A 72,089-nucleotide genomic window follows, 5' to 3' on the forward strand; every position below is an offset into this window, starting at 1 on the left:
CTCGAAGCCAGTTCCTGTTTGACCCGCAGGCGGAAGCCTTTGAAACCTTTGAACGTGTTGAAGCCATTCAGTTTGAAGTTCATGGCTACAGAGAAATCTACAAGGAAGGGAGGCAGACAGCGCCGTGGAAACACTGCTAAGGACCTACCACCAGATCTCTATGAGCTATACAAGTCAGATCCAGAAGAAACCTATGAAGAATGCAAGAACCAAATCCAATGGATTCAAAGACATTGGGCAGAGGAATGGTTCAAGTACAGATTCGTCACCGACGAATATGCTGAGAAGAGTGCCATCAAGGGCCCATGGGGAGATATCATATACAAAGGTCTTCAGCCCAAATCACAGTCCGAAGCTATTGCTCAAGGCTTTTACCCCTACATGCTTCGTGGACCTCAGCCTGCTAATGCCGACCCATCCTCTCTGTTATGGTGTCACGAAGACAATCTCTTCAAGCGCAACTATCAGTTTACACAGAACTCTGCCAAGGAAAACAAGAAGTCATTGGAATTAGACTTCAACCCAGGCCCCTCTGTGCCACGTGCTGATGGCACACGAGAAGCTGAACCCAATCTGGTTGGGCCCTTCTACAACCTAGAAGGTCTCATCACTCATATTATGGTTCAAGGGGCAGTCGTGGATCAACCTGCAGATGATGCTGAATCTAACGAAGCACCTGCACCACCGAAGCCAACGAAGCTGAAGAAGCCTAAAGCTTCAAAGTCTGCCTCAGCACCAAAAATCTTACTGGCGAAGCCACTAGCTACTGCACCTCCTGAAGACAGTGTGCAGTCTGAAGATCTATCACGTATCTCCAGGAAGACTGAGATGAGAAAGAATGTTGATCAGGCACTGACTGCTGCTGCTATTCTGCGCAATGACGCCATTGATCTGTCCAGCGATGAAGATCTTGCAGATGACGCTCTTGAGCAACTGATTAAGAGCAAGGAAGAAGCAGAAATCTTCAATGATTTGCCTCTCTTTCATGTGGCAATCATCCATAACTTCATTGATGAGTGGTTTGACACGCCCAACCTCAGCTTTCAAGATCTGCAACTTCCAATTGGCCTTAGTGTCGCCTTCACTGGCGCCATTGCTTCTGAGCTAGCTCTAGCTCAGCGCATCATTGAACTGAAGCAAAAGATCGACTATGAGAAAGCTCAGTTCAAGTAGAACATGGCAAAGCTCGGCATGCAAGATGTCAAGAACTTCAAGACTATGTTGCACAAGATCAAGGAATCCTTTCTCAAGAAATGCAAAGAAGCTAAAGGTTCTCGTGAGCGCATGAAGAGTCTGGCTAACAAGTGCGTGCAAGCCTACAATGAAGCTGAAAAGCACAAGGCTCTTGGGCATCCTGGCATCGATCCCAGGATGGCTCGAAAGAAGAAGAAGAAGCCAGCTGTGGCCGAACCCGAAGCAACAAGGCAGGAAGCACATCCCATTGTCTTCCTAGCCAGTATGATAGGCTCGAAGCCTAAGGTCCCCACAGTGGCTTCAGACCTAAAGAAGACAAGGGCTGCCGAGGCTGAAGCCAGAAAGAAGAAAAATCCTGACGCTTCTGATGTCACTCCCTCCAAGAAGAAGCGCAAAACCAAGAAAGATCGGGCTGCTCCCATAGAGCCCCTTGTTGTCGAGCCCATCTCAGTTGCTTGTCCTAAATCTTCGCATCAAGAATGACGGATGATAGTTCATGAGCCTGCTTTCACAGAGGCTCCTGAAGCTGAAGATATTCCAGTAGTTGACCCCACCGCTGCTGAAGACATTGGTCACCATGACAATGTTGAAGATGATGAAGTCCTTCCTCAGATCGAGCACCAATTGGTATCATCACATGTGCTTACGCACAGCGAACTCATCAGCATTGGTCGTCCTCTGACGCCAACTGCTCTGGATGCATCGTGGGCTAATCACCCACAGAGACAAGACACTCCAAGCTCTCCACAACGGCAAGCAACCCCATCAGTGCAAGAAGAGGGTTACTTTAAGGCCCAGCCAACTCCATCTTCATAGGCGTCACCAGCGTTACACAGGCTTCGCAAAGGACCAAGGCCCCAAGTCCCTCTTTCGAGCGTTTAAGAAGGAGAAGTGCACCACCAATTTGTTGCACGTCAGGTGTTTCCAGATGCCACTCCTACTGTGACTGTCTCTGAATCCGAAGCCAAAATGGATGAAGATGTTCCGGCTGCATCAGCCGATGAAGAAGAAGCCCCAAGAGTTGCTACACCCTCGTCTCACCAAGATGTTGTTCTCGAGGAGAACGTGACTGACCCTCTAGCTTCTGAAGTGGAGGTTGAGAATCATGAGGCTGCCACCACTAACACCACTGAAGCCAATGACATGGTCATGGCTGAAGACACTATGGAGCCTGCACCTAACACTGTGCCAGAGGCCAATGAAGCCAATGATGCACCTGCAACAGATGTGCAGCCTGACGCCTCTGTTGATGCCACTGCTCCTATTCCGCCACCAAGGCCACACACTATCGAGCAAGCATTCAACTATGGCCAACTTATCACTGTCAAATGGCCTTTTCTAACTCCTCCGCCTGCTACTGGTCCTCAGTTTGACTATCACGTTGAGCACAGGCCTCAGGTTCAGAAGCCAATGCCAAGGTTGCCCAGGTTTCCAGGTACTGCATCTGCACCTGGATCTTTTAATATCAATGGCTTCAAGGCACACAACACCTTCTTTGATAGCGCCAAGAACCCCTACACCAAGGCAAGAATATCTTCTGATCGGTTCTGGAGCTACTAGCAGCGCAATTATTACTCATGCATTATGTACAATCAAGGTCGCATTTTCCCACATATGCGTCTTGACACTGAAGCCATAACTGGTCTGCCTTGTTTGGAAGAAGCACTGGATTGCTTCAGAGAGTCTGGATTGTTGCCGTTCGTCACTGACAAGGAGCACTGGAACGAAGAATTGCTGCTCCAATTCTATGCCACTCTTCATATTCGTGGCTACAACAGAGATCCGAAGATTTGGGTCCTTGAGTGGATGACAGGCAATGTTCATCACGAAGCCAAAGCCTTTGATATCATTGAGCTCACTAGTCTGCCCACTCCAGGAGATCTTTATGAACCTGGTTGTCAGCTTCACAGTGCAGCTATGGAGAACATTTTTCACAAGCCTGAACCAAACATGAGTCAGATGCTTAGCATGATGAAGCCTTTGCCTCCAAATGCAGCATGTCCTAAGGAGTTCTTTGTTGAAGACCTTGAGTATCTGCCACGCACTATCTATCACATTATAAGGCGAACTCTCTGGCCCATCAAAGGACATTCTCCACATGCAAAGCTGGAAGGTGCAATGAAGACTTTGGTCTTCCATATTCTTCACGGCAAATGCTTCAATGCACAAGACTTCTTCATCCGCCAACTTGCTGCATCAGGATTTGATCTCTTTGGCTTGAAGTTTTACGCTCCATGGATTATGCGACTGATCAAACTACACTCAGCTGTCACCTATCAGCCCTCTGCTCGCAATCATCAGATCTTTATGCCTGACGTCGATATGTCAGTTGAAGCCATCTATCCAGAGCCTGCCAAGGAGCCCCTTACTCTTCAGAATGCTGATAAGCAAAGTTTCTCATAACACATTGACGGAGATCCAGCAGTCGCTCGTGTTTATCCTCTGGCTGGTACTACCCGTGCACCTCATCGTGCCCTCACTGAAGCAACTGAAAGCACCATTGCCCAACGGCCCAAGAAGCGATCTCGTGTTCTCAACGACCGAGAACTTCTGGTTGCCCTTCATCAGAAACAGGATAAGCATCATGACTGGCTGAAGCGCCAAATGCAAAGCCTCTTGGTGGACGTAAACAGGATTCGCAACCTTGCCACCAAGAATGCCTTTGTTGCCCATGAAACTTGTCGGCGTACATGGAAAGGGCTGACGCTTATGTGTTCTGAAGATGATCTTCAAGAGGATGGCTTCTCTGAACGCTTCAAGTTTGACTAAACACCTCCAAGAAGGACTGTGCTGCGGCGTACTCCGTCTCTTGAAGACTCTGAGTTCTCCTCCTCTGCTGCAACAGTGAATGCACGTGTCATCGATGATGAAGACGATGCTACTTCACCACTTTTAGCGTGAAGCAACACTGCACCGAGTTCGTCTGCACCGCCAACCAACACCGAAGACCCTGCTGCTTCACCAACTCCTCACGGGGACGAGTAGGTGCTCTATGTCTTCAAACCTTTTGTAACATCCCAAAATTTCAATTTGGAATGTTATACATTAGATCATCAATGCATATCATATTTTATTTTGCTTTTGGTTTGATCCTAGGAATTTCTACGCAGCTCAAGGACCCACAGAGAGAGTTGGGAAATTCATTGTTTTCATATTTGAGTTTTCTCAAATTTTGAGAATAGGATCATTTGATTTTTATTATTTTATCATCAATTATTTCTATTACAAAAATATGAGAGAGGGAATAAAATGACTTTCCCAAAATAAAGAAATATTGAGGATTTAATAATAAAATCAAATAAGATTTTATTTAGGAGTTTTTCGTTATTTTATTTGAATTTAGGAAAAATGTGCGTTTTTCAAAAATGCATTTAGGCCCCAAATAAATGTTCACCTTGTGCGGTTGATTTTAGAAGCCCGGGAAAATTTATTTCGGGATTTTTGGAGTCCATTTAGTATTTCTTTTTATTTTTCTTCTGCGCGTAATTATTAAAAAAATGAACCGATCTAACGGGCCGTGTCCCACCCGGACTCCTGGCCCGGCCGGCTTTATAAGCCGGGGGAAGGCCCAGCCGAACCTCAGCCCGCGCGCCCCGAAACCCTAGCGCCCCGCCGCCTCGAGCCCCGCGCCGCCCGCCGAGGCCAGCGCCGCCGTCGCCGAAGCCGCCGCCCGCCGCCTCGCCGACCCGCCGCCCGAGGTCGCCTCGAAATCCGTGCCGTTTTTTTATTTTTTTCTTCGAAAAACCGTTCGGTTTTTTCGTCGGTTTTTCATCGGTTTTTTAGTTTCGGTTTTTTTAATAGATCGGTTTTTCCGATTTATTAAATTAGCGTGCGTTCGTCCGTTCGTTCGTTCTAGCGACTGTTCGTCGTTTTTCTTTTTCTCGGATTAAATCTACGATTTTTCTGATCATGATTTCTGGTCCGATTTTCGTTTTAGTATAACTTTTCGCTCGTTTATCGGAATCAGGCGATTCAAGCGCCTGGAGTTTCGTCTCGAAACCCTCTATCCGTTTAACCAACTTAAACAAGTTTTTGCTACTGTAATACTTGACTTAGATCCAGATTAGTAGAATGAAGTTGTTTTCTTTCACCGTTTGACTTTCGTTGCTTCGTTCGATTTGATTCTGTTTGCAAACCGGAGTTCTTAAGTTGAACCTTCTGGTTAGATCTCTTATTCGAGTTTGACCTGTGCATTATATGAGTACTTATTGTATGCTTGTTTGTTTGTCTACGATAGAATAACCAGAGTGCACCGCCTGTTACTTCGAATCGCTAGGTTTCGCGGATCATCAGCAAGGCAAGTAACACTTTGATCATACCTTTTCTACTACCCAGTTTTAATGCATTAGATCAAATCCTCAAACACTGCATTATTAGGATCTAATTAAATTGTGGGATGGGAAGTAGTTGAGGTAGTACCTATTACCTGTTTATTTTCAAACCTTTGGGAGTTACTTCAATGTTTGCTTAATATGCCATGCTATGCTAATAGACGTGGATTGGGTGAGTGATATCCATGACAGATGTGAGTTTGTTAATTAATGGTTTATCTAAGGTAGCAACTTAAACACACATCTGGGTGGATTGAGGCACCTGGGTAATCCAGGATTTGCCTGTTTTCTTTTGGACCGCCACCCAGGCTTAAAGGGATCATGAGATTTTTCATGCTAGAAACTTCCGTGTGCAGCCACAAGCTATTATGGGCTCTAGCATAGTTGATTAAGTCGTGCGAACTCTTACAGTGGTAGACTAGCAGATGTAGGGGATGTAGGTGGTACGGTCTACCCGATCGTAAGGTGCTAGCGCTTCTGAAAGACTATGTCTCGGTCATCCGTTTCTCAAACACCATGTAGTGCGAGAAACCAAACGGAGGCGATCGAGTCTTGTGGGGAAAAGTGCGCAAACCTTTCCAAAAGTGTATTAAACTAATCATGATTAGCCGTGTCCCCGGTTATGGACATCTTGAGTATTTAGTACCTGGATTATCATGTGAATCTCAACATGTTACTCTAAATTAATTTTGTTGGGTTTTGATAATGATGCTGTTTAATTGGGATTGAGGATGCTGTCAACCATTCTCAATGTTTAACAACTACCATGATAGTTAAATAAATTAATTCCTTTGCAGTAGGGAAAAATTGGCTTTAGGCAAAACTGTAACCATAGAGCTTTCCACCAGCCAAATATGCATATAGTATAGCTGTTTCATTCCATTACTCTCTATGTGTTACCTTGCCAGCATATTCCATGTGCTGACCCGTTTCGGGCTGCAACGTTAATGTTGCAGACTTTTCAGATGATCATTAAGGAGTTTTAGGTCGTGGTTCTATACTCAGTGATGCCGTTGGAGTTGATGGACTCACTTATCTTCCCAGCCTTCCGCTGTTAACGTTATTAGATGGCCTTAAGCCATATTTATTGTAATAAGTTCTCTATTGAGACACTCGATGTAATAAGTGTGTGATTGCTACTCTGTTATAAATCCTTCGAGTACTGTGTGGTGTCAGCATTACTGATCCAGGGATGACACCTGAGCACAGAGATCAGACTGTTTGAGGTCTGGTCACTACAGAGATGGTATCAGAGCACACGCTGACTGTAGGACACGACCACTAAGCTAAAGACCTAGATCACTATTCATTCTCTTCTCTTCTGACCTCTCATCTTTTCTACTCTTTAGGATGGCGGATGCAAGGAACAAGTTCACGCAACCGGATGATGATACACCCTTTGGACGTCACTTGAAGGAAGTCACTAGATACCTGAACATAGGAGTACCAAGCTTCACCGAAACCTACAAAGCCACTTTACCTGAAGAAGAGCGTTGGATGATTCAAGTTCAAGTTCCAGGAAGGACGTTCATGCCAGTCACTGAGCCCATAGAGTTTTCTTTTGATGCACCAACTTGGAATCTAGGAAAGAGCATGGCAGCTCACATCGCCATGGGACGCATTGGAGAAGTCTACCGCAATGATCTCAAAGATACTATCTACCAGATTTGTGGGCGCCGAGATGAGCATTGGGAGATGATCAGCACCAGAAAGGATAGATCAGTTGCAGCTTTTATCCAGGAGTTAAATCAGCACATTCAACGACAGGAGAACCAGATGTGCGCCGACATGATAGACCTGAAGAAGGCAAGGACAAGAATCAAGGAACTGGAGGAAGAACTCAAGGCTACACGTGAAGATTATGAAGAAGAAATTGAAGTATTAGTGGACAAGAATGCCGACCTAACAATGAAGATCGGGATATTTATGGGAGGCCCTACACCAGTAGATGAAGACGAAGAACCCAAGGAGATTCGCCCGGAAGACTACATCATCATCGACGACACCGACTCGGACCCAGATGATAGCGATGATGACTATGTTGATGAAGCCGGAGCAGATATCATGGAGTCTGCAACCGAAAAATATTTCTAGTAGACCACCTCATCAGTAGTAGTAGTCCAGCATGTAAATACAGTAGTCCGAGCACTTTTGCGGTAGTTAGATCGATTGTATGCCCTTGTTTGATTGAATGAAGTGAATTGATTGATTTTGCCTCATGTGCATATGGGTAGTGTTTTCTCTTTAGACCCCCTCTATTCTTAACTCTCATCTTTTCTAAAACCCTCAAATGCCTCCCAGACGTAACCCCGGATTTACCTTTCCACCGGAGCTCACCCAGTTGATCCAGCAACAAAACACATTGATGCAGTTGCTAGTCCAGAATCAGAATCAGGGGAACAACAACAACAACCCACTACCACCACCACCACCTGTTGATCACTTAGCCCGTTTTCTTAGGCTGAATCCGCCGGTGTTTTCCAGTAGCATCGAGCCAATAGTAGCAGATGATTGGCTCCGCAAGAAAGCTAGAGAGTTGACCACAGCAGGATGCACAGATGCGGAGAAGGTGAAGTTTGCCGCACATCAGCTTGAAGGACCCGCAGCATCATGGTGGGAGAATTTCACAGCCACTTTCCCTGTCGACACTGTCACATGGGACCAGTTTCAGCAGGCTTTTCGTACTGCCCATGTTTCAGCAGGAGCTATGGCCATGAAGAAGCATGAGTTTCGCAACTTGCGCCAAGGATTACGGACAGTTGGCCAGTATGTGGAGGACTTTAGTAAATTAGCACGTTATGCCCCAGATGACGTTGCTACGGATGCAGCTAAGTAGGAGAAGTTTCTGGAAGGACTGAACGATGAGTTGAGCATGCAGTTGATGGTAGCAACCTTCAACAACTACCAGGAGTTGGTAGATCGTGCTCTTATGATTGAAGGCAAGCAACAGCAAATTAAGAACCGCAAGAGGAAGTATGGACAAGGAAAGTACAATTCAGGAGCTCAGCAGAAGCCACGTTTTACCCCTAGACCGGGAGGACATTTTCAGCATACCCATGGAGGAGGTAGCTCGCACAATCACAATGGCACCAGGAATGGTAATGGTAATGGAGGAAGCAACGGCGAGAATCGCACCAACCCATCAACCCCAGCCAAGAAAGACCTGAGCCAAGTCACTTGCTTTAAGTGTTCAAAGACCGAACATTATGCAAATGAATGTCCTGAATCACAAAATGGAAATAGCAATGGAAGCTCTGGGAAGAAGCCGAACCCTTTCAACAGGGGACAGGTGAACCACGTTAGCATGGAGGAGGTTGAAGCTCAGCCTGATGTAGTAATAGGTAAGTTTTTGGTTAAGTCATTTATTGCACTCGTTCTTTTGGTACTGGTGCATTGCATTCATACATCTCAAGGGGATTTGTGGATAAGTATAACTTGTCAACCCAAGCCCTTAGGTCACCCATGTTAGTAACCTCGCCTGGAGCAGAATATATGGCTAATCGATGGTGTGATCGGTTACCATTAAGGATTGGTAACTATGTTTTTCCCTCAGACCTAATAGTATTGGAATCCCAAGGATTGGATGTGATATTAGGCATGGATTGGTTATCAAAGTATGAAGGGAATATTGATTGCGCTAGTAAGTCAATTTTGCTTACAACCCCGGAAGGGAGAAGGATCAAGTATGTATCCCGACATGTGCCAAAGAGGACTCAAGTAAATTGTCTAACAGGAGTTGTGCAGGAGGAAGTACCAGTGGTAAGGGATTTCCCTGAAGTATTCCCAAAAGAGTTGCCAGGCATGCCACCGGATAGAGATATTGAGTTTTTGATTGAGCTATTGCCAGGCACTAGGCCAATATCGAAGAGACCATACAGGATGCCTGCAAAGAATTTGGTGGAAATTAAGAAGCAGATGAAGGAGTTACTGGATAAAGGATATATTCGCCCAAGTTCTTCGCCTTGGGGATCGCCAGTACTTATAGTGGAGAAGAAGGATGGATCGTTAAGGATGGTTGTCGATTATCGAGGATTGAATGAAGTAACTATCAATAACAAGTACCCACTACCGATGATCAATGATCTATTTGATCAATTGCAAGGAGCTAAGGTATTTTCCAAGATCGATTTGCAATCAGGATACCACCAGTTGAAGATTCGGGAACAAGATATACCTAAGACAGCTTTTACCACCAGGTATGGGCTGTACGAGTATACCGTTATGTCATTTGGTCTGACTAACGCACCTGCATATTTTATGAACATGATGAACAAAGTGTTTATGGAGTTCTTGGATAAGTTCGTCGTGGTGTTCATTGATGATATCCAGGTTTAGTCGAAGAATGAAGAGGAGCATAAGGAACATTTGCGATTGGTACTTGAGAAGCTCAGAGAACATCAGCCGTATGCCAAGTTCAGCAAATGTGAGTTTTGGTTGAAGGAAGTAGGATTCCTCGGACACGTTATATCCGAAGCAGGAATAGCAGTTGATCCCACTAAAGTTTATACTGTGACCAAGTGGGAAGCATCAACCACGGTTGGAGAGATACGGAGTTTTCTTGGACTCGTAGGATACTACCGGAGATTCATTGAAAACTTCTCGAAGATTGCAAAGCCTATGACGGAGTTGTTGAAGAAAGATACCAAGTTCATATGGACGGAGGAATGTGAGGCTAGTTTCCAGGAGTTGAAGAAATGTTTGGTTACTTCACCAGTGTTGATTTTGCCAGACCAGACCAAGGATTATGAGGTGTATTGCGACGCTTCACGTCGAGGACTTGGAGCAGTGCTTATGCAGGAAGGGAGAGTTGTTTCATATGCCTCAATACAACTGAAACCTCGTGAGTTGAATTATGCTACGCATGATTTGGAATTAGCAGCCGTAGTGCATGCATTGAAAACATGGAGACATTTCCTCATTGGGAACCATTGTGAGGTGTACACGGATCATAAGAGTTTGAAATACATTTTCACACAGAAGGAGTTAAACCTCAGACAAAGGAGATGGTTGGAGCTCATCAAGGATTATGATATGAGATTGCATTACCATCCCGGAAAGGCTAATGTAGTAGCTGACGCATTAAGCCATAAGAGCCATGTCAATACATTAATGACGGGAGAAATCCCAAGGGAGTTAGCAGAAAATCTTCGTGAACTATGTTTGGAAATAGTTCCGAGAGGCTATGTAGCAGCATTGGAGATTCGGTCAACTTTGATGGATAGAATCAAAGAAGCTCAGAAGACTGACAAGGAGATTGCCTCTATAAAGGAGAAAATAAGCGAAGGAAAGGCTAAAGGATTTCGTGAGGATGAGCACGACACCCTATGGTTTGAAGACCGTGTTTATGTGCCCAATGACCTGGAGATTAGGAAGCTAATTCTGCAAGAGGCACACGATTCACCATATTTGATTCACCTAGGAAATACCAAGATGTATTTGGATTTGAAAGATATTTTCGGGTGGACTGGAATGAAGAAGGATATTGCGGAGTATGTAGCAGTTTGTGATGTGTGTCAGAGAGTAAAGGTAGAGCATCAGAAGCCAGCAGGGTTGTTACAACCATTGCCGATACCCGAATGGAAGTGGGATAAGTTAGGCATGGATTTTATCACGGGATTACCTAGGACTCGCTCAGGCTATGACTCGATTTGGGTTGTAGTTGATCTATTGACGAAAGTAGCTCATTTCATCCCGCTAAAGACCTACACCAGTGCTAAGTTGGCAAAGATATACATGACCAGAATCGTATGTTTGCATGGAGTTCCGAGGAGTACCATATCAGATAGAGGAACCCAGTTTACCTCAAAGTTCTGGAAGCAGTTGCACGAAACTTTGGGTACCAGGCTAGAATACAGTACAACTTTTCATTCATAGATAGATGGACGGACCGAGAGAGTCAATCAGATTTTGGAGGATATGCTGAGAGCTTGTGCGCTAGATTACGGATCTAGTTGGGACGACAATTTGCCATATGCAGAGTTCTCTTACAACGACAGCTACCAAACGAGTTTAAAGATGGCCCCTTTCGAAGCTTTGTACGGAAGGAGGTGCAGGACACCGTTGTCATGGGACAAAGTTGGAGACCGGCAGTTGTTTGGGACTGATTTGATTAAAGAGTCTGAACAGAAGGTGAAATTGATTCGTGATAGACTCAAGGTAGCTCAGTCCAGACAGAAGAGTTATGCAGATTCTAAATGCAAGGAGATTGTTTGCGAAGTTGGAGATAGAGCTTATCTTCGAGTATCCCCACTTCGGGGAACAAAGCGTTTTGGAGTTAAAGGAAAGTTAGCGCCACGATTTGTAGGACCATATCGAGTTTTGGAGCGTATGGGAGAAGTGGCCTACAAGTTGGAATTGCCTCAAGGATTGTTAGGAGTTCATGATGTGTTCCATGTTTCTCAGTTAAAGAAGTGTCATGCGGAGATGACTGACATACCCTTGAGAGACACAGTGCCATTTGAAACAATTCAGTTGGATAACGATTTGACCTACGAGGAGAAACCAATTAAGATTCTCGAGTTTGCCAGCCGAGTCACTCGCAGCAAGGTTATCAAGTTTTGCAAAGTTCAGTGGAGCCACCACACGGAGGATGAAGCCACCTGGGAGCGAGAGGAAGATTTGCTCAAGGACCACCCTCACCTATTTTCTAGCCAACCTGAATCTCGAGGGCGAGATTCATCTTAAGGGGGGTAGGTTTGTAACATCCCAAATTTTCAATTTGGAATGTTATACATTAGATCATCAATTCATATCATATTTTATTTTGCTTTTGGTTTGATCCTAGGAATTTCTACGCAGCTCAAGGACCCACAGAGAGAGTTGGGAAATTCATTATTTTCATATTTGAGTTTTCTCAAATTTTGAGAATAGGATCATTTGATTTTTATTATTTTATCATCAATTATTTCTATTACAAAAATATGAGAGAGGGAATAAAATGATTTCCCAAAATAAAGAAATATTGAGGATTTAATAATAAAATCAAATAATATTTTATTTAGGAGTTTTTCGTTATTTTATTTGAATTTATGAAAAATGTGCGTTTTTCAAAATTGCATTTAGGCCCCAAATAAATGTTCACCTTGTGCGGCTTGATTTTAGAAGCCCGGGAAAATTTCTTTCGGGATTTTTGGAATCCGTTTAGTATTTCTTTTTATTTTTCTACTGCGTGTAATTATTAAAAAAACGAACCGACCTAACGGGCCGTGTCCGACCCGGATTCCTGGCCCGGCTGGCTTTATAAGCCGGGGGAAGGCCCAGCCGAACCTCAGCCCGCGCGCCCCGAAACCCTAGCGCCCCGCCGCCTCGAGCCCCGCGCCGCCCGCCGTCGCCAGCGCCGCACCCCGCCACCTCGCCGCCCGAGGTCGCCTCGAAATCCGTGCGGTTTTTTTATTTATTTTTTTCGAAAAACCGTTCGGTTTTTCCGTCGGTTTTTCGTCAGTTTTTTAGTTTTTAGTTTTTTTAATAGATCGGTTTTTCCGATTTATTTAATTAGCGAGCGTTCGTCCGTTCGTTCGTTCGTCGTTTTTCTTTTTCTCGGATTAAATCCACAATTTTTCCGATCGCGATTTGTGATCCGATTTTTGTTTTAGTATAACTTTTCGCTCGTTTATCGGAATCAGGCGATTCAAGCACCTGGAGTTTCGTCTCGAAACCCTCTATCCGTTTAACCAACTTAAACAAGTTTTTGCTACTGTAAAACTTGACTTAGATCTAGATTAGTAGAATGAAGTTGTTTTCTTTCGCCGTTTGACTTTCATTGCTTCGTTCGATTTGATTCTTTTTTCAAACCGGAGTTCTTAAGTTGAACCTTCTGGTTAGATCTCTTATTAGAGTTTTACCTATGCATTAGATGAGTACTTATTGTATGCTTGTTTGTTTGTCTGCGATAGAGTATCCGGAGTGCGCCGCCTATTACTTCGAATCGCTAGGTTTCGCGGATCATCAGCAAGGCAAGTAACACTTTGATCATACCTTTTCTACTACGCAGTTTTAATGCATTAGATCAAATCCTCAAACATTGCATGATTAGGATCTAATTAAATTGTGGGATGGGAAGTAGTTGAGGTAGTACCTATTACCTGTTTATTTTCAAACCTTTGGGAGTTACTTCAATGTTTGCTTATTATGCCATGCTATGCTAATAGACGTGGATTGGGTGAGTGATATCCATGACAGATGTGAGTTTGTTAATTAATGGTTTATCTAAGGTGGCAACTTAAACACACATCTGGGTGGATTGAGGCACCTGGGTAATCCAGGATTTGCCTGTTTTCTTTTGGACCGCCACCCAGGCTTAAAGGGATCATGAGATTTTTTATGCTAGAAACTTCCGTGTGCAGCCACAAGCTATTATGGGCTCTAGCATAGTTGATTAATTCATGCGAACTCTTACAGTGGTAGACTAGCATATGTAGGGGACGTAGGTGGTACGGTCTACCCGATCGTAAGGTGCTAGTGCTTCTGAAAGACTATGTCTCGGGCATCCGTTTCTCAAACACCATGTAGTGCGAGAAACCAAACGGAGGCGATCGAGTCTTGTGGGGAAAAGTGCGCAAACCTCTGCAGAGTGTATTAAACTAAGCATGATTAGTCGTGTCCCCGGTTATGGACATCTTGAGTATCTTGTACCTGGATTATCATGTGAATCTCGACATGTTACTCTAAATTAATTTTGTTGGGTTTTGATAATGATGCTGTTTAATTGTGATTGAGGATGTTGTCAACCATTCTCAATGTTTAACAACTACCATGATAGTTAAATAAATTTATTCCTTTGCAGTAGGGAAAAATTGGCTTTACGCAAAACTGTAACCATAGAGCTTTCCACCAGCCAAATATGCATATAGTATAGCTGTTTCATTCCATTACTCTCTATGTGTTACCTTGCCAGCATATTCCATGTGTTGACCCATTTCGGGCTGCAACGTTAATGTTGCAGACTTTTCAGACGATGATTAAGGAGTTTTAGGTCGTGGTTCTACACTCAGTGATGCCGTTGGAGTTGATGGACTCACTTATCTTCCAAGCCTTCCGCTGTTAACATTATTAGATGGCCTTAAGCCATATTTATTGTAATAAGTTCTCTTTTGAGACACTCGATGTAATAAGTGTGTGATTGCTACTCTGTTATAAATCCTCCGAGTACTGTGTGGTGTCAGCATTACTGATCCAGGGATGACACCTGAGCAGAGAGATCAGACTGTTTGAGGTCTGGTCGCTACACCTTTTTGGTCCTTACTGACAAAAGAGGGAGAAGCATATGAGTTTGATAGTCTTCAAGCGGGTTCATATGGGAGGTAGTTTTATATTTTGCCTAGTGTTTACAACTCTCGCATCTTGATACATTTGGTTCTTTGAGTTGTAACACTCAAACTCGATGGTCGTCTCCTACTTATTTGCTATTCTGTGATGCGATTATAAATTCCGCATGTGCGACAATAAATTCCGCACTTAGATCATTTTGCACACGTCCATTTTTCATTATGCATGTCATTATCTTCACATACTTTTCATGCATGATAAATTGTCATCATAAGTTGAAGAGGATCTCCACAAGTACAACCTGACATGTGCATTTGCATACCAAAAGCAAATTACTTATATGCACATCTTTAGGGGGAGCCTTTGCCACTTATGAAGACAATAACCTATCCTTTACATTTCACATATTTTATTCCACGTTGAAAACTTCAACTAGTTTGTCATCAATCACCAAAAAGGGGGAGATTGTAAGTGCATCTAGTGCCACCCCTAGTTGGTTTTGGAGTATTGACCACAAACCTAGTTGAGGGACTAATGTGTTTGTGAGAATTGCAGGATAACACAGGTAGAAGTCCCTCATTGATTCGGTTTTCCTACCAAAGATGACCCCTAAAAATGTATGAAGACATTGAAGTCAGAGGTGGTATGTGAAGACATTCACATTAAAGACTATGATAAGAGAAGACATGCCGTGAAGACTATGGAGCGCGAAGACTTAGCAGTTTCATCGTTCTGTGTTTTTCTTTGTTGAGTCAGAGGAACCACCGTACTGTTAAGTGGGGTCCAAGAGAACCAGTCAGAATGACTGAAGTGATCCTTAACCAAAATCCTATGTCTTCGAGTGAAGACTATGAGAGCAAATCTTGTCCAGAGTTGGATAAGTCATCTTTGCTTGTAGTCCAAGTAAAGTTGTCGTGTGTGTTTGAAATCTGATAGTTGGAACTCGTGTCAGTTCCTTAGTGACCAAGGGTCATTTCGGACAAACCAGGTCGGGTTGCCCAGTGGTTATAAATAGCCCACCCCCTACAACCATAAACGGTTGGCTGCTCAGAGTTAGTGTACGGCTTTTGTCGTTTGAGAGCAACCCACCTCGAAGCCTTTGGGAGAGAATTCCTTGCGAGGATAAAGCCCTAACCACCCAGAGCCAAAGAGTGTTAGGCATCACTGAAGTCTTCCTGTCTGTGTGATCTGAAGACTTATTACACTTGAGGACTGTGAATCCTCTAGCTAGTTAGGCGTCGCGTTCTAAGCATCCAAGAGTCATTGTGGATCGCCGGTGAACGAAGTCTATGAAGGTTTGGAAGTCTACCTTGAAGACTTAACAGAGTGATTGGGCGAGGTCTGTGTGACCTTAGCTCAAGGGGAATATGGTGAGGACTGAGTGTCCTGAGCTGCGTGTTCAGGACTGGGTGTCTGGGACTGTGTGTCCTCAGGTTTAAATACCTAGCCGCCCTAACCAGACGTACAACTGTCATCGAAGTTGGAACTGGTCTACCAAACCTTTGTCTTCACCAAGCTCACTGGTTCTATCCTTCCCATCTCTTTATTTACAGTTGGTCCTTGTGAAGTCATTGCCTATTTGCATTGTCCATTTGTCTTCACTGTTTTACTATTTGTTCAGATTGGTTTCATATTATCTTCCATCCTGATCCGTACTGCCTAGCTTCTGTTAGTCTTTGTGCTTTCACTTCATTGAATACTTGACTATGGCTTGTCTAGGGTAGTCTACCTTCCGTTGCATGGTTATAGGTTCATTTCTATCGTTTGTCTTCAAAGCTCCCCTGTTTTGAAGACTTTCATAAAAATCGCCTAATCACCCCCCCTCTAGTCGATATAACGCACTTTCACATAGTCACAGTGAGAAATAAGAAAAGAAATCATAACATAAAGCACAAGATACTTCAGAAATGTAAAAGAACCAAGTCCACTGTGTCGAGATTTATTTGCATACCGAGACCCTTATTTTATACACATGAGCCTAGATAACATTTAGTATAAGAGCAAGCTCACAGAAAAAAACACTTGCAGGCAAAGAAACGAATATTGCAGGGAAGCATTTAAAAGTCCATTGGCCAATTAGAGCTCCAGAACAATCATCAAGGCCGACAACACAAAGAAATTGGAGTAGAACTCACCATGTCTAAAGTTGATGCAGATTAGATGCTCTATGATGCATATAGCCAGTTGCGAAAGCTGATGGAAAGATCCCACCTTTTTCACATGTTTCCTGAAATAATTCATCACATAAGATGATTACTTTTATCAAGATTGATTCCCTGCTTCTGTGAACAAAAGAGAACTAACATCCAGGTTATAATGGGTATGGATATTATTGTTTTGAGCTTCTAGAAACTACAATTGCACCAATTTGAATAAAAAATACAGGGGCCACAAGTTTGTTCCTTGGGAGATTATCGAGATTCACCATGTAGCCAAGATAATTACTTCATCACTGAATTATGGACAACAAACATGCCAGGACGTACAAAAACACATTTCTGACAACACATCTCTTCAAATATAGAACTTTATATCGCAATCCACACCATTACAGCAACAAAAGTATCGAGTAGTCATGGTGTTAAATCAAGATTTATAATAGTAAAATACAATAACTTTCCTTTATCGGTAAGTTCAAAGAAATATGGTTATGTAGAAATATTGAGAACATCAGGATGAAAAGCAGAGGTAGAAACAAAAACCTTGGCCAGTGAAATAAGCGCCTTCTCCTTAAGTTCATCTATAGGAACCATATTCAGTGTTGCTTCCTGTCGCACCGGATCCTCATACTACATACAAAATGAGCGTCAGAGGACAAGGATCAGAAATAAGCACAATCTTAGGGAATGATTTGTAATTGAAAATATCCAATTACATTCACATACCTTCAGAACCTGGCACATGTATAAATCTTTCTCTGAACACCTCTCCTCCATGACTTTGTATGTCATACTATTGTAGTAGAACCTGGCGCATTGTATGCTGTACAGTCGGAGGTTTGTAAGTCAATTAACACACAATTAAATGAGTGATAGGGCAGGACCAGATAGAACATTCAATCCTTAAAAGTTATACTCAATAAACTGGAAGAGAAACACATGATGTTACATTTGTGTAGCCAAGTATAGTTGAATGCAAACTTGATATAACTCTGTATAAAGTTGAACATACAACTTCACATATTCAATAAACTGGAAGAGAAATGCATCATGTTGCAGGTGTAGCCAAGTACAGTTGAAAGCGAACTTGATATAATTCTGTAAAGTTGAAAGTATACAACTTCATGCAAGGTAAAGCAAGCCAAATCAGAGGGGAAATGAGGGCAACGACATGCACCTGGAGCAAGACAGCACACAATCTCGTGTTGTTGCTCTTTGAAATAGAGAACAATTTATTATCAACTAAAACCAGTCTAGTAGATGAACAATAAGATAGAGCAGCTCAGATGCATCAATAATTTACCTACATTTATGAATCAATTTTTATGAAACAAACCATGGTTTATTTGCAGACCAATGCAACATAGAAAGAATGAAATAAAACTGAATCAAGCTTACATTCGGAAAAGTGGGCGTTAACTTGAGGGTTCGAAAGGAAAGATAAAACAAACACACCACGCTTTCATTTGCTACAGACATTAAAGTGCAGCCCAAAATAATTTAATGGTCTCAATGTTTCAAATAAAAGACTCACCTGTATCAATGCTCCAGGTAGATCATTTGTCCAATGAAGCCCAAGATAACTCATTATTAAATCCTGAAAGCTTCAGAAACCAAGAGCCACATCAATAGAGGAGTAGACAATGCAAGATTGCAATTTATCTTGTCTCTTATACTTTTTTAAATTTGACAATTAGCAGCTCAAGTGTACAATCTATTGACCCACTACAGCATAAGAAAGCATACGACAAATTGACAGTTTATCTCTTGGTGTATATAAAGTGGTGGGGCCAAATACATTAGCTTTGAAGGGAGCTGGAGAAAGTATGTGGATCCAGTGCAGTTTACTCTTCTCTACTTGTTCCATTCACATCTTTTCCATCCCTCTCTCTCTCAAACACACATACTGTACTCCTCTAAGCAGTCCTACTTAGCATTTTTACAAACAGCTAGTGCTTGCATCTGCAACCTCAAAGACAAAACGAGAGAGAGAGAGAGAGAAAGTGTGCGAGAGAAAGAGAGAGTGAGATCGTTGGGACTCACATGCGCACCTGGAGGTTGTGAAGACTCCTGAAGGATGGCGCTAGGGTCTGCCGCGGCCCGGACGCCAAGGACGACGTCGAGCTGAGCCGACTACATGGCTGGCAGCCGCTCCTCTCTGGTGGAGGCCCTCCTCCCATAGATTCTCGGGCGAGGTATATCCTCCTCACGCGGCTTCCTCACGACCTGGGCTGATGAGCACCTCGAGCAGAAAGGGATGGAGGATGAATTGGGGAGACAAAGTCGGAGGATGGAGGAGCCATAGCGGCGGCGGCTGACAAGGGAGGTCGGATGGAGCAAGGGCAGCGACCGTGGGATCGTAGGAATAGGGGCTGGGGTTCGTGGCGGCTGAGGGAGAGAGATAAAGGAGGGAGGAAGGGTTGTGGCATGCGAGTGATTGGATTGGGCCAAGGGGGGTTTCAAGGGAAGCGTTACCCACGCCCCCGCAAATGGCGCGACACGCACGCGGCGTGCGGGGAGAGGGCGCACCCGCACCTCGAAACGGCTCACCCAGCCAACAGGCACAGAACACAAGCCCACCAGTCCTTGGCCATGTAAACTTACCACACGGTCAAAACCACCAGCGAGAGTAGCGAGCATCTAACGGCCCAAACAAAGTCAAAGATCAAATTGACCATGATCCAACGGCCAATGAAGCAGGAAATCGAGGGAGCTCCCTGGGAGCGAGTTGGCTAGCCTCTCTATAGTTTTAAATCAGTCAAGCGAGTACGCAAAAAGACTGGCCTCAGCTTTTCAGCAAAGTGTTCAAATTCTTCGTCATATTTCTTTTTAGTTGACTTAGGTGGAAAGGGCATAGGTTTTTGAACCCATGGTTTTCTTCCTTACCGTGTTTTCTAGCAATGAAGTCTCTTTTATCATATCTTTTATTCTTAGGTTGTGGGTTATCAAGATCAACATGTGGTTCTATCTCAACATCATTATCTGGTTCTTTTTCATTATTTGTTTGAGTATTCTCATGAACCTCATCATTATCTTTTTCATTATCACTAGATGAGTGTTCATTACCAGGTTGGGTTTGAGCATCGGAGATAGAAGTCTCATTATCATTATCATGAGGTTTCTCTACTTCAGGTTCACTAGAAGCATGCAAAGTCCTATCATTCTTCTTTTTCTTTTTCTTTCTAGAAGGACTAGGTGCAGTGGTGTTGTTCCTTTGTGAATCCTGTTCAATTCTTTTTGGGTGTCCCTCAGGACAAAGTGGTTCCTGGGTCATTTTACATCCTCTAGTTGCAACTCTAACAGCAAAGTCATTTATATTATTATTCATTTCATCTAGCAGTTCTCTTTGAGATTTAGCAACTTGTTCTAACTGAGTTTGAACCATAGAAGCATGCTTTCCAACACCTCTAACATCATTTGATATTCTAAATAACAAGTCACTCAAGCGAGCAATCATATCAGAATTATATTTCAATTGTTTCATAACATTTGCATTGAAGCGATCTTGTTTTCTAATGTAGTTTTCAAACTTATAAAGGCATTGGCTAGGGTGCATATTGTGAGGATTGTCATTAGCATTGATCTTCATAAGAGAGTTTACCTCTACCACCTTAGGAGGTGGTGGTGTATTAAGCCCATGTATTTCTTCAATATGAGGTAAATTTTTAACATCCTCAGCTTTAATAACTTTTTCCTTCATAGATTTCTTGGCCTCTTGCATATCTTCACGACTGAGATATAATATACCCCTCTTATTCAGAGTGGGTTTAGTCGGTGGTTCAGGAAGAGTCCAATCATCATAATTTTTCAATATATTATTCAATAATTCTTCATCTTGCCCAACAGTTCGTTCCTTGAAAACACAACCAGCACAAATATATAGGAAATCCCTAGAAGCATCGGTTAATTCATTATATAAGATATCAAGTGTCAGTGTACAAAAGTAGGGGCTCTCCTTTTGCACCCCTTTACTTGTGCACGGGCAGTCAGAGCTGCGCCCACGGCCGCATTGAGCAGGGCAGAGGAGGGATGCCGGAGCGCAAGACAGCCAGAGCAACGCCAAGACCAGGGGCGCAAAGAGAGCAAGAGGGCGAGGTGGACTCCCTCGGCAAGACTCTTACCGGGGTGGATTCCGCAGCCCCAGCAAGATCCTTGTCGGGTCATATTGCCTACCGCCAGCAGAGCACGCCACCCTTGAGCCCAAGGGTTTCTGACGCCATTAGCCACATCAAAACCAAGGCTCGGGAGGCACCTCCATGGTGGCTTGCAGATCTTTGTGGAGATCATAAATACACAAGATCAGATGGGAACCAGAAGACGACGATCTTGGTGAGATCCTTGCCAAGGAAATCCACGAGACCACCAGCAAGATCCTTGTCGGGGACGACCGTGGTGCCACGGCAAGACCCTTGCCGGGCCCCCGGCAAGACCCTTCCCGTGCCCCCGGCAAGACCCTTGCAGAGGACATCTGCAGGGCCACAGCCAGGCCCACGTCTGCCAAGATTCCATCACCGCTCTCATGCAGCTGCTAGCTCAACCAGTTGGGCAGGCATCTATGTGGCAGTGTGCGGCCTCCACACCGACTCAGCAAGCACCTGTGTGGTGACAAGCAGATCTCTGTGAAGGCTCCGCCATCACGTCAGCCCAGCAGCTAGCCAACGTGGCGCTACAACGCCTCGTCAGCTCGGATGCGCGTCGGAGCTAGGCGAGGCGGCGATAGCTGGGACGAGCTTCCTTGCCATCCCCGATAAAGCAAGAGGGGCACGTCGGCAGTGCATTAAATGCATTTGTCCGATGGTGCCAGAGGATAGACTCAGATGCGATGCACCTTTCCACCTCTTGTGTGCCACTATGGCGACCCCTTTTGTCTATAAAAGGAGGCCCGAGGCGGAGGGGGATCCGGATCTTTGGAACTAGAGAGACACCTTAGATAGTTCAAGAACTCAAGAACACTCAAATATACATCCAAGCGGGACTAGGTTATTACGCGTGTCCACGACCCGAACCTGGGTAAATGATCCTTGTGCTGACCACCAGACCCGCTCTTTGCACAACCCCGCACCCGCCGATCGTAGAAGGGATCCCAGTGACCCCATAGGTGTCGTTTCCCATGGACATCAAGTATTTCATTTTTATTAAGAGGATGATCAGGCAAAGCATTAACTAACTGGAAAAGCCTCCCCCAAGCTTGTGGGAGACTCTCTTCTTTGATTTGCACAAAGTTAAATATTTCCTGCAAGGCCGCTTGTTTCTTATGAGTAGGGAAATATTTTTCAGAGAAGTAATAAATCATATCCTAGGGACTACGCACACAACCAGGAGCAAGAGTATTGTACCAAGCTTTAGCATCACCCTTTAATGATAAAGGAAATGATTTTAGAATAAAGTAATAGCAAGTTTTCTCATCATGGGTAAAAAGGGTGGCTATGTCATTCAACTTTGTAAGATGTGCCACAACAGTTTCAGTTTCATAACCATGGAAGGGATCAGATTCAACCAAAGTAATTAACTCTGCGTCGACAGAGAATTTATAATCCTTATCATCAATAAAGATTGGTGAAGTAGCAAACTTAGGATCATATTTCATTCTAGCATTCAGAGATTTTTCTTTATACTTGCATAATAATTTCTCTAGATCATCTCTATCCCTACAAGCAAAAATATCCCTAGTTATCTCCTCATTCATATCTAGGAAGACTAGTTCTAGCAGGTGTTTTAGGAGTTTCAGTTTCAAGCTCATCATCAAATTCAACAACATCATGTTGTATTACTCTAGCAATTTGTTTATCAAGAAATTCACCAAGTGGCACATCATCGTTATCCAGCAAGGTACTAGCATCATCATAAGCATCATTCATAGTAGAAGTAGCGTCATCAATAACTTGCGACATATTAGCATTAATAGCATGTGGTGGTGTTGCAAGTTTACTTATAACAGAAGGTGAATCTAAAGCAGAACTGGATGGCAGTTCCTTACCTCCCCTCGTCTTAGAGGGATAAATCATAGTCTTAGCATCCTTCAGATTCTTCATAGTGATAATATGATAATAATCCCAAGTGACTCAAAAAATATAGCTATGCTCCCCGGCAATGGTGCCAGAAAAAGGTCTGGATAACCCACAAGTATAGGGGATCGCGACAATTTTTGAGGATAGAGTATTCAACCCAAATTTATAGATTCGACACAAGTGGGGACAAAGAATATTTGAAGGTATTAGCAGATGAGTTATCAAATCAACCACACCTGGAGATTAATTATCTACAGAAAAGTGATTAGTAGCAAAATAGTATGATAGTTTTGATAATAGTAGCAGTAGTAATGGTAACGATAACAGTGATAGCACTAATTTTGTAGCAAGTGTAATAGTAATGATAGTAGTAGTAACTTAGCAAGAACAGTATAAGATAAATTCATAGACATTGGATCGGTGACTTGTTGGATGATATTCATCATGAGACAATTATAACCTAGGGCGATACGGCACTAGCTCCATCTCATCAATATAATGTAGGCATGTATTCCGTAAATAGTCATACGTGCTTATGGAAAGAACTTACATGACATCTTTTGTCCTACCCTCCCGTGGCAGCGGGGTCCTATTAGAAACTAAGGGATATTAAGGTCTCATTTTAATACAGAACCAGAACAAAGCATTAACACATAGTGAATACATGAACTCCGCAAACTACGGTCATCACCGGGAGTGATCCCGACTATTTTCACTTCGGGGTTGCCGGATCATAACACGTAGTAGGTGACTATAACTTGCAAGATCGGATCTATAACATGGATATAATGGTGATAACATAAACAGTTCAGATCTGAAATCATGGCACCCGGGCCCAAAGTGACAAGCATTAAGCATGGCAAAATGATTGCAACATCAATCTTAGAACATAGTGGATACTAGGGACCAAGCCCTAACAAAACTAACGCGATTACATGATGAATCTCATCCAACTCCTCACCGACCAGCGAACCTACAAAGAAATTACCCACTCCCAGTGGGGAGCATCATGGAATTGGTGACGGAGAAGGGTTGGTGATAACGAAGAACGAAGAACCCCCTTCTCTGGAGCCCCAAACGGACTCCATATCTAGCCTCTCGGTGAAGAACTGGAGGTGACGGCGGCTCTATCTCGTGGATCGTGACAATTCTTTCTCCCCCATTTCTTTCTGGAAAAATAGGATTTTATAGCGTCGGTTCAGGGTCTGCGGGGCCACCAGGTGGGGACAACCCACCTAGGCACGCTAGGAGGGGGTGCACCCTGGTGGGTTGTGCCCACCCAGGTGCCCCCCTCCGGTGGGTCTTGGCTCAAGAAATTCTTATTTATTGTATAAAAAATCCTCGCAATGTTTCGTTCCATTCCGAAAACTTTTATTTCTACACGAAAACAACACCATGGTAGTTCTGCTGAAAACAGCGTCTGTCCGGGGTTAGTTTCATTCAAATCATGCAAATTAGAGTCCAAAACAAGAGGAAAAGCGTTAGGAAAAGTAGATACATTGGAGACGTATCAACAGGTACAGGTGATTTACCACGATAACAATTCCTCTATGATGAAGACTGCGGCCAATAGTACATTATTGTCAATGATGTTCACAATGATGAGTAGACTTGGGGATCCCCGTTGGCAGTCTGGGAGTGCAAGGTGGAAGTCGTTAATATATATCGCCTCTTAGGCAAACTTTGCTTCTTGTCTGTACTCAGACCCGTGTTTCTTCTGCTGCATGACTAATGTAATGTTGGGTCATGTTGACCTTTGAATGGTGATAAACTATGTATTATGATATGTTTCCCTATTGTTCACTCATATTTAAACGGTTGTAGTTGTATTTGTTTTGATGTATAACTTGTTCACTGGCATATGACAATGCGTGTATGTTATGAAGTCATATACTTGGGAGACCAGCATGCGCTTCTAGCCTTAGCAAGAAGTGCAAAGTATTTGTTGGGACTCGTATCGAGTATTGGGAATTATAGAAAATTGGGGGGCACCTGATAACCCACCAGTATAAGGGATCGCAACAGTTTTCGTGGGTAGAGTATTCAACCCAAATTTATTGATTCGACACAAGGGGAGCCAAAGAATATTCTCAAGTATTAGTAGCTGAGTTGTCAATTCCCCCACACCTAGAAACTTCGTATCTGCAGCAAAGTGTTTAGTAGCAAAGTAATATGATAGTAGTGGTAGCGGTAGCAAAAGACAATGATAGCAAAAGTAATGTTTTTGGTATTTAGTAGCGATGACAGCAATAGCAACGGAAAAGTAAATAAGCAAAGAACAATATATGGAAAGCTCATAGGCAATGGATCAGTGATGGAGAATTAAGCCGGATGCGGTTCATCATGTAACAGTCATAACCTAGGGTGACACAGAACTACCTCCAATTCATCAATGTAATGTATGCATGTATTCCGAATATAGTCATACGTGCTTATGGAAAAGAACTTGCATGACATCTTTTATCCTACTATCCCGTGGCAGCGGGGTCCTAATGGAAACTAAGGGATATTAAGGCCTCCTTTTAATAGAGTACCAGAACAAAGCATTAGCACATAGTGAATACATGAACTCCTCAAACTATGGTCATCACCGGTAAGTATCCCGATTATTGTCACTTCGGGGTTAATGGATCATAACACATAATAGGTGACTATAGACTTGCAAGATAGGATCAGGAACTCTCAAATATTGATGAAAACATAATAGGTTCAGATCTGAAATCATGGCACTCGGGCCCTAGTGACAAGCATTAAGCATAGAAAAGTCATAGCAACATCAATCTCAGAACATAGTGGATACTAGGGATCAAACCCTAACAAAACTAACTTGATTACATGATAAATCTCATCCAACCCATCACCGTCCAGGAAGCCTACGATGGAATTACTCATGCACGGCGGTGAGCATCATGGAATTGGTGATGGAGGATGGTTGATGATGACGATGGCGATGGATTCCCCTCTCCGAAGCCCCCGAACGGACTCCAGATCAGCCCTCCCAAGAGGTTTTAGGGCTTGGCGGCGGCTCCGTATCATAAAACGCGATGATTTCTTCTCTCTGAATTTTTTCTCCCCGAAACCAAATATATAGAGTTGGAGTTGAGGTCGGAGGAGCTCCAGGGGGCCCAAGAGGTAGGGGCGCGCCCTAGGGGGGCAGGCGTGCCCCCCACCCTCGTGGATAGGTGGTGGGCCCCCTGGTCTTCATCTTATGCAAGGATTTGTTATTATTTCTGAAAAGTTGTTCCGTGAAGTTTCAAGTCATTCCGAGAACTTTTGTTTCTGCACATAAATAATACCATGTTAATTCTGCGGAAAACAACGTCAGTCCAGGTTAGTTCCATTCAAATCATGCAAGTTAGAGTCCAAAACAAGGGCAAAAGTGTTTGGAAAAGTAGATACGACAAAGACGTATCAACTCCCCCAAGCTTAAACCTTTGCTTGCCCTCAAGCAATTCAGTTGATAAACTAAAAATCATAAAGAAAAACTTTTACAAACTCTATTTGCTCTTGTTGTTGTAAATATGTGAAACCAGCATTCAAGTTTTCAGCAAATATTATGACTAACCACATTCACGATAACGTTTAGGTCTCAAGTTTACTCATATCAATGGCATAATCAACTAGCGAGCAATAGTAGTAAATCTCGGATGACAACACTTTCTCAAAACAATCATAATATGATATAACAAGTTGGTATCTCACTAGCCCTTTCTGAGACCGCAAAACATAAATGTAGAGCACCTTTAAAGATCAAGGACTGACTGGACATTGTAATTCATGGTAAAAGAGATCCAGTCAAGTCATACTCAATGTAAACTAACAGTAATGAATGCAAATGACAGCGGTGCTCTCCAACTGGTGCTTTTTAATAAGAAGATGATGACTCAGCATGAAAGTAAATAGATAGGCCCTTCGCAGAGGGAAGCGGGGATTTGTAGAGGTGCCAGAGCTCGGTTTTGAAATAGAGGTGAATAATATTTTGAGCGGTATACTTTCATTCTGAACATAACAACCAAGAGATGGCAATATCTTCCATGCTACACACATTATAGGCGGTTCCCAAACAGAATGGTAAAGTTTATACTCCCCCTCCACCAACAAGCATCAATCCATGGCTTGCTCGAAACAACTAGTGCCTCCAACTATCATGAGTCCCAGGGGGAGTTTTGTTTGCAATTATTTTGATTTTATTTGCATAAAGCATGGGACTGGGTATCCCGGTGACCGGCCATTTTCTCGTGAGTGAGGAGTGGAGTCCACTCCTCTTGAGAATAACCCACCTAACATGGAAGATACAGACATCCCTAGTTGATACATGAGCTATTCGAGCATACAAAACAGGATATTTATTTGAAGGTTTAGAGTTTGGCACATACAAATTTACTTGGAATGGCAGGTAGATACCGTATATAGGTAGTTATGGTGGACTCATATGGAATAACTTTGAGGTTTATGGAGTTGGATGCACAAGCAGTATTCCCACTTAGTACAGGTGAAGGCTAGCAAAAGACTGGGAAGCGACCAGCTGGAGAGCGACAACAGTCATGAACATGCATTAAAATTAATCAACATCGAATGCAAGCATGAGTAGGATAGAATCCACCATGGACATAAATATCGTGAAGGCTATGTTGATTTTGTTTCAACTACATGCGTGAACATGCGCCAAGTCAAGTCACTTAAATCATTCAGAGGAGGATACCACCCTATCATACCACATCACAACCATTTTAATAGCATGTTGGCACGCAAGGTAAACCATTATAAGCTCCTAGCTAATCAAGCATGGCACGAGAAACATGTTTAATCATAATAGGCTGAATCAGGAACGATGAACGAATCATATTTACAAAAACAAGAGAGGTCGAGTTCATACCAGCTTTTCTCATCTCAGTCAGTCCAGCATATATCGTCATAATTGCCTTTCACTTGCACGACCGAACAATGTGGATAATAATAAGAGTGCACGTGCATTGGACTAAGCTGGAATCTACAAACATTCAATAAACAGGAGAAGGCAAGGCAATATGGGCTCTTTTGTCAGATCAACAATAATGCATATAAGAGCTACTTCAACAATTTAATCATGGTCTTCTCCTATCGACCCCCAAAGAAAATAAATAAAACTATTTACATGGGAAAGCTTGCAACAAACAAAAGAAGAACAGGAAATATTTTTGGGTTTTCTTTTTAATTACTACTACAAGCATGGAAAGTAAATTAATTAAAAGCTACAACTATTTTTTTTGGTTTTCTTAAGGTTTATTAAACACACAAGAAGAAAGCATGAAAAGGGAAATAAACTAGCATGGATGATACAATGAAAAAGTATGAGCACCGACATCTAGCAATGAGTGTGTGAACATAAATATAATGTCGGTGGGAAATATGTACTCCCCCAAGCTTAGGCTTTTGGCCTAAGTTGGTCTATGGCCACGGCTGGCCTGGCGGATATCCATAATAATAGTTGGGGTCGTACTACAAAGAAGAAGACTCTGATTGCCACTGGTTGGCAATCATCTCCGGATCCCACTGGTAATTAGACTGTCGTGGAGGATCAACTTGTGGTTCCAACTCTGGCTCTGTGGCTGATGTAGGGTTCCGATAGGCGTGAATAGCCTCTAACGGAACAAGGTACTGGCCTACAGATAAATCAAACAAGGAAGGAGTAGGCAGGGTAATAGTCTCAGGATGATGTTTATTAAAGAACAATTTGTATTTAAGCTCTCCTTCCCTATTCTTAACAATAAAATCATGTGCCACCATACTCTTATAATCTAAATAAACACGATGCAGCAATTTTTCTTCCTTCTCATAATGCCTAATAGGTATGTTAAAATGTGCAGCTAGGCGTGAAGCATAGATGCCTCCAAAGATGGGGCCCTTTGTACGGTTCAGACTTAACCGTTTAGCAACAATACCGCCCATACTAACAGAGTTATCACTGAATAAACCATGGAACAAAATAATAATATCAGGAACACTAAGGTTTCCACAGTTTCCACGACCAATTAAGCAACGACTAGAAAATATTGCAAAGTAGCGTAAAACAGGAAAATGTATGCTAGTGATTCGTGCATCGGAAACCTTCCTCGTTTCCCCTATAGTGATGGTATCAATAAACCCATCCACATCGCCTCGATGTGGTTCCTCTATCGTGCCCTCGAAAGAGACCAAAAAAACCCGACAAAAATCATAAAGTGACATCTCCTTATGCTCATCATATAAATAAAACTCCACCGTAGGTGGTGAGCTCCTAGAATGGAAATGAATGTTTTGCCCAAAGATATTTGTGAGTAAGAGATACCGATCGCGTTGGTCGTGGAGGAAAGTGGTGAGGCCTGCATTCTCAGCCAATTCATAAAAATCTTCATAAATCCCGGCTCCTCTCAAGAAATCATCGGAAGGCCATTCACACAACCGAACCTCCGCGGTGCGAGGCAGATTATACTTGGGCTTCTGTGCCTTTTCCTTTGAGCTTCGGCTCGATGAGCCCCTCAAAAGTCTCTTCATTATTTTCTGAAAAATTCTGAAATTTTTAGTAACTTCAAAATAAAAGTAAACCAAACTCAATAATATTGATAGCAACTACTCCTACAAGTGCCTAGAGCCTATATCATGCATCAAAACTACTTTTGACCATATAAATTTGACATGCAAGCTCAAGAACAGGGTCACCTAAGCAGCAAAAATTTGCAATGAATAAAGCACTAGAACAAAAACTAATTGGACCATGAGGGAGTCCTAGATTAGGGGGTCTCCGGACAGTCAAGCTATATCATTTGGTCGGACTGCTGGACTATGAAGATACAAGATTGAAGACTTCGTCACGTGTCCGGATGGGACTCTCCTTGGCGTGGAAGGCAAGCTTGGCAATACGGATATGTAGATCTCCTCCCTTGTAACCGACTTTGTGTAACCCTAGCCCCCTCCGGTCTATATAAATCGGAGGGTTTAGTCCGTAGGACAACAACAATCATACCATAGGCTAGCTTCTAGGGTTTAGCTCTACGATCTCGTGGTAGATCAACTCTTGTAATACTCATATCATCAAGATCAATTAAGTAGGACGTAGGGTATTACCTCCATCAAGAGGGCCCGAACCTAGGTAAACATCGTGTCCCCTGCCTCCTGTTACCATCACCTTAAACGCACAGTTCGGGACCCAGTACCCGAGATCCGCCGGTTTTGACACCGACATTGGTGCTTTCATTGAGAGTTCCACTGTGTCGTCATCATAAGGAGGGATGGCTCATCTCATTGTCAAGGACAACATCACCTCTGGGGGAGCCCTGGCTGTAGGCCAAACTCTCTGACTAGGCGGCTTCGTCATGACTGCCCGCTCGGCCGCTGCGCCGATGATGACTTCTCGGGTCATCGAAAATAGCCTCCACATTGGCTCAAAATTCACCACGCAGATGGATACAATGGAGCTCTCATCTTTGAATGAGCTCTTGGATCGCATCGTCGCTCTGGGAGTCGCTACGGACTACGATCGGATTGGGCTTAAACCCGACCAAAGGGAGATTAACTCTCCACCGGTCACCCATCACATAGCGGTGGTGGAGGAGCAATGCGGTGATTCTTCCTCTTTCCTGAGGACGAACTATGTCCGGATTCCCGAGCTCTCCGAGCCGGATACCCTCCAATAGGAGGACATCGCCCTAACCCTGAACCTAGAATCAGGCTGCATGCCAAACTTGCGGGGCAACATCACGGAGCCCGAACTTCCATGATCAGAAACTCCCCTGCCCCGGGGTCTCAGATTGGGTCAAGGTCTGGACTTAAATCCACCCACCGACCCAGATACAAACGATCTTTCCCACATTAGGCAAGAGCCCCAAGAGACGGTACATCACTATTGGGCCAGATTCCTCCTTGTAATGAACAAGGTCAAGGACTATCGCGAGGAAGACGCAATTTCGTTCTTTTGCAACAATTGCACGGACAAGGGAATCCTCAACGTCATAAGTCGCCGTGACATAGCACACTTCGCTGACTTGGCGGCCATAGTACGGAAGTACTGTGCGATGCAAAGCGCCTGGAAAACCCAAACAAAATTTTGGGATAATCCGGCACTGACAAAACCCCCAGTCCAAACTAAAAGGGTGCACTCTCATAAGTCGCCCAACTCAATTACAAAGAAGAAAAAGCCCACTACAGGGCGTGGAACCGTATTGGAGGGATGGCTTAACGGGCCCTGCAAAATTCATAGTACAGCGGATACCATACCAACACACAACCTTAGAGCATGTTGGGTACTCCGGCAGGTGGCCAAGAGCGGTGAGGATCTCCTCATCCAAAACACCTCAGAGCACCTTCCCATGGATTAAAATACAGTATTGACAGTCTTCGAGACCTTCGCCACAAATAATAGGCGTAAGCGAGCACTCCGCGGCCTTGCCGAAGTCTACCATGTGGCAGCAATAAATCCATGGAGCGACACGACTATCACCTTCAATGCCAGTGACAAACCTAAATTCCGAACACCCGAGAACTAGCCGCCTTGGTCCTCAATCCAATTGTGGACGGCTTTCGGCTCACTAAAGTGCTCATGGACGGCGGCAGCGGATTAAACCTCATTTATGAGCAAACTCTTCAAAAAATGGAAATAGACAGAAACCGTATTAAGCAAAGCAGCACGACCTTCCGAGGAATCATCCCTAGTTGGGAGGCATGTTGTGCTTGGAAAATCACACTAGATGTGGTATTCGGCACTCCGGAGAATTATAGGTCCGAAGAAATTACATTCCAAGTGGCCCCGTTCAGTAGCGGATACCACGCCCTTGTAGGGCGGGAGGCATTCATGATCTTCCAAGCCATACCCCATTATGGGTACATGAAGCTCAAAATGCCCGGGCCCAATGGAATCATCACTCTAGCTAGTGATCCGGACATAGCACTCCGCGCCGAGAACAAAACAGCCGCACTGGCCCTCGAGGCATTATCCGAAGCCCTTGTGGCGGAGGAATTAACCGCGCTGCGCTCCACAGTGGACAGGGACGACGTGATACTAGACAAAAGATCCAAGTCCACCTCTTTTAAACCAGCAGATGAAATAGTCAAATTCCAAGTCCATCCAACGGACCCCACAAAAACAACATCCATCGGGGCACAGTTAAACCCCACTATAGACGCCGCACTACGGGAGTTCCTGCGCGAGAATTGGGACATATTCGCCTGGCATCCTTCAGACATGCCAGGAATCCCATGCAAGCTGGCCAAGCATAGCCTTAACATTCTAAAGGGATTCAAGCCGGTCAAATAGACTCTTCGGTGTTTCTCCGAACCTAAGCGACAAGCCATGTGAGAGGAGCTAGCCAAGTTACTAGAGGTCGGATTCATTAGAGAAATAAAGCATCTGGACTGGCGAGCAAACCTAGTGATGGTACCAAAGAAGGACAAATCCTGGCGCCTATGCATCGACTTCAAGGACCTTAATAAGGCTTGCCCAAAGGATCCCTTCCCCCTCCCTCGCATCGATCAAATTATCGACGCTACCGCAGGACACGACTCATTGTGCTTCCTCGATGCATACTCCAATTACCACCAAATTAAGATGGCGGAGTGCGATCAAGCCGCAACGGCATTTATCACTCCATACGGCCCTTTCTATTTTAACACAATGCCCTTCGGGATCAAAAACGCCGGCACAACGTATCAGCGCATGATTCAGACATGTCTGGAAAAGCAGATTGGCAAAACAGTGGAGGCATACGTCGACGATGTGGTCGTTAAAACTAGACACGTCAACTCCTTAATAGATGACTTGAGACTCACGTTCGACAATCTCCGAACATATGACATTAAGCTCAATCCGGAAAAATGCGTTTTCGGCGTACCCGCCAGAAAGCTCCTAGGTTTTATCGTCTCCAGTAGAGGAATTGAAGCAAATCCAGCTAAGATCCGGGCTCTGTCACAGTTGGCTATCCCAACTGACCTCGAGCAAATCCAGAAGTTAACTGGATGTGTGGCGGCCTTAAGTCGCTTTATCTCCCAATTAGTAGAAAATGCACTCCCCCTCTATTGCCTTCTTCGGCGCACCGAACACTTCGAGTGGACGGATGCGGCCACGGCCGGATTGGAAGAAATAAATGCCATCTTGGCCGCGCCAAATGTCGGCGAACCAACGTTGTTATATATAGAGGCAACTCACCAAGTTGTAAGCGCAGTACTCGTCGTCGAACGAGAGACGGACGGACACAAATTCCCACTTCAAAAGCAGGTATATTATGTATCCACTGTCCTCACTCCATGCAAATCACGGTACCCACATTATCAAAAGATAGCATACGCGGTATTCATGGCATCCCGGAAATTACGACACTACTTTCAAGAGTGTTCAATTACGATGGCCTCAGAAGTACCACTCAACGACATAATAAACAACCGTGATGCCATGGGCTGGATTGCCAAATGGGCTATCGAGCTCCTCCTGTTCCACATAACATATAGACCACGGCGAGCCATAAGTCGCAAGTATTGGCCGATTTCATCGCCGAATGGACAGAAGCCAAACTCCCTAAAGAGTACGGCGCATACTCCAATTGGATCATGCACTTCGACGGCTCTAAAATGCTTGTTGGTCTGGGGGTTGGCGTCGTCCTGATGTCCCCCACCGGAGATACAGTGCAATACGTACTCCAAATACTATACACAAACTCCAATAACGTAGCCGAATACGAGGCCCTATTACACAGTCTTCGGATGGCAGTTTCCATGGGCATTCAATGCCTGGAGGTGCGTGGGGACTCGAACCTCAAAATATCTCAAATAAATGGAGACTTCAATGCCAAGGATCCGAAAATGGTGGCATATCGCAACGCCATCCTCAAAATGTCATCTCGGTTCGAGGGGCTTGAATTCCACCATGTGGCTCGGGAAAACAATTAGGCAGCGGATATCCTCGCCCGTATCGGTGCTAAGCACGACCCTGTCCCACCCAACATCTTCCTGGAAAACTGTTTAAGCCATCCGCGGTATGGGAGGGGGACACCGGTAACAATATCCGGACCCGGCCACAACATCAGATATCGAACACTCTGACACAATCGGAGGCTCTGTCATCGAAATAACACCTTCAACCCACGTGATAATGGCCGTCATCACCTCGTGGACAGAATCATTCCTGGACTACCTAACCAGGCAGGAACTACCCGAGGACCAAAATGAGGCACGCTGCATAGTGCGGCGATCTAAAGCCTACAAGGTCCATGAGGGAGAGCTTTATAAGAAAAGCACTACTGGAGTCCCTCAAAGGTGCGTCTCCGAAGAGGAAGGGCGGAAGCTTTTGGTAGAAATCCATGCTGGACTGGCGGCCATCATGCCGCAGCTCGGGCCCTTGTAAGCAAGGCCTTCCGTGCAGGTTTCTATTGGCCGACGGCCTGAGCAGATGCACATCATCTGGTCCAACATTGTGTCGGTTGCCAGCTTTTTGCAAACCAAAGCCATATGCCGCCTACCGCTCTCCAAACAATCCCCATTACTTGGCCCTTTGCGGTCTGGGGGCTTGATATGGTCGGACCCCTTAAAGGGGGAACGCATAAGAAAAAATACTTACTGGTCATGGTGGATAAATTCACCAAATGGATAGAAGCCAAACCTGTCAAAACGGCTGAATCCGGACCGGTGATAGACTTCATATCTGGGGTTGTACACCGTTATGGCATCCCCCACAGCATCATCACTGACAACGACACGAACTTTACAGCCGATGAGGTAAAACTTTGGTGCATCAACATGGGCATCAAGCTCGATTATGTTTCTGTCTATCACCCGCAAACTAATGGTCAAGTCGAGCGAGCAAATGGTCTTATCATGAGTGGCATCAAGCCCAGATTAGTGCGGTCCTTAAAGGAATCAAACACGCACTAGGTAGAGGAGCTCGACTCCATACTATGGGGGCTGCGGACCACGCCGAATTACACTACCGGATACACACCATTTTTTATGGTGTACGGCGCAGAGGCGGTTCTGCCTTGCGACATAATTCATGACTCACCTCGAGTGCGCATGTACGAAGAAAAAGAGGCCGAGCTCAATCAGCAGGACAGTTTGGACGCCCTGGAGGAGGAGCGCGATGTGGCAAAAGCCTGTTCCGCATTCTATCAGTAATAGGCTCGAAGGTATCAAAGCAGAGAAGTACTGGCCAAAACCTATAATGTTAGCAAACTAGTTCTACGCCTGCCGGAGAAGAAAAAGAACAAGCTCAAGCCCAAATGGGAAGGTCCCTTCATTATTGACCAGGTTCTGACCGGTGGAGCGTACCGTCTGCAGGATGCATCGGACAATCGACTCGAGCCAAACCCATGGAACGTAGCCAGCTCCGAAGATTCTACGCCTAGTGATGGACTCTACGTTCGTCTCCTTACCTCCGTCAATTTTTTGCATATCAATTATCTGTCTTTTCTCTCTTTCTCTATTTTTATTCTCCTCAAAGCCTTAAAAGGCTAAACTTGTGTCTTGGTTACACAATCTTGACGCGCTAACCGCGCTCATTATACCTGGGGGCTTCTTATACAGAAGCTTAATATAACTATTTTTCTAGGTTGTATGCCCTGCACATGTGTTATTCTTCAACATGTACCTTTTTTCGCCATTATATGCATCGATATGACTTAAGTTTTGGCCAAGCTGGGTTGCCTGGCTCTTATATTTATGCCCTACGTTCCCATTAATTCAGCTAGGTCATAAGGGGAGCACCTCTGTGATTGTTACTGCCGGGTCAGCTGGATGTGTACCTCAAACTGGGTGAAGCCGAAAGCTAGCGTTCTTAAGGGAATATTCGGTCGGTGAACAAAAGATGACTTTTATTTAATTTGACACATGCCCCCAGATGCTTATAGCATGCGTCTCTTTTCGCAGTTTGGACATGCACATTAGGGCATGTGTACCCAGGGAAAGGAACCCTTAACGGAACTATTCTCCCTGGAAGATGTTTCTTACTATCCATGTAATATAACATAGCTAGTTGGATACTTGTCTGTTCAAGCACTTATGAGCCCTACGCCTGGTTTCCATGCATACCCCGGTTTTTCATAACCGAGCGAGTATTCGGATACACTCCGGACTATCGGGTCCAGAGGTCGAAGTGAAAAGGTCCGCCATGACAAATGATTTACAATCCGGCTAGGGACATTACATATGTCACTTGAAGTACACAGTCACTAAGACTGATTAAATTCTTCTTCTATACCATCCAACAGGCTGTCTAGCCTACAATCTTATTGGGAATACTTTGCGTCTAATTCTACTTGGTCATACACCAAACTGACGGGGATCTCTTTCCCATCGGGCCCCACAGGTCCGACCTCGGCCATGTGGTTTGGGTCAGCCTTGGTATCTCGCGTCTTCACCATAGCCTAGGCTTCCCTTGCACCTTGTCAGCAGGCCGATATCTTCCATAATCAGAAGCGCCGCCGCGTTCCCTTGAGCTTCTCTGTAAGCTCCCCCATGCCTCCTGGCGGGGACGTGGATGGCCACAAGGCTTGGGCAATACCCTGCATCACCTGCCGAACTTGTTCGTGCAGTTGTGAGAGCTCTGGTAGAAGATCACCTGCAGACCCGGGCATCTTCTCCGCGGGACGACCCGTCGCATACCTGCAGACATAACTCTGTTAGTCGGCTTCTTCGCCGAACTCCTTCCAAAGTTCGTTCAAGCACTTACTGAAAATGCAGCGTCGAAGCCGCTTATTCTCCTTCACGGAGTCCGCAAGCTGGGCTCGGACATCTTTCAGTTCCATGCCCAGCTGGATATTGGCGTCCTGGAGATAATTTTTCTCCTGCCTGACTCGCGTACGTACGCGCTCGCCAACATTTAGTTGTCGATCAGCACACCGCATTCACCGGCACGGCCTCCGGATTCACTCCGGGGTCATCTGCAACATCTATTGTTAGATTTGCATGCATGCCGCATACTATCCGGTACCTGTCATTCTTTGCAATGGAATCAAGTGTTACCAGAGGGGCCCTTCTCGGACTCCTTCAACGTGGCAACAGTGGCCCTTAGCTGGGCTTTGCACTCTTCCAGCACTTGAGACAATTGGGAATTCTTCTCTGTAAGAACCTGTACAAATAATGATCCTTAAATCAGTTGTGTCAACTGTTTCAAGTCTCAGGGGCTACTGATACATATAATCGTCAGATTTTATTACCCGTATATCCCTTACATACTGGTCTGTGGCTCTGGCTAGACCATTTTGAGCAGCACGGATGTACGCGTCTCCTGAGTTGAAGGTATCGAACGCCTCTTGGGAGAAACAAGCGTTACGAAGTACGGCCCGGCGACGCCTGTGATTCATGGCGCTTTCCACTTCGGAATTTGTAGCGGATAGTCTTTCCGCATCCTCTGTAGGAGGAGCATCCGGATTTCGCCCGTGTTAGCTTCCACCTTTATGTCCGGCCCTGGAGCCCGACTGGTGGAGGAGTGATCGGCAACCTCTCGGGATATAGTCCGGCGAGCGTTTTTTCTACTAGGAAACATGGACGTCATTATTTTAAGAAAGACGAGAACCACGGAGCGGGGTTTTGTATCACACCTCTGCGCCGGCGTCTCAGTCCTGGCCGCCTTCCTTTTTGGCCTACCCGGCTTCGGTGCCCCTTGTTGGCGATTCACTGCGCGTTCGGCGTGGCATCCCGAAGGCCTTCCCTGTAAAACACCATATGTGTACGGTAGGTGAAGTGCATAAAAGGGGATCCTTCTCGGAAGTTGGGACTCCGGTTTTTTCTTACATGCGATGTAGGAAGTAGCCCAGGATAGTCGGCCATGATGGCCACCATGACGTCATCACAGCTCAATTGATAGAATTTCCTATCTATCAGCTCCACAAATGTGTCCGGATCCTCTTCGAGTCCGAGATCGAGGGCCCGGTCAGGGTCCTCTAGTTATGGAGGTGGGCTGTTGACCTCCCTTACAGCTTTTTGCAGTTCCTGCCATGAAACGGCAAGGTGAGTGTTTACGACGAAGAATGCGGGAAGGTTGGGAATAAATAGTGAGAGCAGCAGCGGAGTCCGGTCCCTTGCGCCTGCAGCGGGTGGCATCATCTTCCCCGTTAAAGCACCACAGGGGGTGCCCTCGATATTGAAGTGGCTGCACCCCCGCATTATGCATATTGACATAACCTCAATTATTGTCAATCCTGATTGAGCCAGCACTTTAATCCGGTCCATCAGGTAAAGGACTTCTCCATTTTCTTCCTCCGGGGGGCTTCGTGGGTGCCAGCTTCGGTGTTTCTTCAGAGGAGCATTGTTGAACTCGGGAACACCCCTCCAAATAGGATCTGGAAGGGGGACGTCCTCCATGTAAAACCACTCCTAAGGCCAGTCTTCGGATGTCTTCTTCGGGGTACCGGACAGGTATCCAGTCCCGGCGATGCGCCATATTTCGGCTTCGCCCACTTGATATAGCGACCCCTCCTGTGTGCGGGGCAGAAGGCAGAATAGCCTCTTCCACAGCTCGAAATGAGCCTCGCGGCCCAGAAAGAGCTCACAAAGGGCAACATAACCAGCGATGTGTAATATGGAAGCGGGGGTGAAATTATGCAACTAGAGGCCGTAAAACTCCAGGAGCCCACGGAGGAACGGATGGATTGGAAATCCAAGTCCCCTTAGTAAATAAGGGACAAGGCATACCTGCTCCACCTTGGAGGTATTGGAGAAGCTCTCCGCTTGCTCCCCGCCATTATAGGTGGCGAGCCCGGCTCGAACGGGGACCATATATGCTGGAGGGAGAAATCCCTGGGTCTACAACTCTACTAATTGGTTGTGCGGGACAGAACACTTCTCCCAATCACCGGGCTTAGGGCTATGGGAGCGGGAGGAGGAGCTGCAATGGTCGGCCATGTTGGAATGGATTTTTCCGAGCGCGCTCCAATGTATACTCACCGTGGGAGGATGGTGTGGTTTGGATCTAAGAATCCCCGTCCCTTTAATATACAATTTATTTACATGGCTAGGGGGCGAATGTAAAAACGCCCTGGCTCCTCGCATTCGCGCGACTCGTGGAAGATAGCCCTTATTGGGCGCAGAAGCCAAGAAGTGCAACATTTATGGGGAGTCGGACACTACTCAGGAGATATTCAGAATTTGGAGAAGAACCCGCCTTGCAATGCCGAAGACAATCAGCGAGCCGGACTCATCGTCATTGAAGCCTGGTTTGGGGGCTACTGAGGGAGTCCTGGATTAGGGGGTCTTCGGACAGCCGGACTATATCCTTTGGCCGGACTATTGGACTATGAAGATACAAGATTGAAGACTTCATCCCATGTCTGGATGGGACTCTCCTTGGCATGGAAGGCAAGCTTGGCAATACGGATATGTAGATCTCCTCCCTTGTAACTGACTTTGTGTAACCCTAGCCCCCTCTGGTGTCTATATAAACCGGAGGGTTTAGTCCGTAGGACAACAACAATCATACCATAGGCTAGCTTTTAGGGTTTAGCCTCTACGATCTTGTGGTAGATCAACTCTTGTAATACTCATATCATCAAGATCAATCAAGCAGGACGTAGGGTATTACCTCCATCGAGAGGGCCCGAACCTGGGTAAACATCGTGTCCCCTGCCTCCTATTACCATCCGCCTTAGACGCACAGTTTGGGACCCCATACCCGAGATCCGCCAGTTTTGACACCGACAGACCAATGGATTCACATACCAAGGAACAATCTCCTCAAGTAGTTTTGTGAGAGGTGCTTTGAGCAACGAGATCGAAAATGGCAGCAAAATGAGCTTGGACTCGGGTTTGAGCAGCATATTCGTGTTTGTGGGAGGAAGAAGGAGTATGTTGGTGAAAGGATAAGTGGAGGAGGGCCACCATGGGCCCACGAGGCAGGGGGCGCGCCCAGGGGGGTAGGGTGCGCCCCTGACCCTCGTGGCCAGGTGCCAGCTCCTCCTGTTGTGTTCTCAGTGCCAAATATTCTCAAATGTTCCAGAAAAAATCATATTTAAATTTCAGGGCATTTGGAGAACTTTTATTTTTGGGGTATTTTTATATTGCACAGATAAGTCAGATAACAGACAGAAAATATTATTTTTATTTTATTTAATATAAATAACAGGCAGTAAAAAGAGGGTACATAAGGTTGTGCCTTCTAGTTTCATCCATCTCATGATCATCAAAAGGAATCCTCTAACAAGGTTGATCAAGTCTTGTTAACGAACTCATTCCGAATAACATGGAATCGGAGAAATTTCGAATAACACTATGTTACCTCAACGGGGATATGCACATCCCCAATAACAATAATATCATATTTCTTCTTGACAGTAGGAAGAGGAAATTCAAAACCTCCAAATATAATCGATGGAATTTTTCCAATAGAGTTGATACTATGAACTTTAGGTTGTTTCCTCGGAAAGTGTACCGTATGCTCATTACCATTAACATGAAAAGTGACATTGCCTTTAGTGCAATCAATAACAGCCCCTGCAGTATTCAAAAAGGGTCTTCCAAGAATAATAGGCATACTATCGTCCTCGAGAATATCAAGAATAACAAAGTTTGTTAAAATAGTAACGTTTGCAACTACAACAGGCACATCCTCACAAATACCGACAGGTATAGTAATTGATTTATCAGCCATTTGCAAAGATATTTCAGTAGGTGTCAACTTATTCAAATCAAGTCTACGATATAAAGAGAGAGGCATAACACTAACACCGGCTCCAAGATCACATAAAGCAGTTTTAACATAGTTTCTTTTAATGGAGCATGGTATAGTGGGTACTCTTGGATCTCCAAGTTTCTTTGGTATTCCACCCTTAAAAGTATAATTAGCAAGCATGGTGGACATTTCAGCTTTCGGTATCTTTCTTTTATTAGTAACAATATCTTTCATGTACTTAGCATAAGGATTCATTTTGAGCATATCAATTAATCGCATACGCACAAAAATAGGTCTAATCATTTCAGCAAAGCGCTCAAAATCCTCATCATCCTTTTTCTTGGATGGTTTGGGAGGAAAAGGCATGGGTTTCTGAACCCATGGTTCTCTTTCCTTACCGTGTTTCCTAGCAACAAAGTCTTTCTTTTCATAACGTTGATTCTTTGATTGTGGGTTATCAAGATCAACATCAGGTTCAATTTCTATATCATTGTCATTGCTAGATTGAGCATCATCATGAACATTATCATTAACATTATCACTAGTTTCAGGTTCATTACCAGATTGTGTTTCAGCATCAGAAATAGAAATATCATTTGGATTCTCAGGTGGTTGAGCAATAGGTTCACTAGAAGCATGAAAAGTCCTATCATTTTTCTTTTTCTTCCTTTTAGAAGGACTAGGTGCATCTATATTATTTCTCTGAGAATCTTGCTCAATTCTCTTAGGGTTCCTGAGTCATTCTACCAGTTCTAGTAGCCACTCTAACAGCATAATCATTATTCTTACTATTCAATTCATTAAGCAAATCATTTTGAGCTTTAAGTACTTGTTCTACTTGAGTGGTAACCATAGAAGCATGTTTACTAATAAGTTAAGTTCACCTTTGACATTAGCCATATAATCACCCAAGTGTTCAAGCATATTTGAATTGTATTTCAATTGTCTGCCAAAATAAGCATTAAAATCTTCTTGCTTAGCCATAAATTTATGAAACTCATATAAGCATGGGCTAGCTAACTTAGTAAATGGGATTTCATCTTTATCATATCTATAAAGAGAATTTACCTTTACTACCTCTGTCGGGTTATCAAGACCATGTGTTTCTTCAATAGGTAATGGATTAAGATCATATGTTTCTTCAACAGGCGGTAAATTAAGACCGTGTATTTCTTCAATAGGAGGTAAATTCTTAACATCTTCAGCTTTAATACCTTTTTCTTTCATAGATTTCTTTGCCTCTTGCATATCTTCAGGACTGAGAAATAGAACACCCCTCTTCTTCGGAGTTGGTTTAGGAATAGGCTCAGGAGCTGGCTCAGGAAGTGTCCAATTATTTTCATTTGTCAACATATTATTCAATAGAATTTCAGCTTCATCCGGCTTCTTTCCCTGAAAACCGAACCAGCACAACTATCCAGGTAATCTCTGGAAGCATTGGTTAGTCCATTATAAAAGATATCAATTATTTCATTTTTATTAAGAGGATGATCAGGTAAAGAATTAAGTAATTCGAGAAGCCTCCCCCAAGCTTGTGGGAGACTCTCTTCTTCAATTTGCAAAAAATTATATATATATCCCTTAAAGCAGCTTGTTTCTTATGAGCAGGGAAATATTTAGCAGAGACGTAATAAATCATATCCTGGGGACTACGCACACAACCAGGATCAAGAAAATTAAACCATATCTTAGCATCACCCTTTAATGAGAACGGAAATATTTTAAGGATATAAAAGTAGCGAGTTCTCTCATCATTAGTCAATAGGGTGGCTATATCATTTAATTTAGTAAGATGTGCCACAACAGTTTCAGATTCATAGCCATGAAAAGGATCAGATTCAACCAAAGTAATTATATCAGGATCAACAGAGAATTCATAATCCTTATCAGTAACGCAGATAGGTGAAGTAACAAAAGCAGGGTCAGGTTTCATTCTAGCATTAAGAGATTGCTGCTTCCATTTAGCTAATAACCTCTTGAGTTCGTATCTATCTTTGCAAGCTAAAATAGCTAAAGAAGCTTCTTTATCAAAAACATAACCCTTAGGAATAACAGGTGAGTCTTCATCATCTCTTTCATCAATATTATCAGATTCAACATTTTCATTCTCTCTAACCCTAGCAAGTTGTTCATCAAGAAATTCACCAAGTGGCACAGTAGTATCAAGCATAGAAGTAGTTTCATCATAAATAACATGCGACATATCAGAACGAATAGCAGAAGCAGGTTTAGGTGTCGCAAGCTTACTCAAAACAGAAGGTGAATCAAGTGCAGAGCTAGATGGAAGTTCCTTACCTCCGCTCGTAGTTGAGGGATAAATCTTGGTTTTTGGATCTCCCAAGTTCTTCATAATGATAAGCAGATATAAATCCCAAGTGACTCAAAGAATAGAGCTATGCTCCCTGGCAACGGCGCCAGAAAATAGTCTTGATAACCCACAAGTATAGGGGATCGCAACTGTTTTCGAGGGTAGAGTATTCAACCCAAATTTATTGATTCGACACAAGGGGAGCCAAAGAATATTCTCAAGTATTAGCAGCTGAGTTGTCAATTCAACCACACATGGAAACATAGTATCTGCAGCAAAGTGTTTATGAAAGTGCGTTATATCGACAAGAGGGGGTGAATAGGCGATTTTTATGAAATTCTTCACTGAGGAATTTGCCGGTGAGGAAATTCCTTAGCGAAGAACTACTAGCAGCGGAATAAGTACTCAAAAGTAAACATAACAGAATACAAGCATAGTCATCATGATGAAATGAAGACAGGCACAGAGTACAGGAAGCGTAAGTACAGGATAACACAGGATGAAGACAAACAGACTAAAGAAATTGAACTGAGGAAATTGAGAAAGTCTTCAGTCAAAGTCTTCAAACACAGATACACAAATAGCACAATTATGAGGAAATGAACGAGTTGAGGGAATAGAACCAGTAAGCTTGGTGAAGACAATGATTTGGTACACCAGTTCCAACTGCTGTCTGAGTTGTACGTCTGGTTGGAGCGGCTGAGTATTTAAACTCGAGGACACATAGTCCCGGACACCCAGTCCTGAACTCGTAGCTCAGGACACCAAGTCCTCACTGTATTATCCTTGAACTAAGGTCACACAGACCTCATCCAATCACTCATGGTAAGTCTTCAGGTGACTTCCGAACCTTCACAAACTTGGTCACTCGGCGATCCACAATTCCTCTTGGATGCTCTAGACCATGACGCCTAACCATCTGGAAGAAGCATAGTCTTCAAAGGTAACAAGCGTCGGATCCATGCAGGATCAATCTCTTCAGTGATGCTCAATCACTTGGGGTTTGTAGGTGTTTGGGTCTGGGGTTTTCCTCACTTGATAATTTTCGCTCAAAGTCCTCGGATGATGGGTTGCTCTCAAATGACAAGTGTCAGTTTCTCTCGGAGCAGCCAACCAGCTAGTGGTTTTAGGGGGCGGCTATTTATAGCCTAGGGAGCAGCCCGACATGATAAGACATAAATGCCCTTCAATGATATGACCGTTAGGTGGATAGATATTTTGGGACAGCTGGCGCATAGCATAGCAACGGTCGGAATTTTGAGTAGCAAAATCCTCAGGACTATCATGTTCCTCACTGTGTAGGCAATCCGCACTGGCGAATTCCTAACTCCTCAGTCAGAACAAATTCCTCAAAGACCAGAAGAACTTCGTCTCTGTCACTGAAGAATATGACTGGACTGTATGAGATTTCCAATGGCTTCACTCGAAGGGATTGGTAGGTGTAGGATTTTGAGTTGAGCAGCACATGGAAATTTTTCCTTAGTATTTCCTCGACCCCCTTTAACAGTATGGTGTTTCCTATGACTTAAGAAAGAGAAAATGAAACTACGAAAACAAAAGTCTTCACGCTTCATGTTCCTCGAATGAACACCAAGTCTTCAAGGTGACACCAGTTTCTTCACTTTCAAAGTCTTCAGAAAGTCTTCAGGAAGCCAAAGTCTTCAGTCGAAGAACTTCATTTTTAGGGGTCGACTTTCTCTGTAAATATCAAACTCCTCGTAGACTTATAGACGTGTGTACACTCACAAATGCATTAGTCCCTTAACCTATAAGTCTTCAATACACCAAAATCACTAAGGGGCACTAGATGCACTTACAATCTCCCCCTTTTTGGTGATTGATGACAATATAGGTTAAGTTTTCAATGGGGATAAACATATGAAGTGTAAATACTGATATTGAGGAATTTGATTGCAAGATATAGAAGAACTCCCCCTGAATATGTGCATAGTGAGGAATTTGCTTTTGAAGCAATGCACACTTGAAGAGTTGAATCATGGAGATCTCCCCCTATATCTTGTAATGCATACACGCATTTGACATATAACAGCGAAGAATTTGAAATGCATGATGAAATATGGTGACTGATGTAATTCAGCATGCGTGCAATAATATTAACGAGGAATAAGCATGCAGAAAAGTCTCAAAAGTATCAGAGCACCATCGGGTTTAAGTTAACAACTCGATCCAATAAAGTCTCAGAAGAACGAGACTTGTAACTTGAAAACAAATGCCCATAGAGAAAGACCCACTTAAAGACTAACTCAAAATTACCCCCCTTTGTCATCAAATGACCAAAAGGATCGAATATGAGGACTAACGCTCCTGAAGAATATCAAGTTGATGAGGGAGCGCCAGCGTTGTTGGGGTCGTTTGTCGTAGTAGGGCATGCCGCATTGTCGTTCAAGTCTTCATTCTCATCAGTGTCGCACGATGAAGAATATGAGTTGGACACCAAGGAAGGAACCTTGACCTTCTTGAATTTCTTCGGTGGAGGTGCAGACCAGTCAAAATCTTCCTTGAGACCCATTTTCTTCAGATCTTCTTCACCATACAGATGTGACAGTATTGCCCAGGTGCGACCGAAGACTTCATGGAGGTAGTAATGGTTTTTCTTGACTGCATTGTGTGTAGCAGTCATGTTTGAAGAAATGAACCAAACTAACGCTTAACCCACTTATGACTTCGATCCACCTTCTGGTGAAGACTAAGCAGAAGCTCACGAACGTAGCAGATATTCAAAAAAATTCCTATGTGTCACCAAGATCAATCTATGGAGAGAATAGCAACGAGAGAGAGGAGTGCATCTTCATACCCTTGAAGATCGCAATGCGGAAGCGTTACAAGAACGCAGTTGGTGGAGTCGTACACACAGCGATTCAGATCGCGGTCGATTCCGATCTAAGCGTCGAACAACGGCGCCTCCACGTTCAACACACGTACAACCCGGTGACGTCTCCCACGCCTTGATCTAGGAAGGAGAGAGGGAGAGGTTGGGGAAGACTCCGTCCAGCAGCAGCACAACGGCGTGGTGATGGTGGAGGAGCGCGGTACTCTAGTAGGGCTTCGCCAAGCACTACGAGAGACGAGGAGGGAGAGGGGTAGGGCTGTGCCAAGAGAGAGAGCAAATCACATGTGTTCGGCAGCCCCATACCTCAAATATATATAGGGGGAGGGAAGGGGCTGCGCCCCCTCTTGGGTTCCCTCCCCAAGGGGGCGGCAGTCCTAGATCCCATCTAGGGTGGCGGCCAGAGGGCAAAGGGAGAGAGGGGGCGCCCTAGGGTGGGCCTTAAGGCCCATCTGGACCTAGAGTTTTCCCCCTCCCACTCTCCCTGCGCCTTGGGCCTTGGTGGGGGGCGCACCAGCCTACCTGGGGCTGATCCCCTCCCACACTTGGCCCACGCAGCCTTCTAGGGCTGGTGGCCCCACCTGGTGGACCCCCGGGACCCTCTTGGTGGTCCCGGTACGTTACCGATAGCACCCGAAACTTTTTCGGTGACCAAAGCAGGACTTCCCATATATAAATATTTACCTCCGTACCATTCCGGAACTCCTAGTGACGTCCGGGATCTCATCCGGGACTCCGAACAACATTCGGTAACCATGTACATACTTTCCCTATAACCCTAGCATCATCGAACCTTAAGTGTGTAGACCCTACAGGTTCGGGAACCATGTAGACATGACCGAGACAACTCTCCGGCCAATAACCAACAGCGGGATCTGGATACCCATGTTGGCTCCCACTTGTTCCACGATGATCTCATCGGATGAACCACGATGTCAAGGATTCAATCAATCCCGTATACAATTCCCTTTGTCTATCGGTATGATACTTGCTCGAGATTCGATCGTCGGTATCCCGATACTTTGTTCAATCTCGTTACCGGCAAGTCTCTTTACTCATTCCGTAATACATCATCCAGTGATTAACTCCTTGGTCACATTGTGCACATTATGATGATGTCCTACTGAGTGGGCCCAGAGATACCTCTCCGTTACACGGAGTGACAAATCCCAGTCTCGATTCGTGCCAACCCAACAGACACTTTCGGAGATACCCGCAGTGCACCTTTATAGCCACCCAGTTACGTTGTGACGTTTGGTACACCCAAAGCATTCCTACAGTATCCAGGAGTTGCACAATCTCATGGTCTAAGGAAATGATACTTGACATTAGAAAAGCTTTAGCATACAAACTATACGATCTTGTGCTAGGCTTAGGATTGGGTCTTGTCCATCACATCATTCTCCTAATGATGTGATCCCGTCATCAATGACATCCAATGTCCATGGTTAGGAAACCATGACCATCTATTGATCAACGAGCTAGTCAACTAGAGGCTTACTAGGGACATGTTGTGGTCTATGTATTCACACATGTATTACGGTTTCCGGTTAATAAAATTATAGCATGAACAATAGACAATTATCATGAACAAGGAAATACAATAATAACCATTTTATTATTGCCTCTAGGGCATATCTCTAACAGTCTCCCACTTGCACTAGAGTCAATAATCTAGTTCACATCACTATGTGATTGTAGTGAATCCAATACCCATGGGGTGTGTTCATATCTTGCTTGTGAGAGAGGTTTATCAATCAATGGGTCTGAACCTTTCAGATCCATGTGTGCTTTACAAATCTCTATGTCATCTTGTATATGAAGCTACCACGCGCTACTTGGGGCTATTCCAAATAACTGCTCTACTATACGAATCCGATTTACTCCTCAGAGTCATCCGGATTAGTGTCAAAGTTTGCATCAACGTAACCCTTTATGACGAACTCTTTTACCACCTCCATAATCGAGAAAATTCCTTAGTCCACTAGTTACTAAGGATAAGTTCGACCGCTGTCATGTGATCCATTCCTGGATTACTCCTGTACCCCTTGACTTACTCATGGCAAGGCACACTTGAGGTGCGGTACACAACATAGCATATTGTAGAGCCTACGTCTAAAGCATAGGGGACGACCTTCGTGCTTTCTCTCTTCTGCCGTGGTCAGGCCTTGAGTCTTACTCAATGCTCACACCTTGTAACACAGCCAAGAACTCCTTCTTTGCTGATCTATTTGAACTCCTTCAAAATCTTGTCACGGTATGTATTCATTTGAAAGTACTATGAAGCGTTTTTGATCTATCCTTATAGATCTTGATGCTCAATGTTCAAGTAGCTTAATCCAGATTTTCCATTGAAAAACACTTTTCAAACAACCCTGCATGCTTTCCAGAAATTCTACATCATTTCTGATCAACAATATGTTAACAACATATACTCATCAAAAATTCTATAGTGCTCCCACTCACTTCTTTGGAAATACAAGTTTCTCATAAACTTTGTATAAACCCAAAATCTTTGATCATCTCATCAAAGCGTACATTCCAACTCCGAGATGCTTACTCCAGTCCTTAGAAGGATTGCTGGAGCTTTGCATACTTTGTTAGCATCTTTCAGGATTGACAAAACCCTCTGGTTGTATTACATACAACCTTTCCTCAAGAAAAACGTCGAGGAAACAATGTTTTGACATCCTATCTGCAAGATTTCATAAATAATGCAGTAACTGCTAACATAATTCCAACAGACTCTTAGCATCGCTACGAGTGAGAAAGTCTCATCGTAGTCAACTCCTTTGAACTTGTCAGAAAACATCTTAACGACAAGTCGCGCTTTCTTAATGGTGACACTTACCATCATTGTCCGTCTTCCTTTTAAAATCCATCTTTTTGAAAACGAGGTCTTTCAGTCATCTTGCCCATGTGGTATGATTTGCATGTCTCAAGTGATTCAAAATCAAGTGAGTCCAAACGATCCATCTGTATGGTTTCTTCATGCATATCTACCAATAGACATGGTTCGCATGTCTCAATCTTTTCAAAAACGAGTGAGTCCAAAGATCCATCAGCATGGAGCTTCTTCATGCGTTTTACACCAACATGACTCAAATGGCAGTGCCACAAGTACGTGGTACTATCATTACTATCTTATATCTTTTGGCATGAACATGTGTATCACTACGATAGAGATTCAATAAACCATTCATTTTAGGTGCAAGACCATTGAAGGTATTATTCAAATAAACAGAGTAACCATTATTCTCCTTAAATGAATAACCGTGTGGCGATAAACATAATCCAATCATGTCTATGCTCCACGCAAACACCAAATAACAATTATTTCGGTTTAACATCAATCCCGATGGTAGAGGGAGCGTGCGATGTTTGATCACATCAACCTTGGAAACACTTCCAACATATCGTCATCTCACCTTTAGCTAGTCTCCGTAGCCTTTTATTTCGAGTTACTAACACTTGGCAATCGAACCGGTATTTATTACCATGGTGCTACTAGGAGTACTAGTAAAGTACACAATAATATAATTTATATTCAAAATACTTCTGTCGACCTTGCCAGCCTTCTCATTTACCAAGTATCTAGGGTAGTTCTGATTCAGTGACCATTCCCCTCATTATAGAAGCACTTAGTCTCGGGTTTGGTTTAACCTTGGGTTTCTTCACTAGAGCAGCAACTGATTTGCCGTCTCATGAAGTATCCCTTCTTTCCCTTGCCCTTCTCGAAACTAGTGGTTTTACTAACCATCAACAATTGATGCTCCTACTTGATTTCTACTTTCACGGTGTCAAACATCGCGAATTGCTCAAGGATCATCATGTCTATCCCTGATATGTTATAGTTCATCACTAAGCTCTAATAGCTTGTTTGCAGTGACTATGGAGAACCATCACTATCTCATCTGGAAGACTAACTCCCACTTGATTCAAGCAATTGTAGTACTCAGACAATCTGAGCACATGCTCAACAATTGAGCTTTTCTCCCTTAGTTTGCAGGATTAAGAAACTTGTCAGAGGTCTCATACCTCTTGACGTGGGCACTAGTCTGAAATCCCAATTTCAGTCTTTGGAACATCTCATATGTTCTGCGATGTTTCAAAAGCGTCTTTGGTGCCACAATTCTAAACCGTTAGTATTTCGCACTGAACTATCACTTAGTCATCAAAACGTGTATGTCAGATGTTTCCCAACATCTACAGATGACGCTCGAGGTTCAACGCACTGAGCGGTGCATTAAGGACATAGCCCTTCTGTGCAGCAACGAGGACAATCCTCAGTTCACGGACCCAGTCCGCATAATTTCTATTGTCAACTCTCAACTAAATTTTCTCTAGGAACATATCTAAAAGAGTAGAACCAAAGCGTGAGCTACGACATAATTTGCAAAGACCTTTTGACTATGTTCATGATAATTAAGTTCATCCAATCAAATTATTCAATGAACTCCCACTTAGATAGACATCCCTCTAGTCATCTAAGTGATACATGATCCGAGTCAACTAGGCCGTGTCCGATCATCATGTGAGACGGACTAGTCATCATCGGTGAACATCTTCATGTTTGATCATATCCACTATATGACTCATGTTTGACCTTTCGGTCTTCCATGTTCCGAGGCCATGTCTGTACATGCTAGGCTCGTCAAGTCAACCTAAGTGTTTCACATGTGTAAATCTGGCTTACACCCGTTGTATGCGAATGTTAGAATCTATCACACCCGATCATCACGTGGTGCTTCGAAACAACGAACCTTCGCAACGGTGCACAGCAAGGTTGTCAGAATCGCGATTCTGTTATACGATTCTACGACTTTACGATCCAAACTAACCCCTATAATTCTACGATTTTAGTTCATAGAATCTATGTTTCTACGATCCTGATAGTGAAGATTCTACGATTTGCGATCTTACCATCGGAGCTCTGATCCGATTCAAAATCGCGATTCTGACAACCTTGGTGCATAGTTAGGGGGAACACTTTTCTTGAAATTTCAGCGAGGGATCATCTTATTTATGCTACCGTCGTTCTAAGCAAATAAGATGTAAACATGACAAACATCACATGCAAATCATAAAGTGACATATGATATGGCCAATATCATCTTGCGCCTTTTGATCTCCATCTTCGAGGCACGACATGATCACCTTCGTCACTGGCATGACACCATGATCTCCATCATCGTGTCTTCATGAAGTTACCTCGCCAACTATTACTTCTACTACTATGGCTAACGGTTAGCAATAAAGTAAAGTAATTACATGGTGTTTTCATTGACATGCAGGTCATAAATAAATTAAGACAACTCCTATGGCTCTTGCCGGTTTTCATACTCATCGACATGCAAGTCGTGATTCCTATTACAAGAACATGATCAATCTCATACATCACATATATCATTCATCACATCCTTTTGGCCATATCACATCACATAGCATACCCTGCAAAAACAAGTTAGACGTCCTCTAATTGTTGTTGCATGTATTACGTGGCTGCTATGGGTTTCTAGCAAGAACGTTTCTTACCTATGCAAAACCACAACGGTGATATGCCAATTACTATTTACCCTTCATAAGGACCCTTTTCATTGAATCTGATCCGACTAAATTGGGAGAGACAGACACCCGCGAGCCACCTTATGCATCAAGTGCATGTCAGTCGGTGGAACCAGTCTCACGTAAGTGTACGTGTAAGGTCGGTCCAGGCCGCTTCATCCCACGATGCCGCCGAATCAAGATAAGACTATTAACGGTAAGCAAATTGAACAAATCATCGCCCACAACTACTTTGTGTTCTACTCGTGCATAGAATCTACGCATAGACCTAGCTCATGATGCCACTTTTGGGGAACGTAGCAGAAATTCAAAAAAATTCCTACGTGTCACCAAGATCAATCTATGGAGAGACTAGCAATGAGAGAAAGGAGTGCATCTTCATACCCTTGAAGATCTCAATGCGGAAGCGTTACAAGAACGCGGTTGGTGGAGCAGATCGCGGTCGATTCCGATCTAAGCGCCGAACAACGGCGCCTCTGCGTTCAACACACGTACAGCCCGGTGACGTCTCCCACGCCTTGACAGCAAGTAGAGAGGGAGAGGTTGGGGAAGACTCCGTCCAGCAGCAGCACAACGACGTGGTGATGGTGGAGGAGCGTGGTACTCCAGCAGGGCTTTGCCAAGCACTACGAGAGACGAGGAGGGAGAGGGGTAGGGCTGCGCCAAGAGAGAGAGCAAATCACATGTGTTGGGCAGCCCCATACCTCAAGTATATATAGGGGAAGGGGAGGGGCTGCGCCCCCTCTAGGGTTCCCTCCCCAGGGGGGGCGGCATCCCTAGATCCCAACTAGGGTGGCGGCCAGAGGGAAGAGGGAGATAGGGGGCGCCCTAGGGTGGGCCTTAAGGCCCATATGGACCTAGGGCTTGCCCCCTCCCACTCTCCCTGTGCCTTGGGCCTTGGTGGAGGGGCGCACCAGCCTACCTGGGGCTGGTCCCCTCCCACACTTGGCCCATGCAGCCTTCTGGGGCTGGTGGCCCCACCTGGTGGACCCCCGGGACCCTCCCGGTGGTCCCGGTATGTTACCGATAGCATCCGAAACTTTTCCGGTGACCAAAACGGGAATTCCCATATATAAATCTTTACCTCCGGACCATTCCGGAACTCCTCGTGACGTCCGGAATCTCATCCGAGACTCCGAACAACATTCTGTAACCATGTACATACTTTCCATATAACCCTAGCATGATTGAATCTTAAGTGTGTAGACCCTACGGGTTCGGGAACCATGTAGACATGACCGAGACAACTCTCCGGCCAATAACCAACATCAGGATCTAGATACCCATATTTGCTCCCACTTGTTCCACGATGATCTCATCGGATGAACCATGATGTCAAGGATTCAATCAATCCCGTATACAATTCCCTTTGTCTATCGGTATGATACTTGCCCGAGATTCGATCGTCGCTATCCCGATACTTCGTTCAATCTCGTTACCGGCAAGTCTCTTTACTCGTTCCATAATACATCATCCCGTGATGAACTCCTTGGTCACATTGTGCACATTATGATGATGTCCTACTGAGTGGGCCTAGAGATACCTCTCCGTTACACGGAGTGACAAATCCCAGTCTCGATTCGTGCCAACCCAACAGACACTTTCGGAGATACCTGCAGTGCACCTTTATAGCCACCCAGTTACGTTGTGACATTTGGTACACCCAAAGCATTCCTACGATATCCGGGAGTTGCACAATCTCATGGTCTAAGGAAATGATACTTGACATTAGAAAAGCTTTAGCATATGAATTATACGATCTTGTGCTAGGCTTAGGATTGGGTCTTGTCCATCACATCATTCTCCTAATGATGTGATCCCATTATCAATGACATCCAATGTCCATGGTCAGGAAACCATGGCCATCTATTGATCAACGAGCTAGTCAACTAGAGGCTTACTAGGGACATGTTGTGGTCTATGTATTCACACATGTATTACGGTTTCCGGTTAATACAATTATAGCATGAACAATAGACAATTATCATGAACAAGGAAATACAATAATAACCATTTTATTATTGCCTCTAGGGCATATTTCTAACAGTCATCACACGAGGAGCAGTGACTTGAGAAGTAGACTTGGGTGCATTGGCAAGAGTCATGTGTGGCAGAGTCATCATTGGTGGAATAAGAGGCAGCTTTGCGAAACTGTCCATTAAATGGATGAATGCCTTCATCTATAACAGCTGGTGCCTTGCCCTTTTCATCAACTGAGGAATAGGTCTGCTTGAGGACTTCAATCGGGGGCAAGTAGCTGAGGTGATTCTGAAAATCAGCTTTGTAGTTGAGTGAAGACCTTGTCCTGAGGAATCTCATAATCCAAGGTGCATAAGGCTTCAGCTCAAACGGAGACAGTGCAACATTTTCCAGAGTCCTCATGAAGAAATCGTGATAATTGACAGGAATGCCATGAATGATGTTGAATACCAAATTCTGCATGATGCCAACAATTTCCTCATTAGATGAGTCGTGGCCTTTGACAGGACTCATTGTCCTCGTAAGAATACGATAGACAGTTCTGGGCACATAAAGTAATTTCTTCATGAGGAATTTGGTTCGTGGGGCCTGACCTAGCTTCAAAGGTTTCATCGGAACCTGCATGTAGTGATTTGTAAGATCAGGTTCACTGTAGATGCAACGAGCTTCTTCAAGGGGAGGACTGAGTGGTAAGGCATGAAGCAATTCAGACGCTTGTGCTGTGTAGTGAGTGTTTTCAGACATCCAGTCCAGCACCCATGAATTCACATCTTCAGAATCTCCTGTGATGTGCAGCGTTGCATAAAATTGAAGAATCAGTTCTTCATTCCAATCACAGATGTCAGAGCAAAAATTTAACAGTCCAGCATCGTGAAGAACACTGAGGACCGGCACGAAACACGGAAGAGATTCCATATCCACGTGAGGAATGTGCTCATGGTAGAAGATTTTCTCTTTGTTGAACAACACTGAGGAATAGAAATTGGCTTGACTAGCAGTCCAGAAACGCCTCTTCCTAATGCGAACAGAGTTATAAGGGTTGTAGTCTTTGAAGAATACATGCTTGCCGAAGAAATCAGCAGCCTTGAACTTTTGCTTGCGTGAGAATGGATCCTTTGGCTTGGGCAGAGGAGTGTTAGTGAGTTGCATCTCGACCTCAGGAATCGCAATCTCAGGTTCTTCAGGTTGAGGAATTTCTAGTTCCTCTTTAGTGGCAGTCTGCATCTTCAGATGTTCAGCAGCAGCAATTTCTTCAGCGCTAGTGGCTGGAATTTCTTCACGCACAGATGAAGTGGGGTAAGTTTCTTCAGAGCCCATTTGAACCGTTTGTGCAGGTGACTGAGGTATTTGCTGCAATGGTGTGAACATTGGAGAGTTTGGATGCTGACTTTCCCAGAATTCATCACTTATTACTGGTGTGGAGCAGCCAACGTCCACATCTTCATCTTCCATTTCTTCAATGCCAGCCTCTTCAGCTGTGAACTGAGGCATGGGCGAGGAGATGACAAGTGTTGAAGGGATCGTATCCACTTCAATTTCTTCATCCAACTGCTCAGACGAAGCAGCAAAAGGAGTTTCTTCATCAGGTCCGCTGGGGATCACATATTCTTCATCAAAAGGAATAAGGTCCTTCGATGGCATGGTTGGGATTGGAACAACATCAATGGGATTGGCAAATGAACTGGTCAAAGGCTTCATCTTCTTCAGAGCAGAAGAATCTGAAGTAGCTGATGCTTTCCTTTTCTTCACTGCTGCACGCTCTGCAGCCTTGGTTTTCTTCACATCTGATGTGGATGGAAGTATCGGAGTTGGTGTTAGCGCAGGAGGAGTAGAGGAATCCGGTTGATTTTCTTCAGGCACAACTGATGAAGTTGCCCTGATTTCTTCAATTTCTTAAGGAGCACCACTAGTGGATGCCCTGGCAATTTCTTCAGCGGCTGGAATGCAGTCATCAGCCCTGGAACTCACATTTTCTTTAGCAGCCTGATTTTCATCAGCGGTGCTGGCATGTTCTTCAGTCGGCTGAGCAGATGCTTCAGCCTGAGGAACTTCCTGTTGCGTTGGGGCTGCAACATTTGAGGTGAAGTTATCAGCGAGTCTCACAAAACGAACTTTGGCTCCAAGCCAATCATCATGGTATGCGTCAAATTCATCACTGAGTTTCTTGATCTCAGATTGAGTAGTGACAAGTTCTTCAGTTGTCATAGAGACAATGTTTTTCTTCAAATAGCGCTCCTTCTTGTACTGCGCTTTCTTGATCTGCCTGGCCTTCTCAAATTTCCATTTTTCTTCTTGTATAAAGTGGGTCAGCATGTGACTTTGGCCAGGAGTCAGCTTGAAGTCAGGCATGGGAGTGTTGGGGTCCTTGTGCTAAACGTTAATGTATTCGAGGATCAACTTGGGATCCAAAAGCAGTGGCACATTTGTTCCCTTGGCTCTAGCGGCCCTGACTTGCCTATCTCTGATGATTTCAGCAAGTTCATCATCATCATCTTCGCCTTCTTCAGACGGAACTTGGAAGGCGACTTGCTTCTTCTGAGGACTAGGGCAAGGACCTCGTCCAGCAGTGGCCTTTGTCTTCAGTAGAGAGGGTCTCGTTGAGGAATTTGGTGCAGCTAAGGAACTAGCTGAAGCTCCTGAGGCAATTGAGATGCCAGTAGTCCTTTGGCACGTGGAAAGATGCACGGGTGCAGAGGACTTTGTCGGAGCGACTGAAGACTTTGGCGGAGGAGCTGAGGACTTTTGAGGAATAGAAGCAGCATGAGGAATTTGCCGTGAGGGCTTTGAAGATTCTGGCCGTGAGGGCATTGCTGAGGAACTTGGCCTTGAGGTCACTATTGGTGAAGCACTTGGCTTGCGCGCAGGCTTCTTTGACATAGCCTTCTTCGGCTTGACAGCAGAGGCCTCAGCAGAGGCAGCAGCAGCAGTAGAGTCTTCATTGAATTTCCTCACTGCTTCTCTGGCTTTCATAGCCAACTTGGCTTGGCGCTTGGCCCATTCATCAGGATAGTCCTCACCGCGCTTGAGGCTGGTGGGATCAGCTATTTGGCCAGGTGCCAATGGAGGTATTGGGCATGGAGGATTGAGTGTGAATTTCTTCATGTATTTGGGAGTGACATATGTGTACTCCCTCCACTCTCTAGCCCATCTCCTGTCTATCTTCTGAATGCGCACCTTGCGCTGATTTTTGTCTTCCTCGAGAGGTGTGAAGTACCCAACATATATATCATCAAGGATCTCAAACGTTGTGTTGACCTCAGCCCTCTTTCCTCCTTTTTGTGGCTTCTTACCGTCAACCATTTTCTTCAGTTGAGGAATTTGAACAATTGAATTCTCTGAAGAAGTATGCAACTTTTCTTCGAGGAACGCTGCAAATGAGTTAAGTTGATGAGAACCTAGTGATTCAGCAGCTGACATGAGTTCCTGTGAACAGAGTATAGTTGTGAGGAATTTGCAGAGGTCATATGCATTCTCAGAAGGTTTTATAAAGAACAAGTTTGAGGAATTTGACCAGATGAGTCTTGAAGAATTTCACTAAGCGTTCTTTGTCTTAGGTTCTAGAGATGTATAGATCAAAAAATCCACACATTTGAGGAATCATGAAGAAAAACATAGCTTAGAGAAACGAATCAAGAACAGATGATATGAGAGGTGATTTAGTGTGTGAAGATATGAAGAAAAACACCTTTGAAGATTTTGTATATATTCATTCGAATCAACGAGGGCAGTAAAAGTAACTTTTAATTACCCTGGATGAAGAACATGACGAATAGTGAGGTGGAGAGGTGAAGTTCGTCTGTGTAGATCTTCCACGCCCTAACTCGGCGGAGGAAGACGGCTACGGAGGCGGCGGAGTGAAGATTTCCACGGCCGGCCCGAGTACGGCGGTGACGAGGTCGAGGCAGTGAAGCTCTTCCTCACCGGCGATGATGAAGTAGCGGCGGCGCTAGGGTTTGAGAAGCTCGAGGTGGAGAGAGGTCGAGCAGAGTAAAAGAAGTGAGGAAGGGGAAGAGGGGTATTTATAGCCACGGTGAAAAACTGTTCGCCTGAAGAAATTGGACGAACGTGCCCCTGACCCTTCTCATTCGCATGACATGTGTCACCCACGTACTGAGAGGTGGAGATCGTGAACGATCGTGGGTGAATGGATAAGTGTATCGTGGGATGCAGAACGGTTTGAGCGGCAAAGCCGAAAATTTTAGATAAGATAGGTTTTAAAGTTCCGTTCGCAATTTCTTCAGCTGACAAGGACACAGTGGAGATTTTGAACGAGTTTCAAATAGAACGCACATGAAGAATTTGTGAACAGATTGGGTTGAGTTTAGAATAGAGAGGGAAGGGTCTGATCACATTCACTTAGCAAAAAAACAACTTGAAGAATTAGTAATAAGTGAATGCTTTAGAGGACATAAACTCATATATATATAGCCAATGAAGAAAAACGACGGAAACAGAGAAGACAATGCAAAGATGAAGAATATGAACAATTGAGGAAATTCAACTTTTGGTGGTGGCGAGACCCACCGTATAACAATGATGATTTCAGACACCGCGTACAATTATCGTAGGGTTCTGAGAATCAAATTCTTCGTTAACTTCTTCACAGTAAGAGTGCTATTCTTCATTGATTGAAGAAAAACGTTTCTTCATGTGTTGCACATCTAAGTCATCAATTTTGCATAAGTGTTAGGATGAGTGTCCTTTTCAAAGAACATTCGAAGATTCTAGGATATTTAGCTCACACTGCAACTTGCTAAATCTATTCTCATCCAAGGGCTTTGTGAAGATATCGGCTAGCTGTTCTTCAGTATTCACATGCTCAATAGAAATGTCACCCTTAAACACATGATCACGAAGAAAATGATGACGAATCTGAATGTGCTTAGTCTTCGAGTGCTGAACTAGGTTGTGAGCAATCTTGATGGCACTCTCATTGTCACAGAAGAGAGGCACATTCTTCATGTTGACGCCGTAGTCCTTGAGAGTTTGCTTCATCCATAGCAATTGAGCACAGCAAGAACCAGCAGATGTTGACTTGCGGTCCACACAATCACCAGCATAGTCAGAGTCAGAATATCCAATGAGATCAAAAGCCGAGCCCTTGGGGTACCATAATCCAAGTGTTGGTGTGTGAGCTAGATATCGAAGAATATGCTTCACAGCCTTATGGTGTGATTCCTTCGGTGTAGCTTGAAATCGGGCACACATGCAAACACTAAGCATTATGTCTGGCCTAGATGCACATAACTATAATAAAGAGCCAATCATGGAGCGGTATACCTTATGATCAAAGTCGATACCATTTTCATCAGTGCACAGATGGCCATTTGTGGGCATAGGAATTTTGACGCCTTTGCAATCTTGCATGCCGAATTTCCTCAGTACATCCTTGAGGTATTTCTCCTGAGATATGAATATGCCATTGCGTTGTTGACGAATTTGAAGACCTAAGAAGAATTTCAACTCTCCCATCATAGACATTTGATATTCTTCACTCATCATATAGGCAAATTCATCACTATAACGTTGGTCAGTACAGCCAAAGATAATATCATCAACATATATTTGGCACACAAACAATTCACCATCATAAGATTTAGTGTAAATAGTAGGGTCGAGTGAACCGGGTTCGAAACCTTTTTTCATGAAGAATTCCTTCAAGGTGTCATACCACGCCCGTGGGGCCTGCTTTGAGGCCATAGAGGGCCTTGTTGAGTCTGAAGACCTTGTCAGGATTCTTTGGATCTTCAAAACCTGGGGGTTGAACAACATATACTTATTCCTCAAGCTTACCATTGAGGAATGCACTTTTCACATCCATTTGATATAAAGTGATATCATGATGGTTAGCATAAGCAAGTAATATGCGAATAGCCTCAAGTCTAGCAACAGGTGCAAAAGTTTCATCGAAGTCAATTCCTTCAACCTGTATGTAGCCTTGAGCTACGAGCCGTGCCTTATTCCTCACCACAAGGCCATTTTCATCTTGCTTGTTGCAGTAGATCCACTTTGTGCCAATGATGTTCTGCTTGTGAGGATCTGGACGTTTGACCAGTTCCCAGACATTGTTGAGCCTGAACTGATGCAATTCTTCTTGCATGGCCTGAATCCACTCAGGCTCCAGAAATGCTTCATCTACCTTAGTGGACTCTATGATATAGACAAAGGCATAGTGCCCACAAAAGTTAGATAAATGTGAAGCTTTTGAGCGTGTGAGAGGACCTGGCGCTTTAATGTCATTGATGATCTTTTCAACTTGCACTTCTTTTGCAATGCGAGGATGAGCCTGTTGTCGTTGGGGAATTTGATCAGCATTCTCTTCAGCACCATTTTCTTCAGTATTTTCTTCAGGTGCATTAGCTCGACATTCTTCTTGTTATGGAATGAATTCTTCAGCAGATTCTTCAGTAGGGATGACATCCTCAGTAGCCTTGAACTTGATAGTTTCCTCGGGTGATGGTTCATCTATCATAGTAGGTAGGTGCTATCTTTGCAAGCCATTAGTTTTTTTGACTAACTACTGCAAGGCACAACCTCATAGTCTTTTATTCCAAATGGAGCAATAGTCTAGTACAAGTTAACTATATACAGAAAGAAACAAAAGAGAGCCAAGGGAGGCAAACTTACCTAAACCTAGCTATACAAAGGAGAACTCAAGGTAACCCTTCCAACTAGGCTAGGAGGAGGGGTCTAACATGAGCCTTAACTCTATGAGAAAGCAAAGTTAGGTCATGTACAAATTTACAACGCCAAGCACTAAACGTAGGTCGTTCCCCTCTGAAAGTCCTTCCATTCCGAAGAATCCAAATGTTCCAAGCTGCTGTGAACACCACCTCAAAGAAAAAGCATTTAGCAAATCTTTGTCTGGCCAAAGAAATGCATTGATGGACATTAGAACCACCAGACCAGTCAATCTGCAAATAAGTCCAGATCCTCATACTGAAGTTACAGGGAAAAAACAGGTGCTGACGATCCTCATAAATATGCTGGTGGCACAACACACAAAGATTATCAGCATCCCCAGCCCGCCAGTGCCTCCTCACCAGCAGGTCCTTGGTGTTGAGTCTGTCAAAGAATAGGAGCCAAGCAAAAACCTTGATTTTCAGCGTACATCAACTACTCCATAACCATTTGCAAGGCTGAATGGTGACCATATGGGAGTGCATGATGGTGTAGTAGCTCTTTGATGCGTAAGCTCCCGTGGGTCCTACCCAAGACCAAACATCATTAGCCAACGGGTCCCTATCCAAATTGTTCACCCAGACAGTGAGCGAATCAAGTTCAATAGCAGCCTGCTGGGAAATAGGCAACTGAAAGAAAGAGGCCCTATCGTGACTGTCAATGAAATCTGCCACAGAAATCTTATCATCCAAAGCATAAGAGAACAACCGAGGCAGTCTATGTCTCAAAGGCATGGTTGAACCACCCAAATTCCAAGCATCAAACCAGAACAAAAACGAGTCCCCTTTGTTAACTGAAACAGAGGCAACAACTCTGTAATTATCAGCTAACTTAAAAATATCCTTCCACCAAAAGGAGCCACAAAGAACAGTGGCATGAGGGACAACTCCATCATAGTATGAATCCCACAACAAGGATACCCAGGGTATATCCGCTTTATTGTAGAATTTATGCAAGTGTTTAATGAGGAGCCCTTGGTTCTGAAGCTGCAAGTTGATGACCCCCAATCCTCCTTTTTCCTTGGGTCTACAAACCATATCCCACGCTGCAAGGGATTGCCTCGGTGTGTCAGAGTTTCCTCTCCAAAGACATTGGCGCATAATCCGCTCTAATTGCTTGATGATGCCAGGTGGAATGGATAGGGAGCAGAGGAAGTATATAGGCATGGACGAAAGAACCGATCTCATCAACTGGAGTCTGCAACCTTGGTTCAACATAGCTGAACTTGCAGTCAAACGCCTCTCAAGTGAATCCACCAAAGGCATCAGATCAAGGATCGTGGGCTTGGTCGTTCCCAAGGGGAGGCCAAGATAGGTGAATGGCAGTGATCCTAGAGTACATTGAAAGACGTGAGAAAGCCGAAGATCCTCAGCTTCAGGGACATTAATAGGTACCATCATGGATTTAGCAAAGTTTACTCTGAGACCAGTAGATTCAGCAGAAACCTCCAACATAGCTCTGAGGGCTACGAGTTGGGCTTCATCTGCAGGGAGTAGCATGATAGTATCATCAGCATACTAGATTATTGGAAAATCCTTGTCATTGCAATCAATCGGCAAAGAGAGAGTACCCTCCAGCAACATCTTGTTAGCAACCGACTGCAATAGGTCTGCTGCCAAAACAAAAAGCAATGGAGAAAAAGGGTCCCCTTGCCTAACCCCACGCTTACACTTAAAGTGATTGCTGGGGATGCCATTAAGAAGTACCTGAGAGTCACCAGAGGACAAAATTTCCTTGACCCAACCAATCCATTTGGGGGGAAACCCTTTTGCCATAACCAGAGCCAGAATGGCCTCATGCTCAACAGTATCAAAAGCCTTAGCAAAATCTAACTTTAGGATTACCTTTTGCAGACCGATGTTTCAAAAAACCATATTGGTTCTTGTGTATGCACTTGAGGATTACCTTTTGCAGTCGATTGGCCAACAGTTTGGTGAGGAATTTGAGGAAGGTATTAGTTAAGGAAATAGGCCGGAAATCATTAGGGCCCATTGGCGCCAACATTTTGGGGATGAGGGTGATGAAGGAAGAATTGATATTCTGCAAGCTGATCCTCCCCTCAAAAAAGTCCTTAACTAACTTTCTGAAATCCATCTCAATAATAGTCCAACATTTCTTGACAAACATACCGTTAAACCCATCAGGTCCAGGTGCCCGATTAGTAGGCAGATCTTTAAGTACCACAGAAATCTCGTCATCAGAAAAGGGAGCGTCCAATTCCTCAAGGCCCAAGACAGGGGCAATCAGAGAGGAGAGATCACAATCCATGGAGATACCCTGCGCTTGGCCCATTCTGGACTTAAAGGAGTTCCATAAAATTCCTGCCATTTGGTCATGATCACTGACAACAGAGCCATCCTCTCTCTGCAACGAGGAGATCGTGTTTTGTCTAAGCCTCTCCGAGGCCATATCTGATGGTGCACCTCTGCTTCCAATATATATGATGCAGTTTCAATATGCGTTCATACTGAAGCTTGACCCTTTTCCTGAAGTTGAACTCAGGTCTGGTCAGGGGTCTGAGTTCCTCAAGGTTATCAAAATACAAAACCACCTCTGAACATTTAGTGGCCAACCTTTTTAAGGAGGAAAGATTAGTGCTCCACTTCTTGAGTGCAAGTCTCAACCTCTTCAATTTAACACACAAAGTGGCAGGTGCAGATAAGCCCACGGCAACGGGCTCCTCCCAAGAGGTCTTAACACAGTCAAGAAAACCTGGCATTTCCACCCAAAAATTCTCAAAGCGGAAGATCTTCGACTTCGGAATAGTGGTATCGATTGACACAACACAAGGCACATGATCGGAGGAGGTTTTAGCCAAAGGAAATACTATTGTATTCGGATAAGCAGATATCCAGTCAGCAGTAGTAAAAAACCAATCCAACTACTCCAAAAGAGGTTGTTCCTGCATATTAGACCAGGTGTAGGCTCTGCCTTTCAGTGGTAACTCAAGCAAACCTAGATGGCCAATGATCTCATTGAACAAAAAAATATCATTAACATCTCCCCCAGGCCTATTCCTATTATCCAATGAACGGATAAAATTGAAATCTCCAAGTAAGAGCCAGTTTTGATCCAGAGGTATAGGAAGGTTATACAACCATTGAACAAAATCATCCCGTTGTGGCCCCTGGCATGGGCCATAGACAGACACCAAAATCCAAGTTTCAGAATTATGCACTGACTTGAAAGATATAACTAGGCCAAAGTGTTGTACCTCAACCAGAGTGCCACTAAAAACTGCTGAATTCCAAATAACCAGTATACCACCTGAGGCTCCCACAGAAGGGGAAAACGCAAAGCGATCGAACCTACGCGGACAGAAAGCACGTATCAATCTCAGATCAAAATGCTCGACCTTAGTTTCTTGCAGACATATGATAGAACATTTGCTCTCTTCAATTTTAGCCCTGACATCCCGTTGCCTGTCCTCAGAGTTCAGGCCACGCACATTCCAGCACAACACTCGCCAATTACGATAAGATGTATGATCCATAAACGCAGTAATAAAAGCATAGAAGACTCATAACTGCATAACAGAATGAGTAGCAGAGCATAACAAAGTTCACCCAAACGACAGATAGACCCAACACACATAAGTCCAGAATAATAATGACCCAAAAGAAATGAGGTCTCTGAAGCCATCCCCATCCTAAATAAACAAGATCAATCATCATTGGGAGGCTTGGTCGATTCATCAAACTCCGGGCACGCCATAAGCTTGGCCACCATAAGATCTTTAGGAGGGATTTGCAGCGCCTCACCCAGCAACTGCAGAGTAGGGATAGGCGTCGGAGGTGGAAGCGCAACTCCATCTTCGTTCGACTCCGGCACAGGGAGGCGTGGCTTGTTGGCCCGTGGTCGACGTAGGCTTGAAGTCCTCATCGGGATGGCAGAGATGGGCTTGAAACCTGTCGCTTTGGTGCAGCTTCGAGTTACCCGTCTGGTGGAGAAGTCTGGCTCTATAGCAACCAACTGGGCAGTCTTGCGTGATATGCTGGATGTTCGCTTCCCAAGGATAGGAGGAGTCTGAGCCTGGAACTGAAAATCCCCCGAAGAAATATCCTCTCTGGGCGGCTGCTCCTCCACGTGCTGTACCTCCTGAGTAGGCTACTCTGGTTCTGTCATGGTAAGTGGTTGCGGATGTAGTGGCGCAATTATAACTGAAGACCTGTTCCTGGGAGTGCACCGGGCCGACGAGAAGAAACCAGCAGCTGCCATCTGGTTGATAAATTCCAGCTCAATCGCCCACGGCCAAAAGTGTGTGGGCAAGACAAAAGGTGGGAGCACTGACAAAGAAAGAGAGCAGGGGATCCGTGCAGTAACAATCTCAGGTAGCATCATACGGAAAGTTTGTTCCCGGATCATCTGTGGTGGCAAAACCGGCCCGTAAACTACACGCACAATGCCCAATTGAATTGGGTCAACCACAGGCTGGTGCAATTGCTACTGGACCTCCAAATTGAGACCCTGATGGTCATTCATTTCCACAGAGCCAGAGGAACCAAAAGAAGGCGTGTCCATTACCATGGAGTTCTGTTCAACCTCTTCCTCATTCTGCGCGACGTCCTGATTATCATCCACAGGCTGATTCTGAGCTTGATCTTCCCAAACACCCGAGCCCTCATCCTGCTGAACATTCGGTTCCCAACCATTGAATCCTTGCTGAACTGGGTGATGATGTGGCGGGATGACATTCCACCCTAAAGCTGGGTAAGGTGGCATAGCCCAAAAAGGTTGCGGGGGGTTTTCTCCAGGCATCGGATGTGGATTGCCATCCAACGGCATCGAATCCTCATCCGCCCCAATCATGGCTTTGGCAAACTCAGCAGACAGTATATAGCATGCAGACGTCCAAGACACAATCGTACCACCCCAATTGGCGAACTTGCGGAAAACCACATCGCGAGGAACTAGAGCATTATTCGGAAAAGAAGCGCGGAAAAGGGAGCAGGCGCGTCGACGGTCGGTGTGGTTCCAATAATGAAACTGACCAAAAGTCCTGACCACATCAGCAAGTCCCTGCGTGTTCCGATAATCCAAAGGGATTCCAATGAACATAAGCCAGCCCGTACGATATCCATGCAGTGCACGAAACCCCTCTCCATGATCATGCGGAATAAATCTGACAAAGAACTCTTCTCCCTCCTCGTCTAGGCCCAAAGGAAAAGGTGGATGCAAGGTAAAGGATCCACGGACGACTGGGTCATCCATCTCAAACACGCCAACTGCATGAACCCATGCCTGAGCGGAACGTACCGGAACTTGCAGGGTCTGGGTGATGAAGTGCAGCACCTGTTCCCGCCTGATGGCCACCAGATGAGCGGGTGGCACTGGCTCAACGATGGCAACCATGAACTGCTCATGCATGCGTGGGGGCGGCTACTGAGAGGTGAAGTAGGTGCACGGCAGTCTGTCTCCACCACCGTCGATGATGTCGTAGCTGACCGGAAGAAAACGCCGTGGGTCGAGAGCATAGACCGCCATTGAGAGATCAGGCGGAGAGACCCCAGGGGGTTGCAATGGAGGCGGCGACGGCGATGAAGAAGTAGCAGATTGGGGGTTTTGGGGGGTGGCGGTGGGTTGGAAGGTGGAGAGGCCAGCTGCTCTGTTTGGGTGCGAGAAACGAAACCTGGAGATGGGACTTTGGGCACCCAGATGGACGACTCGGGCGGCTGGCGGACGCAATTTTTTTTAATGTGACCAGACCTAAAGCACTTGCGGCACCGGACCAAATTTGTGCAGGTCGCTGAAGTGTGGGCCATGCCCAAACAATGCTGATAGTCCCAAAACTTGGTAGTGAGGTCTTCAATCATCTCATCAAAACTCTGCAGATCGGAAACAATATCCTGTGGGGATGGAATATGAGCAGCCTGATGTCCAACATCAATAGAATCATCATCAGATACGTCGATTGGGGCATTGACAATATCTGGGCCCAGGGTGTCAGGGCTAGGTGGGCCAGCGATAGTTTCATCGAACTGCACATCTACAGTTTCAACAACCTTGTGAAGAACGTTGTTGAAGACTCTGTAGGCATGCGAGTCCTTTCCGTAACCAAGCATAAAACCTTCATGTCCTTTCGGTGCAAATTTAGAGTTGTGATGAGCATATCTAATCCAACATTTAGCACCGAAGACTTCGAAATAACTTACATTGGGTTTCTTATCAGTGAGGAGTTCATAGGCAGCGTTCTTGAAGAATTTGTGAAGATATACTCTGTTGATGATGTGGCACATAGTATCAATTGCCTCAGTCTAGAAACGACGAGGCGTTTTGTATTCATCAAGCATTGTGCGAGCCATCTCAGCAAGAGTCTTGTTCTTTCTCTCCACGACACCGTTCTGCTGAGGAGTATGAGGAGCAGATAACTCATGAGTAATACCAAGTTCATCAAGATAGTCATCGAGACCAGAATTCTTGAACTCAGTGCCATTGTCACTTCTGATGTGCTTGATCTTCACACCAAAGTTGGTTGAAGCCCTCGAGGAAAATCGTTTGAAGACTTCCTGCACTTCATGTTTGTAAGTAACAATGTGTACCCATGTTTATCGAGAGTAATCAACAATAACAAAGCCATATTGAGATGCTTCATTTGAAACAGCAGAATAATGATTAGGACCGAGGAGATCCATGTGAAGCAATTCAAATGGGCGAGTAGTGGTCATGATAGTCTTCGCTGGATGCTTGGCCTTTGTCATCTTCCCAGCTTCACAGGCTCCGCATAGGTGATCCTTGAGGAATTTGACATTCTCGATGCCAATGACATGCTTCTTCTTCGCAAGCGTGTGCAAATTCCTCATGCCTGCATGACCAAGTAGTCGATGCTAGAGCCAGCCTTCTGAAGCTTTTGCAAGTAGGCACATAGATGGTTGTGGTCCTGTAGAAAATCAACAATATACAGGTCTCCTCTCCTAAAGCCTTTGAAGACTTTGGAATTGTCAGCTTCCATAACCACAACACAACGATACTTGCCAAAGACAACAACCATATCAAGATCACAAAGCATTGAGACAGACATAAGGTTGTATCCTAAGGACTCGACAAGCATGACTTTGTCCATGTGTCGATCCTTTGTGATTGCAACCTTACCTAGACCCAATACCAGACTTTTGCCTTTGTCGGCAAAGATGATATGCTTCAGATACGACGGAGATAATGGAGCATCCATCAATAGATTCTTGTCACCAGTCATGTGATTTGTACATTCACTATCGAGGACCCACTCAGTGGCTTTTGGTTGATCATCCTGTAGATGAATTAGTGCAACTTATGAACTCATATACTTCATCAGTGAGGAATATGACATCAATTCATCAGATCAACTTCATCAAGCAGAAGAACAGATAAAGCAATATGAGGACGTGAGAAATGAAAGTTTATTTCTTCATGATTAGCCTGCGTCCTATCAGGCATACTCAGGTCTCCAGCAAATTCTTCAGACGATTACGTACGTCTGGAGACCTGACCCTGCAGAAGAGATTAGTTCTCTTTATTCACCACCCACATCTGAAGGGGTGGCAAAGAGTTCATCACTCTGCGAGCTCCATACGAGAAGGATGACATAGAAGCCAGTCCATTTTGTTTCACATAAGAGGGGTTAGAGTAAGCATAAGAGTAGGCAGAGAAATTCTTCGAGGACTTATGGACATAATGATTTGAAGAATAATGCACATATCCATAATCCTTAGATCTTCCCTGTGAAACAGAAGGGTTAGCACGATGATGTTCATATGAGGACTTTGATCCTTTTGAGGAATATGATCCATGTGAAGAGTTTGGTCCGTATGAGGACTTGGATCCATATGAAGAATTTGGTCCATATGAAGAATTTGATCTGGGGTTCCTATTCTTCACAGGTGGTGTCATGATGACATTCACCTGAAGATTTTCAAGGCATCTTTTGGGAACCCGGATTTTCTTCATAGGGGAACCGTTCCTGCAGTTAGTGCCAACATATCTAGCAAATACTTCACCATTCTGATTTTTGAACAGTTTATAGTTGGAGTCAAATGACTCATCATCAGAACTAGTAGATTCACATGCAAATCCAGATAAGTTAGATGGATCAACTGGAGGTCCCTTTGCAGCAACCCATGTAGTTTTGGGGTACTGCTCAGGCTTCCAATATGTACCATCAGCATTAAGTTTCCTCTCAAAGGAAATACCCTCTTTCCTAGGGTTCCTGTTGAGGATCTGCTTCTTAAGCACATCACAAAGAGTCTGATGCCCTTTGAGGCTTTTGTACATGCCTGTCATGTACAATTCCTTTAGCCCTGCATCGTCAGTGATACTAGCAATGTCCTCAGATGAGGAATTAGTGATAGCAGAGGCATGTGAAGAATTTGAAACATAGCATCATTTGAACATTCAGGTGAAGAATTAGCAGATTCACGTTCAATGCGCTTCAAGCATGGAGGAACAAATTCTTCCTGAGAAGCGCTGATTTGTTGAGCAAGTAATGAACCGCGTTCCTTCTGAAGGTCTTCATAACTCACTCTTAGCTTCTCAAGATCTTGCTTTCTTTGAAGAAATTCATAAGAAAGCTTCTCATGATCGGATAAGAGAGTTTTATGATGACCTTGAAGATTGTCAAACCTAGTCTGAAGTCTCTGAAGATTTTCAGTCAAGGCTTTAGTGCGACCATTTCTTCACCCAGCATATCATCACTTTTGTCTAGCATCTTTTGAACCTTTTCTAAAGCCCTTTGTTGTTTTACAGCAATCTTAACAAGTTTAGAAAAGCTGGGCTTAAGGTTTTCATCAGATTCATTCTCACTAGATTCAGAGGAGGTATATTTGAGTACCTTGGCACCCTTTGCCATGAAGCAATAGGTGGGAGCATAGTCATCATCGCCTTCATCAGCCTTGTTGGTGAGGTCATTTTCTTCAGTGTTGAAGATAGACTTGCTGACGAATGTAGTAGCGAGAGCTAGGCTTGCCACTCTGGATTCGGACTCCTCAGATGTCTCCTCTTCCTCATTTTCTTCAGATTTAGTCTTAGAGTCCATTTCCTTGCCAATGAATGCCCTAGCCTTCTTGGAGCTGCTCTTCTTGTGATATGAAGGCTTTGAGGATTTTGATGATGAAGATTTTGTGGATTTCTTCTTTTTTCTTCGCATCATCAGAACTGTAATCCTTGTATTTCTTCTTCTTTGATTCCTTTTCCCACTGAGGACAATCTTGAATGTAATGTCCAGGTTTCTTGCATTTGTGACAGAGCCTCCTCTTGTAGTCACTAGATGAGGAATCATTGCTCCTTGAGGGTCTTCCAAGGCGACCACGTCTTGAGAACTTTTGGAACTTCTTCACGAGCAGAGCCACATCATGGTTTAGTTCTTCAGGATCACCAAGGCTACTACGAGAGTCTTCATCTTCAGACTCAGATAGTGCATTGGCCTTCAGTGCGCGTGATCTGCCGTAGCTCGAACCATAGAGATCTCTTTTTCAGCAAGTTGGAACTCATGAGTATTTAGCCTCTCGAGAATATCAGCGGGATCAAGTGACTTGTAATCAACACGTTCTTGTATCATCAATGCCAGAGTGTCAAATGAGGATTCAAGCGATCTCAGCAATTTCTTCACCACCTCATGGTCGGTGATGTCAGTAGCACCAAGTGCTTGAAGCTCATTTGAGATGTCAGTGAGGCGATCGAAGGTTTGTTAAACATTTTCATTGTCAAGTCTTTCCAAGTGGTTGAAGAGATTGCAAAGAACATCAACTCGAGAGTCACGCTGTGTTGAGACTCCTTCATTCACTTTGGACAACCTGTCCCAGATAAGCTTCGCTGTCTCCAAAGCACCCACTCTGCAATACTGTCATTTGCTCAGATGGCCACATATGATATTCTTCGCTTGAGAGTCGAGTTGCTTGAATCTCTTCACATCAGCAGCATTCAGAGAAGGTGTGACTGAGGGAACACCATTTTCCACAACATACCAGAGATCATTATCAATTGCCTCAAGATGCATTCACATCTTATTCTTCTAGTAGGGGTAGTCCATCCCATCGAAGGTAGCACACCCAGCAGAGACCTTGATCATACCTGTGGTCGACATAACTAAACTCCAGGCGGTTAAACCAAAATCACACAGAACAAGGGAGTACCTTTCTCTGATACCAATTGAAAGTGCGTTATATCGACTAGAGGGGGGTGAATAGGCGATTTTTTATGAAATTCTTCACTGAGGAATTTGCCGGTGAGGAAATTCCTTAGCGAAGAACTACTAGCAGTGGAATAAGTACTCAAAAGTAAACATAACAGAGTACAAGCATAGTCATCATGATGAAATGAAGACAGGCACAGAGTACAGGAAGCGTAAGTACAAGATAACACAAGATGAAGACAAACAGACTGAAGAAATTGAACTGAGGAAATTGAGAAAGTCTTCAGTCAAAGTCTTCGAACACAGATATGAACAAACACACAACACAGTTATGAATAAATGAACGAGTTGAGGAAATAGAACCAGTAAGCTTGGTGAAGACAATGATCTGGTAGACCAGTTCCAACTGTTGTCTCAGTTGTACGTCTGGTTGGAGCGGCTGAGTATTTAAACTTTGGGACACACAGTCCCGGACACCCAGTCCTGAACACGCAGCTCAGGACACCAAGTCATCACCATATTCTCCTTGAACTAAGGTCACACAGACCTCGTCCAATCACTCGTGGTAAGTCTTCAAGTGACTTCCGAACCTTCACGAACTTGGTCACTCGGCGATCCACAATTCCTCTTGGATGCTCTAGACCATGACTCCTAACCGTCTGGAAGAAGCACGGTCTTCAAAGGTAACAAGCGTCGGATCCACGTTGGATCAATCTCTTCAGTGATGCTCAATCACTTGGGATTTGTAGGTGTTTGGGTTTGGGTTTTTCCTCACTTGATGATTTTCGCTCAAAGTCCTCGGAGGATGGGTTGCTCTCAAATGACAAGTGTCGGTTTCTCTCGGAGCAGCCAACTAGCTAGTGGTTGTAGGGGCGGCTATTTATAGCCTAGGGAGCAGCCCGACATGATAAGACATAAATGCCCTTCAATGATATGACCGTTAGGTGGATAGATATTTTGGGACAGCTGGCGCATAGCACAGCAACAGTCAGAATTTTGAGTAGCAAAATCCTCAGGGCTATCATGTTCCTCACTGTGTAGGCAATCCGCACTGGCGAATTCGTAACTCCTCAGTCAGAACAAATTCCTCAGAGACCAGAAGAACTTCGTCTCTGTCACTAAAGAATATGACTGGACTGTATGAGATTCCCAATGGCTTCACTCGAAGGGATTGGTAGGTGTAGGATTTTGAGTTGAGCATCACATGGAAATTTTTCCTTAGTATTTCCTCGACCCCCTTTAACAGTACGGTGTTTCCTATGACTCAAGAAAGAGAAAATGAAACTACGAAAACAAAAGTCTCCACGCTTCATGTTCCTCGAATGAACACCAAGTCTTCAAGGTCACACAAATTTCTTCACTTTCAAAGTCTTCAGAAAGTCTTCAAAAAGCCAAAGTCTTCAGTCAAAGAACTTCATTTGTAGGGGTCGACTTTCTCTGTAAATATCAAACTCCTCTTTGACTTATACACCCGTGTACACTCACAAATGCATTAGTCCCTTAACCTATAAGTCTTCAATACACCAAAATCACTAAGGGGCACTAGATGCACTTACAGTTTAGTAGCAAAGTAATATGATAGTAGTGGTAGCGGTAGCAAAAGGTAATGATAGCAAAAGTAATGTTTTTGGTATTTTGTAGTGATGATAGCAATAGCAACGGAAAAGTAAATAAGTGAAGAACAATATATGGAAAGCTCGTAGGCAATGGATCAGTGATGGAGAATTATGCCGGATGCGGTTCATCATGTAACAGTCATAACCTAGGGTGACATAGAACTAGCTCCAATTCATCAATGTAATGTAGGCATGTATTCCGAATATAGTCATACGTGCTTATGGAAAAGAACTTGCATGACATCTTTTGTCCTACCCTCCCATGGTAGCGGGGTCCTAATGGAAACTAAGGGATATTAAGGCCTCCTTTTAATAGAGTACTGGAACAAAGCATTAGCACATAGTGAATAGATGAACTCCTCAAACTATGGTCATCATTGGTAACTATCCCAATTATTGTCACTTCGGGGTTAACGGATCATAACACATAA

Source organism: Triticum aestivum, chromosome 6A (genome assembly GCF_018294505.1).
Source record: "Triticum aestivum cultivar Chinese Spring chromosome 6A, IWGSC CS RefSeq v2.1, whole genome shotgun sequence".
Taxonomy (NCBI): domain Eukaryota; kingdom Viridiplantae; phylum Streptophyta; class Magnoliopsida; order Poales; family Poaceae; genus Triticum; species Triticum aestivum.